The sequence below is a fragment of the Emydura macquarii genome, unplaced genomic scaffold, assembly GCF_026122565.2.
Source record: "Emydura macquarii macquarii isolate MOO-44397 ecotype Brisbane River unplaced genomic scaffold, CSIRO-AGI_Emac_v2 contig_1483, whole genome shotgun sequence".
NCBI lineage: Eukaryota > Metazoa > Chordata > Testudines > Chelidae > Emydura > Emydura macquarii.
In genome coordinates, this window is record NW_027131620.1 from 2,518,672 (window position 1) to 2,589,867 (window position 71,196).

General features: G+C 50.4%; 1 protein-coding gene across 1 annotated transcript; it reads right to left on the bottom strand.

Annotated features, from left to right (window-relative positions):
• Positions 1-795: 795 nt before the first annotated feature.
• On the bottom strand, positions 796-24,691 carry RSPO4 (R-spondin 4). Its single transcript, XM_067554586.1, has 5 exons — positions 24,602-24,691; positions 9,312-9,500; positions 8,672-8,815; positions 7,924-8,109; positions 796-875 (listed from the first exon to the last, which is right to left on the bottom strand). The coding sequence occupies exons 1-5, from the start codon at positions 24,678-24,680 to the stop codon at positions 796-798; spliced, it is 678 nt and encodes a 225-aa protein (XP_067410687.1). The 5' UTR covers positions 24,681-24,691.
• Positions 24,692-71,196: the final 46,505 nt, after the last annotated feature.

Below are 71,196 nucleotides of genomic sequence, written 5' to 3' on the forward strand. Positions count from 1 at the left end.
GTGGGAGTTGCAGGCCTGGCCAGCTAGAATGGAGCTCTCCAAGAGCGGCTGCTCCCCACCTCCCAGACGCAGGGCATGGTCCATCACAGCTATTCTGCGCTGGTTCCAGTGGGGGGGGTTGGGGAACCAGCCACATAAATCCAGTCTGAAGGTGAGGAAGGCGCCTGCCCAGGGAAAGGGGCACCTCCCACCAGCTAGCTGCAGAAGAGCCGGGCAATGTCCTGCTGGCCATTTCTGCAGCGCTGGGTGATGGCGACTTGCTCCTTTGAACTCAAGGCATTCCCCAGCTGTAAAGGGTCTTCCTGTGCCGCTCAGTGACGGCCTCAACGCGCCGCTTCCCCCCGGCGGTGCAGGCCCCGCTCGGCGCTGCTCCGGAACGCTGGTCGTTCTGCAGGTCACTGTGTCCTAGCGCACACCCACCACGCCGGCCCAGACGGCGGCGTTTTCTATCTCACCGTCCCCGTGCTCCCTAAGGCAGCCGGCTCCGGTTGCACCGGAGAAGGAGCCGAACTGTCAGGAGGCATCTGGGGCAGGGGAGAAAACGAAGCTTTGCTGGCGCCGTCGTGCTGCAAATCAGCTTTTCTGAAGAGGAAACGTTTACCGGGCTGTAAATGGTCTCTAAAGAAGTACTGGCAGGGGAGAGGGGGGAATTGTGCAATAATCTCTGCATGGAAAAGATGGAAAAACGAAAGCCAAGGCGGAAACGTCGCTGGGACCTCAGGGTGAAGACCTCCTTTGTGTCCGACAGCGCCCCCGTCGGGCCGACCCTCGTACTGCCTCCCGGAGTCCCACCTGCTAGGAGCCTCCCAGCGAGTTTGCCTTCTGCTTCTTTTGTTTCTTGTCCCTTTTCATTTTCTTGAGGGTCTTGGTCTTCTCTGAAACACAGAAGCAAGAGGTCATTTGCGTGGTGGCCAGGAAGGCCTTTGAAACGCGGTTTTACTTTGCGGAGCCCGGAAGTTAAAAGAGTTTGTTTGGAAAGACATGCTCGCTGTGCGTGGAGAGGAGCTAGTGGGTAGAACAAGAGAGGGGGAGCCCCACCCCCTCCACCTGGCCTGGCAGAACTCCTGGGTCTCTTCCCAAGTCCAACACTGATTTGCTTTGTGCCCTGGGGGAAGTTATTTAATCGCTCTGTTCAGACCTCAGTTTCTCCATCTGTGAAATGGGAATAATGATAAATGGGACTCATGACACCCATCAGGAGGCTTAGTTCATGAATGCTGGAGCAACTGGGGTCGGGAGTCTTGGAGGGCTGAAGGGCTGATGGTCACTTCCCCCAGTCCTGGCATGGCCCCCAGCGGGCGCCCCACGCTGTGACTGGAGCTGTCTGAACGCTCCCGCCTGAGCAGAAGGGACCGCTTCTTTCTGGGGCAAGAGGCGGAGCGAAGGCCACGTTCACTGTTGGTGTACTTCCAAGGGACGCCAGCGGAGTCCCACGCGGGGCCAGGCTGGCCCCGAGCCTCCATATTCATCCCGCCCTCCTCCTCCGCCAGCAGATCCCAGCCCCGAGTTCCCATTCAGTTCAATGGGGACAGGACGTGTCCCCTGGGCTGCCGTTCTAACGATGGGACGCGACCCTCCGCCCCCACCTCTACCCTCCCTCCCTTCTTTTATACCAGGGGATTCACCGGCCGTAGCTCCAAATTCAGACCAAACGAAAAGCAGCCGGGTCCGGCAGATTTTCTGGCAAATTTCCTACCCAGGCTCTTTGGGTCAAAAACCCCATGGACGTCAGAGGGCTCCCCACAGCGGAGCAGACTGGCCAGAAGGTAGAAAGGAGCTAAATGGGCCCCAGGCTGCCCAGCTCGCGCCAGTAGTGTCTCTGGGTATCTGGGGTAGGGGGAAGAAAAAGCAAAAGGAGAGCAGCCGATGCATAAAAGCAGAGATGGGCCCACCTCTGGGATTTGGGCACTGCCTCTGGGATTTGGGCACCCCAGCCTTCCTGCGTTGGGAATGGGGAGGGCTCAGTTCTGGCCTATCTCTGCCTTAGGGCGCAACATGAGTGCAGCACGTACAAGACTTCCCCTCCCCGGAGGCAGGGGAGGCAGGAGCAGATTTGGGGGCGTGATTTACAGAGATGAGAGGCCGCCTGACCCGACTGGAGATTCCCAGCCGCTCCGGTTGGCGTTGGCTCAGGGGCCAATGCTCCTCTCGGCTCTGCCCAGCGAGCCTCCAGGCCAACGGCTGTTCTCCCTGCTCCAGCCCCTGTCCCCAGACGCCGGGGGGCAGGGAGCAGCGAGAAGGGCTCCACCCTGAGGCTTCGACAGGACGGTGGTGTCCCTCTGGGGCAGCCTGCGGAGGAGGGTCTCTACCAAGACAGCCCCAGCAGAGTGGGGGAAATGGCCCTCTTTGCCCCAGCATCAAAGGGGGCCGCAGAGAGGAAGTGAAAGAACCGAACAGGAGCTCTGGGAAGCCGGAGGGAGGGCCATTAAAGAGGCGAGACATAAAAAGCCAGGCGGAGCCTGGCGCCCTGTCAGATTCCCCACATCCCTGGAACTTTCGCTGGCGGTGACAGCGTCTGACACCCCCGGGCGCGCCGTACTCTGGGCAATTGGGAACACATGCGAGTCGAGTTGGCGGGGCGGGCAGCTCTCAGCCCCTCCTCCTGGCTGTGGCCACTCCCGGCTTCCAGGAGCCCGGCTGCTGGGACTTCCTGTGCACCGGAAGATTCGTGCGGCGTTTGTCTTCTCGTTTGTGGTACAAGCCACAGAGCCAAGCCTCACACTCTTTGGCTCCTGGATTATCGGCCCCCGGCAGCCGCTCCTGCCTCTGCTGGCGTGTACCGGGACGGGGGCGTTCACACCACGGGAGGAGGAATTGTCCAAGCCCCCAAACAGCACAAGTGTCTACGCACACACAGACGCAGGCTCCCCCGGAACAATCCCCCGCGTTCCTGGCCACCAAGGATCCGAGCCAAAGAACAGGGCAGGCTCCTCTTGATCGCAATGGGCTTTGAGTCAAGCCCGTGTCTATAAATAGCTCCTTTCATTGTAAAACCTTTTCCAAACTCCGCCAGCCTCTATATAAAAGCTATACACGGGGGCCCGTTCGTTTATCATGCAGAAGCCGCCAACTCTGCCCGTTGAGAGAAATTTGGGGTCCCATTATGGTATGCTGGCTGGGGCCCCACCCCTCCCATTTCACCTCTGTTACCGATTGGGGGGAGAAGGGGGATGGTAGGATTATCCCCCCTTTCCTCCCCTCTCGTCAGCCCTGCCCCTCTGGGATTAAACAGCCATGCGGTGCAAGAGTTTAGGACAGGAAGTGAAGACTGCTGTATTCAGCTGCGCGCAGGGAGAAGGGGTTATGGAGGTGAAGCGGGAATGCCCCCCTGGAAATTTGGTCACTGTGATGGAGCCCCCAGGAACTGGCTTCTGGAACCCCTCGGGGCAAAGCCAGGCAGGGCTCCAGTGCTTGGAGTCTGCCCCCTCCCCCCCGGGTCTCCACACACGCGTGCAGCCGCCTCCTGAATCTGGCCTCGAAGGGTTCAGCCCCCACCTGCTTCGCCTGCGCTCCCCCCGTGAGTCCCCTTAGATGGGACTCTGGGGAGCTCCGACACGCCCCAAAGGGGCCATGCACCCGCCTTGCCGTCAGACGCGATTCCCAGCCGTCGTGGGAGTCAGAGGGTTTGTTAGCTCCCAGGATCACAGCGCAGAAAGACTTCGTTAGCAGATGAATTAGACAACTAGGAGCCTCAGAGCCCAGGATCAGGCCCCGCTCCCGAACCCCCTTATGGGGGGACTCCCCTTCCAGCCAGCCACCCCCCAGACCTGTCCCCTTGCCCCTCCCCAGTCCTTTGTCTCCTTCCCGGGGAAGGTCTCTACCCCCTCCTCGGCTCCGCCTGCCACAACCTGTTGCACCCTGCTGCAGCTGGTTGACCCAGGCCAGAGGGTCCTGGCCATTGTCCGCGTAGGTCTGGCTGGTGAAGGCCCATCATCCCCTCTCTAGTGGCTTCTGCAATGATCACACAGCCGGGTCCCATCACCAACATACAGGAGTAACATGTGGGGGAAACTGAGGCACACACACAGCACTCGGAGAAACCCTCCAGGATGTCTCCACTTCATCACAGTCACAACACCAGGGTTGACGCCTCTGATCTTGCAAAGGGGCCAGGGAATCGTTATGGGCACAAGTGGTCAGGACTCAGGCTTTAGGCTTCATTGAAAAGGCAGCTTCTCTAGCCACTGCACAGCATCCCCTAGCCACGCGGAGCTCCACCGATTCAGCGAGAGCCGCTCCACCTCTGGTAGGACGCCATCCTCGGTCACAGCGCTAGCTGCAAGCTCTGCTCGGCTTGCCCGGGTCAAGGAGGGGCAGCTCCCGCAGCACCTCAGCTGTGCTATCCAAGCCACACGCGGTTTGGGTAGGATCAAAAGCCACAGGCGTAGTGTACGTGGGGTCTCAGGGATGGCAGTAGAAGGCCCGGATGGAGATGCCCACACAAATCTCCAGGCTAGTCTCCAGACACATGCCTCACTTCCTCTGGCTGGCTGGCATACACCTCCGGGCAGACGGCTCGCGAGGGGCCTATGCACTGCTGAAATATCCACCAGAGCTGGAATTGGCTGGGCTGAAGGCCCGGGCCCCAGGTGAGTTCTTCCTCTGAGCCCTGGAGACTAGGTGCAGGCTTGTGCCTGCGTCTGGAGCTTTGACAAGATGGACCCGTTGCTTGGGCATGTTTCTGATCTAGGGACTGTGCAGGGCTGTCCCCAACTCTCTGCATTCCCTCTCCCTGCATCGGATTTCCTTGCTGGGTGTCTGCTTCCTTTTCCCCTTCTCCGTGTTCCCCCTGGCCGCGTTCGGGCAGCTTTGATCACAGCCCAGAGGGGAGGCTGGCGGGAGCTCTCTTCACCTTGTTTGCTGTCCGTTCCCAGCGGGGAATCAATCAAAGGATGTTACCCTGAGGTGCCAAGGCCCAGGCAGACAAGCTAACGCCTTTCCTCGCTTCCCCCAAACAGCATCCGTAAATCAGATTCACTGACGCCTTTGGGAAGACCCAGCAGCTGCCCCGCCGGGAGGCAGAATCTCCGTTCCAATTTCGCAGTTGGAAAGGAGTCGTCATGTTTAAAACACCCCCAGCTCTGCGCTGCTAGCTTCAAAGGCCTCCTCCCGCTCCAGGCGTTGCGATCCATGGGGGATGCACGGAGACATTAGAGGAGATTTTGGCTCGTCGGGAAGGCTGTTCTTCCCACGAAGTGGAGAGAAGTCATCCCAGCTATTTGATACCGCCCTGACGTCGCATTCCCTTGCCCCGGCGTCGGTGAGGGCCCTCATGATTCCATCCCCTTCTGGGTCCACGTTAACCCCTTAGCCCAGATGCCTTTCTACACTAGACACTGTGGGAGGCCCCGGGAATTAATTCCACCTGGTGACTCTGAAGCAACAGCTCTGTTAGTCCAGCAAGGATCCTTTTCAGCGTCAAAGCCCTCTGGATGCTGGGTGCCAAGAGCACAAGGACTGTAGCAAGGAGGCCCTTGGCTGAGTCACTATTGTTGACATGTGGGTTGTCCTGCCTGGGTCTGTTTTTCTGCACAGTAGGAGACGGAGGGTTCTGTTGTTGCGGAGGAGCACATAGTTTTGAAAGGTCAGTGACTAACACACACACAGTTGCACACGCAGCAGCGAGGAGCAGCCAAAGCAAGTCACACACGCATGCACACACCGGCCTGGCACAGGGACAGCCAGGTCCAGGAGCAGTGCTGACTCATCGCTCGGCTGAGGGGGAGGAAGAGGAGAAAGCAAAATTTCCCCTCAATTGATGCCACCTGGCTCCCATTAAGCTCCCCAATGCTTCGAGTTCCACGTAGCCACGAGCCAGCGGAAGATTGCTGCTCAGATGCAGCGTAATTAGGAAAAAAAAATGTTTGTGACTTATTTTATTTCTCAGACAAGCCGAAAGGGCCGAGGAGGAGGAGGAGGAAGAATTTCTCTATGCTCCATGTACTTCGGCCCCTCCACTCCCTCCTTTCCCCACTCGATGGTTCTTCCTTTTCCATTTCCTTATTTTCCCCGTTCTTTGCATTCTTTCCCTACTTCTTTACTATCTGATCTGTCTATCGATCGTTTGCTTCCCCCCCCCCGTTGCTTTTGTCCTTGGTACAATATACTCTTCACTCAGGGAGCCAGGGCTCAGAACTGTAAATCACTCAAACCCTGGGGCCAGTAACTCTGATCTTGCTCCAAGGGCTACAGACCAATACTTCTTGCAATCCCTCTTCTGCCAGTTAATAAGCAGATATTTATTAGGCCAAACACATCCAAGAATTACATCAGCTACCTTCTGGTTTCCATTGGGCCCAGAGATCCACATCAGGGATCCTAGGTTTGACTTCTAAGCAGAGAATCACCTGCCCTTGTCTGGGGAACTCGAAAGCAGCAATGGCTGGATACAGGGAGGTGATGCGGTCTATGTTTCAGGAACAGTCTATCCCTGAAGTTGGAGACGTCTCACTTCGGATAATGGAACTGGACAGGATAGGAATTAGGGTGGAGAATGGATTTCATGGTCTGTCAAGGGAACATTAGGACAGTAAAACCCGTTTATCCAAAAACTCACTGAGTCAAGTCTCCTGGCAGGGGACATTTTGCAAGCCACTGATCAGAGATCACGTTTATAAATACTCTATTCATTTTGCAAATATGTTTGTTGTATAAGACTTTGCAGCTCTATAGACTCTTTTACCCAAGGGCCTCAAAACACTTTGCTTACAAACGGTGATGTACGTCTCACTACACCTCTCTGAGCCAGGTATTTGGCAGATGGAGAAACTGAGGCAGACAGCGGTGTTATGATTTGCCCAAGGCCACATGAGGCAGTAGCGGAGTCTGGACTAGAATCCAGGGGTCAGTTGTCAAGCTGCACTCCCTTTCTTGTGCATGCACAATTTGGCCCGTGTGGATGAGTCCCTTAAACCACATGCTCACAAGTGAGTGAGTTGTCGCGCTCAGCACCTTGGAACTCCATTGTCTTTATTTTTATATAGCCCACAGATGGCTAAACGCAGCAAATGGCTGCTCCTGTCCTATGCTTTGGCATCCTCCCATATTTTGCTGCTTTGGGAAAGGAAAGCTAAGTGGCCAGGGCATGGGCCCGAGAATAAAGGGTCTGCCTACACAGCCAGTGACACCCGCACCACCACCAACCCTCCAAGCCCAGGTTGTGCTCGTGATGCTCACGCTATCGTGCCAAGAGTAGCTATTAAGTTGCGGCTTAACCTGGAGCTCAGATCTGAAAGCCACCCTCCACCCTAGATTTCAGAGCCCAAGTTCCAGCCCTACCTGCAGCGGTTACACGGTTGTTCTCAGCACAGCCAGCAACAGCGCGCAGCTGTCAGCCTGGGCTCGGCCGCCCGCTGTGCAGGCGTTCCCAAAGGGAGCTGGGTTCAATTCCCGGCTCAACCAGACTCCCCATGCGAAGGTTGATTTGTTATAGGCACTTCCCAGCTGTGCTGTTTCTACTTGCTCCGGTGGATTTTCAAGCCACAGCCCGGCGTTCATAGCACCCCTGCACATTTCCCCTTTGCAGATTGCACTGTGCCCCTCCTGTTTGTGTAGCTGTTGGTTACAGTGACAAAGCCCCCCGCCCCTCCCCAGGAAATGGGAGGGTGGAGTGTGGATTTCAGGGCCAGCTCGAGAACTGCTTCACACATGTGGATGACTGGGTGAGAACCATTTTCTTTGTAACCATGTGGATTATGGACATAGGCCTGGGCTGGTTTCAAAGATGTGATCCAGGCTCTTGGCACAGCAAGAGTGCTGTTCTGGGGAAACTGTATTAAGTCATCACCCTTCTCTTAGATTGTTTAGGAACATAAACAAGGTCTGAGCATGAATTTCCCCCAAATGGCTCTAAATACAAGGACTAAATCCAGTTTCCTTGGCCAACCTGCTGGGCAGCATCACATTCAATACCCCCTTCCTCACCTCCATGGCAATGCTTCCTCATCCTACACTTCCTCGATTCCAGCAGGGCCGGGCACACCACTGCCTCCAGCTTTGTGCTCCGGACGACGTCGCGAGTCCTGGTCTTCAGTCCCCACTTGCAGCCGCACGTTCTCCCCTCGTTGCTGCAGGGGCTCCATTCGCTCCAGGGTCCCGCCTCACACATCTCTGACAGGGGCAGGAAAGAGAGCCATGATGCAAGAAAGGCAGCAGGGCCCGAAAGCGACGTTGTCAGAAGCAGCCTTTTGCACCCTGCCTGAACACTTTGCACAGCCAAGTTTTCACACGCTCAGAATTTCAGCTTTATGTGCACAGCACCCAGTCAGCCAGACGCATGCAAACGCAGCTGCCAGACGGAGACGGGAGATGCCAGAGCTTGGATAAGAAATGCTGCGGACAGGCGCGTCGAGACTGAACTCTGAGGCTTTTGGAAAACATGTCCCTCCCCTTTAATCCTTGCGTGTCTTGGAGACGGATCCAAAGCTCATGAAGCCCCTGGGAGCCTCGCCTTTGCTTTCAGTGGGCTTTGCAATCATTCTCTGAGCATATGCAAGGCTGGCAAAAACGTTGCTCTGGACCGAAATCCTGTATCTGATGCTGGGAGTCCCAGGCCCGGCCCTGTGGGTGATCAGTTCAGGAAGCAGCACAGATGGGAAAGGGCAGAGGGAAGCAAGGGGGAGCCAGGAAAGGAGAATCCCAAGGGAGAAGGCAGAGATTACCTGAGACTTACCCTGGCATTCCCTGGCGCCGTGCTGGGCCGCGGTGTTCGGCGGGCATGTGCTGAAGCACTTCCCTTTGTGCAAATAAAACTTCTCTTTGCATTTCATGCAGAAATCTTTGCTGAAGCAGCTCTCGCAGCTCGGTGACCGGCACTCTGCCGGGAGGAAAGGGTTACCCGTCAGTGCAGCCGCCCCTTGGCTGGCAAGAGGAGCGGTAGGGCAACAGGGAGAACACAGCAGGGCACTTCTAGTCACCTGGGGAATCTCAGAGCCCATTGGCAACATTCATGGATCAATCCCACCCCCATTTTACTGCTGCAGAAAGGTGAGGTGGCTCACCCTGGTCCCTGAGCAGAGCAGTGGTGGAGCAAGGAACAGAACCCCGGAGTCCTAGCCCGCAGCCTGCTGCTCTAACCACTAGACAGCCCTGCTCCCCATGCAATGTAAGGCTGACTGGAGAGGCAGCGTTCTTAGGCAGGAAATGAAGAGGACAAATCTGGATTTTTCCCCTTTCTGAAAGGCCAGTGCATTGGTTTGTCATAAGGTGGGGCATGGCTGGGGAGGGCAAAGGCCTTGGGTGCAGCAAGCGGGAGCCGAGCGCCGCCCTCCGGATGGCCGCTGAGGGCCGCGGCTCCTTGGTGAGCTACGTACTTGTGCATCTGTTGACCTCTTGGCCTCGCACTCCAAAGTAGCCCGGCGGGCAGGCGTGGACACACGCCCCGTACTGGCGGATGCCATCCCTCCAGATCAGCAGGAAGAGACGCTGCTGGCAGGCAATGCACCCGTTCTCCTCCGAGCACATGACACAGCCCGTGCAGTTCTCAAACAAGACGGCGCCCGCTGCAAGAGAACACAGGCAGAGAAGAAAGGCGGTTGCCATCAGCTGGCGCTTTCGAGCGAGCCGGGGGCAGCGGGAGAGGCAATAGGAAGGAACAAACCGCACCCAGCTTTCTTCTCCGACGGAATCCCCGACTCCCGAGGCCGGGCTGAGCATCGCTCTAGCTAATGCTAGTTCGTTAGCGCGGGAATGGCTGATGTGCAACGTAGGCTGGAGAACGCTAGGGAGGGGCCAGGGCAGGAGGGAGGGGAGCTCGGTGTTGGGCTGGTGGCAGGCTGAAGAGGAGCTGGTTTCAGTGACGTGCCCAGGGTAACGCTGCAGACCGCTCACTCCCTTTAGCCAGAAGGCATCAAACTCAGCTTCCAGCCCCACCGCCCTCCTCAGCTGCAAACCGAGGGAGCTATCTTAGGGCTCTCCCGGGCCACCTCTCCCCATAGCATCTGATTGCTAGGTGTGGAATTAGGGGCCATGCCTTTAAGGGCTGAGCTTCCCAGACAGAGTTTGGGTGGGGTGCTGCGGAGCTCTGGGTGGGCTTGTTGTTGTAACTCATAGGCACAGCCAGTTGGAACTGGACACACCTTAGTACTGAGTGATCCCCGAGCGCCACGCTGCGGCTAGAGACTCCTGCCGTCAGCCAGGAGCCTGCTGTGTCGCTGGAAGAGTGGGAGGGTCCCACGTGACTGCTGCGGGCGGGAACGGAACCTCGGGAAGCTTCAAGGGATGGAGAGATGCCTCCTGCATGCCCCAAGCCTGAGAGGAGTCAGCACAGACAGTCCAGGGGTTCACAGGTGCCTGCATCTCAGGGCTTGCTAAGGCAGAACACCCGGCCCCCTGCCTGGGATCTTGCACCTACGTTTCTGCAGCACAGTCTGCCCACGGAAGGCTCCTATGGATGTTAGTGGGTGTTGGGTGGGAGCATAGAAATTGCCAGGCTGGGTCAGAGCAGAGGCCCAGCTAATGCAATCTCCTGTCACCAGCCATGGCCCGTGCCTACGTTTCTGCAGCGCTGTTTGGATTGGATCCAGGACCCAATGCAGCCAAGAAGCTCTGCAGGAGGCAGTGATGGGGTCAAACCTCTCCTCAGCCACTCCAAGTTGGCTAAACCCAGGCGGCAGCTTTCGGCTTTGCTTTGCCTCCCCAGTTACACATCTCCCCTCTCTTCCTCCCCGCCTGCTCTGTCCCTTTAAAATTCCCACCACTGTGCCCGGGCGATGGCGTATAATGTGCATGGCATGGCCACTCCGCCGGTGACCTGGAGACCTAACACTGTAAGCAGAACAACAGGAAAAGGCTGTTTCAGTCCCACAGCCTCCCTCCGTTCTACTCATCCAGCGGGCAGGCCCAGCACCAGCAGAGCCAGCTGCCCTGCCACTCCACCGCAGCCCTCAGCGAGAGGAACACTTCCCCAGCCAGAGAGGTGTCTCATCCTCCATCTCCAGTCCTAGGCCTCTGCTGAGGGCTCTGCCCAGGTGGCCGCTTGTCCTGATGGGTGGGCGGGGGGTCATTCGGACACCCCCTGGTTTGAGAAATGGATCATGACTTTTGGACACCACTGAGCTGTGTTTGAACAAGGGCCAGGAAGAGGCAGGCTCCGTGTCTCCTTAGCTTCTGGCATCTGTTTGCCTGTAATGATTTCGCCTGAATCACTCATGACTAATTTCTTTAACTGCACTCATTTCTAATGAATTTTTTTAAGATGCGGCTTGACAAAGTCCTGGCTGGGATGGTTTAGTTGGGGTCGGTCCTGCTTTGAGCAGATGGTTGGACTAGATACCTCCTGAGGTCCCTGCCAACTCTCATCTTCTATGATTCTCAATCTTTGCTTTGTCTTTCCAACATTCCCATTTGTTTCTCTCTGCCAGTATTGCAATAACATCTGCATTTCCATAAAATCATTCATCCTGGGATCTCAAAGCATTAACTAACCCACATGAGCCCCCTCTGGTACAAAAAGGGCTGCGCTAGAGATCTGTCTCATCCTTCGCTTACACACACACACAGGTGCTGAAGGGTCACACACAAAACACTGGCATCCCCGGCTGTCGTCAGAGCTCATTGTAACGGTGACTCTGTGTCACAAGCCACCAGCTGCTCTGTAAAAATCAAAGGCCTGAAACACACAAGTTAGGTACTTAACTATGAACTTTACTGATCACCTCTGCGCTACATGGGTACCTGTACCGCACGAGTAAAGCTCCATCAATTCTGGCCCAGCAAACTTACCCAGCAGGAATCTGAAGGGGATATTCCCAGGAGATTCCATGTAGAAAAGGGTGGTAAACACCAAATGAAATTTCCAGCCTGGGCCAGCCCTTGCATAGCCCGTAGGCAGGTCGAATTCCCACGGAGTTCAGTGAGCTCTGAGTTTGATACGAGTGCTCTTTACGTAGCGACTCAGGCCCCACTTCTGCAAAGCATTTGAGCACCTGCTTTTCTTTAAGACTTCCGAGGGACTTAAGCGCATGCTGAAATGCTTAGCTGAATCATGACTTCAGCAAGGATTGCTAGATGTGTCCCTCTGCGAACGAATAACCTCATCTGATTAGTGCCCATAATGCAGTACATGTGGGAGGCCCAGCTGCACTTATCCTAAAGCATGTTAAGTCAAGGATCAGTTGGTGGGTAAAAATATTCCTTGACCTGAAATAATTAGCCAATGCCTGGTAAATGTCAAAGGAATCAGAGAAATCTCAGGAAATGATACACCAGGGTAGAGACAGAGAATCAGTTTCATTGCTCAACACTCCAATAACATCTGCTTTTCCACAGCACCATCCGTCCGAGGATCTCACAGCACCTCACCGCTATTAACTGACCCCTCTGAGCCAGTTGGTATTGCATCCATTGTGCAATCTCACACCACAAAGCAGAACCAGGAAAGGAACCCAGGAGTCCTGACTCCTCTTCCTCTGCTCTAACTGTTGCATTGCATTCTCCCCTTGGGGCAGCAGCTGGGGTCAGAGCTTGTTAAAACCTTAGTGCCAAGGAAAGGGGATGGAAGGGGTGGGGCCTTAGAGTTACCGGCGCTGATGTTTGCTATCTCTGCTGAATCCATCACCCGAAAGAGGCTGAAGCTGGGATGAAGAGAAGAGCTGACCATTAAATATATCCATATCTATATCGTCAACCAAAAAGGGCCATGCCCTCCGCTGATGCGATTCACGGCAGCTCCATAGATGTCAAGTTTAAGCATCCATCACCTGCAGAGCTAGGCTGATTTGCCCCAGATGAGGAGCCGGACCCCAAAACTTTATTTCCTGCTCCGAGCAGAACGTTGACTCACACTCACCCCAGAATCAGCAGAACCCAAATGGCTTGCTTCTATTTTCACGTCCTGCCTTGGCCAGCTCTCAGACACTCAGTCCAACCTGCCTCAAATTTAATGGCCTCATCAGCAACTCAGGCTGGCCTGGAAGCTCTCTGACTTTGCCTCTGACTTTGCGGGTCCCATTTGGCTCATGCAACTGACTGGGACCTCAGAAGGGACCAGGCAACCATTTTCCCTGTGCAGATTCCCCCGCTTGCATGCACACATTGCTATCTGGCCACCCAGCTGCCTGAGTTACACGTGCAAAGTGGGGATGTGTCCAGATTTGCGGGTTTACTAAATGTAGCTACAAGTGGGTGTGAAAACATGCTGCCTGGCTAAAATCTGTGTGATCCTGAAGCACTGTAGGACACAAATGATCCCAAGGCCCCTGAGTATCTTCTGTAGGACTGAGACTGGGATGGGGATGAAACTGAGGTTATTCTACTCAAACTCCACCTTCAATCCCAGAGTCACTGGCTGTCTGTCTCTGCTGAAATGACCAGCAATGGAAGAGTTAAAAGGCAGCCCCCCCCCCCCCCGATTCAGGTACAAAAGGTATGCCTACTTTGTCGTCTAAAGTCACCACACATGCACACCCAAATGGCTAGCCAGGCCTCTGACTGCATCCAGTCACATTTAGGAGGCTGTTTTGGCGTTGGCTCATATGAAGGGCTAAGCATTTCATATTTTTAAATTAAATCTTATGTTCTGCAGTAACTGCACCAGAAGTGTTGGTATGCCTCCAGGCACTGACTCAATCTGATAATGCATCTTATTGCATTACGCTGGGTTTTCACATAACCAAAGCCTAACGAAGACTAAATGGACAAACTAAAATCCCAGGGGCTGTGAGAGTCTCTAGAGTAACACATCTGGGGCTCGAGCCAAAGCCCGTTGGGATTCTTCCCATAGCCTTCGAAGAGGTTTGGATCAGGCCCTGGATTCTCTGGACTTCGTTGCCTCTGACACTTAAAGCACGCTGCAGGTGCATGTGTTTGCAAACCGTAACGCCACATAAAGCTGCAACGGACTGTATGGCACGTGCATAGCGGGTTTTTTTAGTCTAAAGAAAATATCCATCAGCGACTTTAAAAATTGTATCAGTTCTTAAACAAAATGTCGTTTCCAGCTGTCCCTGTGTCCCAGGCCCCGATGTGTCCCCGCAAAATAGAGTCTGACGCCAATGACATAGATCGTGAAACTCGTACGAAGGGACCACTCCAGGAACCGGTGAAAAGGGGACTTTTATCCACGTGTCAGTGAATGTTATTTGACAAGCATCTCAGAGACGATTAAGCCACATTCGATATGAAAACTGACTGTTTCTTAACCCGTTAAAATACCAGGAGCCGGATTCTGATCTCCCTGTCCACTGGCGTGACTCCGCTCACTTCCAAGGCGCTACTCCTGATTTACCAGTGTTAGCAGAATCAGCCTCAGACCCTCAAACTCTTTTCTTTCCATAAAGTGTTTGAAAGGCGCACGTGCTGCAAACACAGATTGCTCATGTTGCCGAGACATCGATCTGCCTGCTAGCTTCCCCCGTCATAAGTGAGACCAAAATGTGACGCTCATCATATCTACATGCGGCCTGGGATTTCAGTAGCCAGCACTGTGCAATGGGCAGAGCATTGTGTCCAAACTGTGGGTGTGTCCTCTCTCCGCACAAAGGCGAGGGTCCAAAATGCCTCAGCAGGTCTCCTGGGAAGGGTGCGGCTCTGCTCTCCCAGTCTCTAGTTGTTTCCCGTTGTGGAGCAGCTGGGAAAGCTGTGAGCTGGTTGTTTAAGGCAGGGGCTGCGTCCCCCAAGGGTGGGGTCTTCGACACGGGTTTCCCAGCGGTCTGTAATGTTGGTTACAGCACGTCCCAGTTCAGGGAGAGAGGAAACCGAGCCATTTCTGGGGCAGGGAGGGGGAGTCGCACACTGGCAGTGGGGCTGGCAGCTTGAACCTATTCCCATTATTATCCATTCCACGAATTTCCATCACCGCTGACATCCTCAGTCAGGGTGCAGGCCCCCTGTGTCCGGGCACCAGAGGAAGATGCAGTGTGACCAGGTCACAGCCCCGAAGAGCTTACAGTTCAATAGCCGCAGACCTCCGGTGCTTCCATCTCCAGCCTCCCCACCCTGCCCATGTGCAACTGTCCTTTACAACATCCACCCGCCCCGCAGCCAGCTGGCATCCCAGAGCTGCTCCCCGTTCCCTGTGCGGTAGCAGGCTGAGAACAACATCACAGGCATCCATCGCGCAGCAGTGAGACTGCAGCCCATGTGCTCTCTGTCGTCAGTCCGTCTTCACACGGGGCTTCCTCCACTGAAGACTCCCACTGGCTTTGGATGAGGCCCTTAGTGCAGAATCCCTGCTAGGGGCATCCCTACGATTTTATCCAGAGGGGATACTGCAGGTTGGTTCTCCCACCACCTCCAGAATGGCATTAACCCGGTGGACAGTGCATCAGGACAGCAAAAGAAGAGGCCCCTGGGAGAGGTTATGGCCTTCATAAATCATGTTTATTGCAGCTGGCTGCTGTGCAACCTCAAGGGCGCACACAGCCCGTGCCCCAACGCGCTGACAGTCCAAACAGATGAGACAGGCTCTACGGCTGCCAGAAGTGCTGCTGCACATGGGCGCCTTCCTGAAAGAGGACCACCCCGAGGGAAGCCGCTCGGGTGCCCTCCTGCCCCTTCCGCCCCCAGCCTTTTCCGAGGAGACGCAGCCACTCTCAGCTGTGTGGCCAGTGGCCATGGCAGAGGAGCTTCTACAAGTGGCTCCTTTGGAAAGAAGCTAATTACACCCAGGCCGGGCGTGGGTGTGTGTGTGTGTGTGTGTGTGCAGCTGTTGCTGCGTGTTTGGGATAGTAAGGGTTCAAACTTTCGGCTGCTTTCCCTGAGGCAAACCCAAACGCCGACCCTCTGGTGGTTCAGCCATCGCTGCTGCAGAGGGACGCGCCCCATTCTCTCAGGGAGCAAACACTGAGCCCGAAAGGCCTCCCTCATCTGGTGGAGAAAGGCAGAACGAGACCCGGTGGCTGGAAGTGGAAGCCAGACTCACTCCAGTTAGAAACAAGGAACACACTGTTCACCGGGCGGGCGTTTGACCATTGGAACAAGCTCCCCAGGGAAGTGGTGGCTTCTCCATCTCTCGAAGTGTTCAGGTCAAGACTGGAGGCCTTTCTGGAAGGCGCTTTAGGCAAGAGCAAGTTATTGGGCTCAATCTGGAGCTAACGGGGTGAAATTCTCTGGCTTGTGGCATCCAGGAGGTCCCACTAGATGGTCATAGTGGTCCCTTCCGACCTCCCTGGCTATGGAGCTCTGCGAATGCTGTGCAGCCTTGCTCTGGAAAAGGACAATGGGCCAGAAATCACAGCCCGGGAGGTCCAGGTGGAGTTACACGGTGTGAGGAAAAGGTGATGCAATACAGACCTGCCGTGGCAAAATGATTGGCGGGCTCACAGCAGGAAGACCAAGGGGGGCATGTTACAAGTCAGGACTGAGACGCCCCGGCTAGGCGTGGGAGGCGGGATTAGAACCGAGGTGCGCCGGGGCACAGAAGCCATTTGTGCTAAAATCAAGGCAGACAGGGAGAGCTTTGGAGTGATCTCAGGGCTGGAGGAGCCGGAGGTGGGAGAAGCTCCTCTGGCTTCAGAAGAACACTTTGCAAGCCCAGAGCCGGCTCAGCAGAGGGAGAGTGCAGGTCAGGACCTGGACCGTAGGGCTGGAATGAGGGAGCAGCGGCAGGTCTCGGGACCGGGAGAGCAGTGGGTGGTAAGGCAGGCGAACATGGTGCGAGCTGGGCTGGGGATGCCACCTTCTGAATGGAAACCAACCAGTTCCTAACGTGCAGCTGGCATCTGTGCATGGTCAGAGGCGAGGAAAAGCAGAGAGAAAACGAGCCCCGTCTTACGGACCATGCCATCGACGCGCCAGTTACCTCTCAGAAGAGAACAAGGAGGGACCGGGCTTGGACCACATTCCATCCGCCTCCTGCTGGGGCCACGTCTTGCCTTTCCTGGGAGTGGACTGGTAATTTCCAAATCAAAGGGCCAGTGCTGTCTGGGGATGTAATCTGACCAGGGTTTGGTTCCCGTTTCCTTTTGTCTTGGTTTCCCTTCGTGCCACCACCAGCCCCGCTGCCGTCACCGAGGGGAACGCTGTACGCGCGAAGGGCGACCGCTGCTGCCAGCTGTCCTCTGGCCGGAGCAGCTTACGGGAAGAGGGACCCCAGGGGGCTGCGGCGTCTTTCCTTAATCAGAGGCCGTCTCGCTCCCGGCCATGTCAGCAGTGGTGGATGCAGAGGCAGAGCCAGGTGCGGCTCCTTTAACATTGAGACCTGCCTTGCCCACGCAGCTTGGACAAGTGAGGTACAACCTGGGATCTCACTGCTGGGCTAAAGGGGGTGGGATTGGCCATGGTGGGAGAAGGGGTCCGTGGCTCCGAGCCTGCAAGATCCCACTGACATCAGCCCCGTGACACACCTGGAGCGTCAGCGATCAGGGTTGCTGGCCCCCAACCCCCCATGCTCAGCTCACTAGGCAACACTGCCTCCCACCCCTCAGGCCAGGGCCACCAACCGCTGCTTCCTGGCTGCTTCAGCCTGGACATCTGCTGGAGGCACAATGAGGAAAGGAGCCCGCAGACTAGTCCTCAGCCCTCGCACTTTGATTCTCCTTTCCCTCACACCAGTGCAACTCTGTGAACTGAAGTGGAGTGACTCCTGATTTACCCCCAGTGAAACTGGGATTGGAACCAGTGGGTCTGATTGCTTTTGGAGGGAGTGGGGGTCTGGGAGAAGCTGCCGAAGACAGTCGAGACCCCCCGGCACAGATAACGTTCGCAATTCCAGTTGCTCAGCAGGAGGAGGGGAAGATAAGCTCACATGCCGGAGAAGAAACCTCTGCAGCTGCCTTCAGCACAAACACCTCCATGCTCTGCCTGCCAGGGGAGAACCCAATTTCCTGGGGGGCAAGAGCCCCGGGGCCAGGGGCCAGCTGACTGCCCCGAAACAGCATCTGCCCCGTCTCCTGTGCTCGGTTCTTTTTCATGGATGGAGGCATTCGCCAAGGCTGCCCCGTTTTCAGATCACAGGGACGCAAACTGGCACCACACTGCTAGAAGGAGGCTCATTTGTGGCCACAAGGATTCGCTATGGCTTGGCTTTCCCCTCCAGTGAACAATGCACCTTGGACCCATTAAGTTGTTATGGTCGACATGACATATTTGCTAAATGCCTGCAACGTCTGGGTTCCTGGCTGCAGCTGGAGAGACTTCACTGAAATGCCGAAGGATTTACGAGTGTCTCTCGAGCTCTGAGCTCTTTTATAATATTTTTCATTCTCTTTGGTCAATTTATCTGGAAGACAGGAGCAGAGCAGCTGAAAGACGTTTGGCGTCCCCGGCCTGGCGTGGGATGGCACCGGCTGAAACAGTCTGCGTCCACACTGCCAGCTGGCGGAGGGTGGCAGAGTGCTGAGACCCAGAAGCACTGGTTGCTGTAAATCCAGTTAGTTCCCCCAGACAGGGCCTGATTTGGGGGCGGGAGGGGGAGAGGAGGAATGGCTAATAACTAGATCAGCCTGAGCAGGGGGGAGCTAAGGAGATAAATTAGTCGTTAACTGCAAGAATGGAAAAGGAGCACGGGAGGGACATGCAAGGAGAGAAAAGCCGAGCCAGGCCAGGGTGCAGGGAGATCTCTCCTATGAGTGTATAAGACTGGAGAATTGCTGCCCAGGGGTGTACCCAGCGGTGTTACAGACTGGAAGTGTCAAAGCCATTCACAAGAGCAGACAGGCGCGGAGGACCATGCCCGGTCCTGGAGGGTGATTCCCTGCCCGTGTACACACGCTCGCACAAGCACAGGTATAAATAGCATGATGGTAGCAGCAGCAGCACAAGTCGTGGAGCAGGGGCAGGGCTCAGCTGGGCCGCGTACAAACTGGCCTGAAACCAGTGGGTGCGTGCGTGGCCCAGCTCAATTGTGCCTCCGCCGGCGCTGCCTAGGCTCTCACGGCTACACAGATACTTACACGCGCGCTAGCTCGCTGAGAGATACCCGAGGGGGGAATCACACCCCAGCTGGTAGCGGAGACCTAGCCAGAGAGAATGTAGCGGCGTCTTCGGTGAAAGCAACTTCACAAACCAACCCGTTTCCTTTCCTGAGTTCTGGCCGTGCTCAAAGTGTACGGAAAAGGGTCTGGAAAAACGTCCCCCGAGGTCTCCGCTCACACGCAGTCTGTTTGCCAGCCCTCTGCCCATCACAAGTCACATGAAGGGCAAGAAAATGTTAGTGGTGGTGCTGACCCTGGGCTCATTTACACCAGTGTAACTCTGCTGACTTCAATGGAGTTACTCCCGATTTACCCCGGAGAGCCGATTCAGGTCTGCCAACTCCAAACCAGTGAGAATTCTGCAGAGGTGGGGACAGCGTTGGATCATGCGGGCCTTGCTCAGAGACTGCCGTGGGAGCTGAGCCGGGACGGCAGGGTCGGGCCCATTCCTTGGTTCGCAGACGAAGCCGCGTTTTGATTTTGCGATCCCCATCGGTAATGTGTGGGTTTCACACAGTCGTACCTTGAACCCAGGGTGGTTCAGATTCAGGGTGGTTCAGATTTCATCCAAACCTCCGGAGGGGAGGGGAGGGGAGGGGAGTTGGAATGTAAATTTTGGGGAGAAGGAAGAGAATGGAGCAGCAAACTCAAGAACCAGACTAGTAACTTCCAGGGAGATGCAGTGGTTAGAACTGTCCCTTCCCAGGGTGGGTGGGAGATGTACGCTCCAGCCCTGATAACATGCATCGGAATCATGCACACAAAGATGAGAGGACGCCTTAGAGCCAGGCATGAGAACATGCAAAACAGGATTCATTCTGCGGAAGGGGGGAGCGTGGGAGCACGGGCAGCAAGCAAATACTTGAAGCCAAAAGGAGCAAATGTGATTTGAAACTTTGTTTTAAACACCGATGTTGTTGCACACCTCTCACTTGCCTTGCGTGCGTGTGCGGCATGGGTGTGGGCGGGCGGGCGTGCAGCCACTTAGAACAAAAGCATTATGGTTTTTATCAGGTAAGATCCCAATCCAAAGCCCGCAGACACATGCCTGAGCTGTGGGTGAGTTTACAAGTCCCGTCGTGACAGCCCCAGGCCCCAAATCCCTCAGACTCTGGGGCGTGTGAAGTCTGGGGTCCGATCCACACTTTGCAGAGGGGGAGGGGCTCTATTACTGACGCTGCTTGTGGGGGGAGAAGGGAGGCGAGAATCCCAAGGTAGCCCTTGGTTCTGCGTGTGAGGTCGCTGGGCTGATTGGCTAGGAGATTGCGAGTGCTGGGGGGATTCTGGCCCTGATCCAACGCAGCACTTCGGCGCATGCGTCAGTGAGACTACTCGCGTGTTTAACGTGAAGCAGGAGCGTGAGTGCTTTGCTGGAGCCGGGCCCCGGGCTCTGGCTGAGAGCGCAAAGAGAGGTTTCTGCGTGGGTAAAGCTCCGATACATGCAAGCCTAAAAGTCTTTCTTTGCTGGTCTCTCTCGCTCAGGGCTCAGTCAGATCCCGTGCGCGGGGCTGGCCGATTCCCACACTCGGTATCAACACGCAGCAGCCATGCTCCTGCAGCTACACCTCTCCTGCTCTGCGCCACTGTCCAGCAAAAGAGCCCCCGAGGAAGAAGAGCAGGAAGGATCTCAGTGAGCACCGTCAAGCGGAGGGAGCCAATGACACAACTGAGCAAAAGCAACACCCCCGCTGATTACTCGCTTTCCTGCGTGTAAAGATCGCAGACCACGGAGACAGGGATGGAAAGGAAACGTGGCCCATCGATCGTCAGAGGCGCGAAGCTCTGGAACAGCCTTCTGAGGGGAGCAGTGGGGGCAAAAAACCTAGCTGGCTTCAAGACTGAGCTTGGAAAATGTATGGAGGGGCTGGCACGAGGAGAATGCCTGCAATGGCACGTAGCCGATCTGCGACGGCTAGCAGCAGATATCTGGGACGCTAGCTGGGGACGGCGCTGAGTTACTACAGAGAATTCTTTCCCAGGGGTCTGGCTGGTGGGGCTTGCTAGCCAGGGTCTAGCTGTTCACCAGATTTGGGGTCAGGAAGGAATTTTCCCCCAGGGCAGATTAGCAGAGACCGGGGGGTTGTTGGTTTGGGGTTTTTTTTGCCTTCCTCTGCAGCGTGGGGCACGGGTCGCTTGCAGGTTTCAACCGGTGTAGATGGTGGGTTCTCTGTCACGGGAAGTCTTTAAACCATGATTTGAGGCCTTCAGTGACTCGGCCAAAGGTTAGGGGTGGGTGGGCGTGGGAGGTTCTGTGGCCTGCACTGTGCAGCAGGTCAGACCGGATAGATCACGATGCTTCCTTCTGGCCTGAACGTCTACGAGACACAAAACGAGGTATGTGGGCAAAGCCTGAACCAAAGCCAGCGAAGGTCACTGGGAGTCTTCGCATTGACCACAAAAGGCTTTGGACCTTCGTGCCTGAGACCGAGAGTTGTGGCCTCGGGCCAGGAGAAGGGGGTGCAAACCTCACCTATGCTCCTCTGCCAATGAACTTCAGTCCTGACCTTCCATAACCCTGCTGCTCCGCTCCTGGGCATCTGTTCCTCAGAACCTGTTTATGGCTCAGTTTATGCCATAACCCACCGCTGCGAAGCATCCTGTGATGTCCTAGACCCTGAACGTGGAAAACGTCAGAGACGTGGGGCTGCTACGAATAGCAACGGGCCTTCAAAGGAGGAATTGGGCATCCTGGGCATAGAACGCCCCTTGTCCCATGGGACATTTCCTTTCGCTGCGTGCCCCTCATGCCCTTGGCTTGACCACTGTACAGCTACTGGCTGGACCGGTCATTCTTTGATGGATCTGTGAAGATTTAAATCTACAGCATGGACAATAACTGAGAACTGTTTGCAGGTCATATCCCTGAGACCACAGGAGGATCCTTGGCCCAGGAGTAATCTACCACTGCCTGATGTTTCACTGTATCAGTTCTTGCTATTTCTAAGTTAGCTGGATGCAAGGCGCTTGTGTTTCCTAAGGCACGGTTCTGATCTCCCTTACACAGGCATAGCACTGCCGTAACTCCATTCACAACCAGAGTGTAATTCCTGATTTACACCCATGTCAATGAAATCTGAATCAGGCTTAAAGAGGGGAAATGACTTGCCTACAGTCGGACAGATAGTCAGTGGCAGAGTCAGGAACAGAACCCAGGAGTCCGGACTCCTTCCAGCATTACAAAAAACACCCCTCCCACAATCGCAGACCATGAGCCAGATGCTAACCTCACTTATGCTGGTCTAAATTCGAAGTTTCTCCGCAGAATTTAAAGGGCTTACCCAATATTTACATTAGTGTAACTGAGGTCAAACTCGGGCCCCATATTTTGCCCCTCTTGATTAAAGCAGATTCTCTTTACGGGTTGGCTTTTCACAAGCCCCTGTAACAGACTTCATGCCGCGTCCCAGCGCCGTGCCTGTCTGCCTCACTGCTGCTCTCAGAGGAGAAGTTTGGCATCTGGTTAGTCTCAGCAGCCAGAAACCGTCCCAAAGGTGCCATCTGGCTCTCGGAACGCACTTCAAGCAACACCAGATAAAAGATGGGGAAAAAATGGCAATCGGGGCAGCTACAGGATCCATGTGCGGTGAACTCGGTGCTTGACTATGCAGCCTGGGGGCCATTTGTCTTAGAAACGTTGCTGCGTTTGTCAGTTGTGCAATATTTTAAATCTGAGATGAACTGATCCTGTTTGTTTACCTGTCCCGCGGAGTCAGTGGGCAGATCCTCAGCTGATAGAAATCAGCATAAGCCCATTGACTTCCACGGAACCCTGCAGCTTTCCCCAAGCGGAGGTATTGGTTCTGCAGACCATCTAGAACATTGGCACATGCCTCGGGCACGGTTGGCACACGTGCAATGCCAGGGCGTTCCAGCGGATATCTCTTGCACAGTGCATGATAAACACCTGCCTGTCAACTCAACACATCTTCCAAAAACAAACAACAGAAACGGAGAATATCAATGCGACTCCCATCTCAGACAGCTGAGTGGCCCTTTTCCCATTAACATTGGTCACTTGTCCAGCAGATTCTGATTACGAGAGTGAGTTGCTCAGCTCACAGGGCAGGGTATAAAAACAGGGGCAGCCCTGACATCTGCAGAATTCAGACTGATCTCTCCCAATGATGTTCCATGTTTGCTACATGGGTGCAGGTGAGAGGCACTGCCTGTCCTGCTGTCAGCCAGATGCAATATGATCTTCACTTGGTGCTGGGTATTGGCTCTGACCATACGTAAGAGCAAGACATCACTGATGTACAGTGGAGGCAGAAAGGAGATGCCAAAGGACAGCTGGTGCACAGAGGTCTGTGGCAGGAATGGTCTTTCTGAGCAAGTCTGATCTTTGATGGGGGAATCTATCCACAACAACGGCTGGAAAGAGCCAAGCCGGAGTCTGCAGACAGCAGCCTGCTCGCAGTCCCCAAAGCCGGGCTGAAAACATCTGTTTTGCCCAATGAATCCCAGCAAATTGAACTGACTAGAGAAGTTCACCGAAGGAGAACTTAATTCAAAGAGCCAATGGTGTCATTGCAGGTGACTCAGATTACACCAGGGATGAATTTGGACCAAAATGTTTTAATCTGTTTAGTTAGGAGCCCAGGCCCTGACCTCCCCACCCAAGCAGACGTATAGACACGGTAAAACCCGTGTAGCCAATATTCTGTACGCAGGGTTTCGGTGCTCTGCTATGGCACAGCCACTCACCTGTGCACCCTACATGGCAGGTATTACTTCCATACCCTTGATCTGAGGTATGGCACAAAGCTTTGAATAACCATGAAAACTGGCCAGTTCTGTAATATCTCAAACCCATTGCTTTGCTCTCTTACGTCTTGCACAAGGTTTCAGGTGACAGTCAGCTAGATCAGTGGTTCTCAAACAGGGGTGCATGTACCTCTGGGGTTATGCCGAGGTCTTCCAGGGGGTCCCTCAACTCATCTAGATATTGGCCTAGTTTTACAACAGGCTGCATAAAAAGCATAGCGAAGTCAGTATAAACTAAAATTTCGTACGGACAGTGACTTGTTTATACAATTGTATATACTATGCACTGAAATGTAAGTACAATATTTATATTCCAATTGATTTATTTTATATGATATGGTAAAAATGAGAAAGTCAGCAATTTCCCAGTACTAGTGAGCTGGGACACTTTTTTGTATTTTTATGTCTGATTTTGTAAGCAAGTAGTTTTTAAGTGAGGTGAAACTTGGGGGTACACAAGACAAATCAGCCTCCTGAAAGGGGTACCATAGTCTGAAAAGGTTGAGAGCCACTGAGTTAAATTATCCACCCCCCTTTCCCCAAATGATCCTGTCGATAATATAATGTAATAAGATGCAGAACACTCACACTGTGCTTTGCCTCGTCTGTGCACCTTTACAAACACCAACTGAGTTAGCCCCCCAGCAGCGCCGGGCAGAAGGCAAGTATTTGCCCCACTGTGCAGACAAGACCAAGCTAAAGATGAGGGGGACACCAGTGGGAGGGATCAAATGGCAAAGTTTGTGTCTGCTGTCGTGAATTAGCCCCTGGCCTCTCATTCTGCATTGATCAGTTTCCAATCCCCCTTACCATCTGGCTGAGCTCCAGGTACAACTAAAATAAAGTTGCCGGCCGCTTATTGCTTTGCCCCTCCTGCCAATTCGTCATGTTGCTCAGACTCTCTCCGGACCCCCGCTGCCCTCCCAAGAGCGTAGCATTGCCTGTTGCTACCTAGCTAGAAAGGCAAACGGCAGCGTGTACTGTACCTTGTTTCTTCCTTCTGTTCTGTGTGAGCATTTCCATGGAGTTGATGAATAACAGCAGCATGAGAAGTATCCACTGCATCTGGGCAGGAGTAATTTAGGGCAGGAAAGGAATAAGCTCATCCAAGCGGCTGGTGTGCCTCCTGCCAGATACAGACTGAGAGAGGCGGTGGAGGGGGAGAAAGTGGCTCTTGCAAAAACAGCGCTCAAAGCATCCCACGAGTGGCTCAGGCAATCATGCAGCAAAGCTTTAAGGTGGCAGGAATGAAGCATCGGAGACCCGGGCAGCGCTCAGTCCATGGCTGGGATCATGGTGCCACAGAAGTGATGGCTGGTCCAAGGAGCTCTTCCTTTATATGCAGAGCCCAACCCCCCCCCACCCTCACACCCCTCCAAAAAAAATCCCACAACAACAACAAATTAACGCGCAAACAAATGGGCTGGAGTTTACCACTCAGAACTCCCCAGGCTCCACCTCCGCTGGGAACCGACCCGCTCTGCCTTCGCACTCCACTTGTACCTCTGCCAGGCCTGAGAATTCAGGTTCAACGCAGAGTCCACCGCTCCCAAATGCTGGGCGGAGTCAAGGACATTAACCCTGGCTGTGCCAGCAAGCTTTTTGTCCCGCTGCCCCCCATGGGAGTTACTCAGACGTAGCATTGGTTTCTCCAGCCTTTATTCTAGGAAGGGGAAAAATTAATCACTTTAATTTACTAAACCACACTCCAGATGGGCAATCTGCTGTGTCTTGTGGGGAAAGGCAAACAGGTAGGCTATCTGAGGGCCATCTCCGGGGCTGGTCTAAACCTCTGGCACTCCATTGACTGCAACGGAGCCAGGCCAATTTACACCCCCTGAGGATCTGCCCCCAAATCTCTGTAGGGCTGTTGCAGGGCCTCATTTTCCAAGCTGCTAATGAATGTTTCTCTGATAGCTATGGGACCTGGGACTTGTCTTTTCAAACCTTGCCTCTGAACTGGAGCTTTCCAGCATGTAACCCTTTCGCAGCCAGTCACTCAGTGCTTTCCACGCTGTCTAGCTGTGTTACTTAGATAGCAACGGCTGTTTAAATGCTGTCAGCTGGATTGTTGGGACAGCTATGAGCTAACAACTAGTACTGATGTCTCGATTGCTTTACCTATGGCTTTGCTGTATTGGGGACAACTGTATTGGGTGCTGTTAACAGGCTCAGATTGGTCTCTATAGAAGTCAGGACCCTGGTCACTTAGAACATAGTTTCTCAACCTGGGGGTATGCGAGACACAGGCAAGGGGGGGTACCTGGAGAAAAACAGAGTGAAGGGGAGGTGGGTGGCCATCCTCGGCTTCTGGGGAAGGCAGGCAGCAGCCTCCCACTTCCCGCCCAGTCACAGCTTCCTGCTGGGAGGTGGGCGGCAGCCGCCGGCTTTTGGGGAAGGTGCGTGGCAACCGCCCGCTTCCTGCCTAGTCCCAGCTCCCAGGTGGGAGCCCGGTGGCAGCCTCCTGCATCTCACCAGCTGGGCTCGCAGCTGGGTGGCAGCCACCCATGTGCCGGCTCCGAGCCAAGGGACAGCCTCCAACGCCCTGGCTTGAAGACAGGCAGCAGCCATCTGCCCACATCCCTGGGTCCCAGTTGGCGTGGAAGCCTCCTGTGCCCCAGCTCGGATTGGGTGGCAGCCCCCATCCCTGGCTCAAAGCCCAGAAAATTTGTCAATTTCACTGCGCCAGCTGAGCCGTGATATTGACAACTATGACACCCCAGATTTCACCAGTTACCCTCTTTTCCTGTCTTCTCTCTCTCACCCTCCTTCCCTGTTTCTCTCTCACCCCTTCCTCCTCTCAAATCTATGGCATAAAATTTGGCGCGGCGCTTTATATTCCCCAGCATTGGCATAATGCTCAAAGCCTCCTAGCTTTGGCCAGCATCACCTCTAGCCCAGGTACATACTTGAGTTGCGCACCCCTGGCGTAAAGGTGGTAACCCTACCTGCACTAGGTCTGACATCTGTCCTATCACGGCCTGGTACACTCAGCCCTTCTTCCAACACATGGCTCACATTAGTCTGTAAATATAAAATCCCGCGGAAAATTGAGGGTTGGGTACATATTAAACTGTTCAGAAGTGAGGGGCACTTGCTACTTGAGAAACACTGACTGAGAACAGGGTGTTAACAAGATAATTAGTCACCAGCTGGAGAACCCAGGAAGGGAAGCAGGCAGTGCAAAAGGCTAATTCAGGCAGCGGGAAGGGGCTTCTCAGAACTGCTGCTATTGGGCTGTATGGTAGCTGGAGCTTAAGGAGACAAACAATAAGCACACATGGTGAAGTTACCTCGGTGGACCTGTGTGCTGCTTAATTCACCAACAAGGCTTCCAAGCCAGGGTTTTCCTGGAGAGGAAGTGGGAGCCCGTTCACAAGTGGGGGCTTGTCTGGGAACCACTTATTAGCCAGAACCAGAAAGGCTTGAGAGGTGGTGTGTGAGAAAGGCCAGGTTGAAAGATGGAGGAGCGGATGCGGGGGCTGGTAGAGCAGCAGGAGGAGATGCAGAGGACACTGCAGGCATTCCAGCGAACCCAGCGGGCAGCACGACGAGCTCTGCTGGGATGGCAGGCGGAGCAACAGCCCGTGTGTCAGGAGTTTGTGAAGGATCAGCAGTAAATGTGACAAGCCCTGCCAGGGGGAATGGAAGTCAGGAGGGCTGGGACTCTGTAAAATGGGCCCGGGGGGTTGGTCCCAACTCATTCCTACTGACTTCTGAGAGAATTGCTGCTAGTGTGGGCCAGGACAAAGGACGCGGAGTAGCCCCTTATCTGCTGGGAGAAGCACAAGCCGCTTACATTGAGTGAAGAGCAGACCGTGAATTATGAGGTGTTAAAAGCTGCTATCAAGTAGACTTGTCAGCTGAGAGGTACAGACAGAAATTGAGGGCAGCCGTGTACACTTAGGGGGTCAGGCCCAAAGCATTTGTGTAGAAATTGAAGGATTGGGCCAACCGATGGCCGAGGCCAAGATGTGGAAGAGATCATGGATGCCGTGATATTAGGACAATTTATGCAGATCCTCCTGGACACTTCTAATGTCTGGGCGAGGAGACATCAACCAGCGACAATGGAGGCAGTGTTGAGGAGCGTGTTGGAAGCAGATTTTCCCAGGAAAGCAGCTTGTCCCACACAAGGGAGGCAGAGGGGAAAAAAGATGAGATCCTTCAAGCAGGAAGCCCTGGGAGGAGACAAGATGAAAAATAGGCCACTTCGACCAGCCGGGATATTACCTGCTACCAGGGCGGGAGGAAAGGTGACAATGAGCAGGACTTCCCATATGCAGACTGCAGACTGGGAGAACATTGCAGCTGGACTCTGTAGGACAGGTGTGAAAACAATCCCTGCAAGGATGGGAGCTAGGCCAGAGATGGGGGTTATTGACTGGGCAGCAGTTGTTCGCTCTTGTGGAGCAGGTTGGTAAAACTGCAGTGGGTTCAGGAGGGGGAAACCCTGTGTGTGGAGTGTGTACGGGAGAAAAAAAAACTATCCAGTGACAATAGTCCCGTGGGAGGGTCCAACGTGAAAGGGCCAGGGTAGTGGAAACCTTGCCCCATTCTGTGGTCTTGGGGACGGATTGGAATCCATTCCCTTTAAGGAGAAGAAGGGAGGCCTGGGAGAAGGAACCCCAATGGGGAGTGAGAAAAAGAGAGGCTGGGGAGAAGCACGGGGCCCAGAGCCCATGAGGGTAGACATGAGAAAACCCTAAACAGAAAACAACAAGCCAAGAAAGCAGGGCCCAGGTGGAGAATACTGGGGCAGAAGAGAAACTAGAAAAGGGGTTGAAGGAGCAGGGGTCACCCGCACAAGGACAACCCAAAGGAAAGGAGGGAGAGGAATCCACCAGACCCCAGTTGGGGGTCTGGAGGAGGGAGCGACCCCTAAAGGCCTAATGTCTGAAAGGGCTGTGAGACCCTCGGCGTGTGAGGGGTGGGTTGGGGAAGGCACCTAGTGGGCTCTGCCAGGGATGGGGTAGATCCTGTTCACTTACAGCACCCCGGGCAGCGGGTGTGGTGAAAGGAGGAAGGGCATGTAACAGCGTGGCTGGAGGGCCAGCGGGGCTAGTGGCTGGGGTGCCTGACCCTTGTTTGCCTGGCCTCAGTCTTTCAGGCAGAGGGGATGGGGGACCCGGGCTGTCCCACTCCCTAGGTCCCAGCCCAGGCCCCGGTGTGAGTTGACCCTTGAACCGGAGGCACTCCGAGCAGGGAGTCCAAAGCCACTGTCCTGGGCGACGTCGAACCAGAGTCCCTTCAAATTGGGGCGTGGCACGGATAGTCCAATTCGCTGGGGGGCTTCTCGTGGTGCCCTCATGTGGATCGTGGGCAGCACCCAGCCCCCTCCCAGGCTCCTTCGGGCAGGGCAGCTGGGAGCTTGGGCCAGCTGAACCCCACAACCCCTTTGGGCTGCACTCACCAGTGGCGTACCTAGGGGAGGCCATGCCCCTAGGCGCCAGCCTTGGGGGGGAACGTCGGCCAGGCCATCCTTTCCTCAGAGAAGCTGCGCCAACCCGGCCCCTCTGTTGGGCGCAAGGAGGGAGCCGCAGGGATCCCAGCCATGCAGGGTCCAGGCATCCAAAGACAGAGCTCCGGGGCAGAGCCTGTCATGGCCTCCCACTGCTGGGTGGCCCCCTCAAACTTACATTAGTGGCCCCGTCAGTGACAGGGAAGGGGGGAGGTTTGGGGGCCTTTTTCTGCTCTCCCCCACTCCTGCTCCCCACTGCACCCACCACCCCCGCAGCAGGGGGGAAGTGGGGAGAGCAGGAAATGGGCCCACAGACACCCCCCATGGGGTGTTGCCATTGCTGCCGCTGATGGGTTGGGGGACACAAACATAAATATTGGCCTGTGGGCACCAGCGAGCCACGATATGCCACTGGCAGTCACCCAGTGACCAGAGGCTCCTAGGTCTCCTCCACAGTCTCTCTTGGCTGGGAGCGAGAACGTACTCCCTGACGGCCGCCTTGGCTGGCAGGCTAATGACCCTTCCTTTCAGCTCCTGCCTCTTTGCCAGGCAGCCCAGAACTGGGCCCCATTCTCTCCTTTTCTACCCCCTCCAGGCCTGCCATTGGCTGTCGGTATAAAGGGGCAGGGCTAGCTGGGCCCAAAGGCTCTCCTTAACCCCTGCCATGCTGGCGAGCAGTTTCTCCATTTCATCCCGGGGCACTTACACCTGCTGGCTGCCCGGTGAGTTAACGAGGTAACTAGCACATGTCCATTGCACCTAGTACAGACACGTTTCTTCCTTTCTTTTTTTCTTTTTCTCTTAAATTAAACGTTTGTGGGATTTTCCTCTAGAAGAGAATGCATCCATTCATGCTTTGCAAACCAAGGCAATACAAGGGAGCTAGCCGTTAATAATCTCTACAAGAAACCAATCATTGCCTGATCTGCACATACGCCGTGACCGTGCAAAACTGGGATCCGGATCTGGATTCTGGGCCCCACACATTTCTTGGGTGTCTAGCTCCAGTGCTTTTTGCCATCTGCAGACCAAGGGGTGAACGTGTATGGCATGTTGGAGAATATTTTGCACTCCTCTAGCAGCCTGTACAAAGCTGCAAAACACTCCCATGAGATCAGTAAGGAGTGTTTTACCCATTTCAAAGCTAGGGCAAACTGAGGCACAAAGTGGCACCGTCTCTCTCAGACATCGACGAGAGAGAAGACATTTTAAAACACACACGAGAGCGACTAGTGAGGAAGATATTAGCCAAACCTCTTGGAAATTCAGTTGCAACAGACTCTTGTCATAACATTCTTTAGCTTGGCATTTCGGGCCTGAGCTTGTAATTCTTGCTCATGTGAGTCACCCTCCCTATCCATTCAGTGACCTCAATGGAACTAGTTAATCATGTAGGAATAGGTGAAAAGTTGCTGGATCCATCCTGGAAAGCTTCCCCAGAATAATGAAATCTCTACTTCGTATGCAACATAAAGTTCTTTCCTGTGGTTGCCATTAATGTGATATTTGTTGGGCCCTCCCAGATGTTCAAGCCTGCACGTCCCTCCATAGGAATTCATGACTACCAAGGCTTTCGTAAGGATAGCCACGTGACTTCCCAGGGACAGATACCCTTGGCCAAGCTATCATCACAGAAACCAAGCCAAGGATAATGGCTGGTGCTTCATGTTCTGCCCCATTCTCTGTTCCTCAGGTGACCCAAAGAAGTCTGGGTCTTGAAAATGTCTGGCATTTTCAGGTCGGTCTTCAAAGGGACTCAGGAAAGGGTAATTCTGTGTGTACAAAGGCAGGGAGTTGCAGCCAGCCTGAAACTGGAGCCAGGATGTTTAATAACAGCAGTCCCCATGTCTCTTGGGAAAGAGACAGTGGAAATACAGTAAACTCAACCGCAGCCATTTAAAAATGAAATGCAACAAATAGGAAAACGCCTCTCTTCATTGAATAAGTCAATCCCATCCAGCGCGGTATGTGAGTCAAGAGACTTTCTGAACTAACCGAGTTTGCCACCCACTTTCTAATTCCTTACCGTGAAGGGTTCACATTTCGAGAAGCGCTAAGCTTCCTTTGGCCCAGTTCTGAACAAGGCTGTGAGAGCTGTAAAACCAGAAGCATGGAAAATTCAGAACAGATAGAAAAGGACCAAGAATCCACATATTCTGTCCCCTGTCGCGGGGGGAAATGCAACCATTTTCCAAAAGGGATAAGCTGTCATAATGTCAGTCCTTAAATACGTTCCCATTCTGCGTTCACGTTCATGTAGGTTTTCAGTGCCGGTGACACTTTAAAGTAGATTGACCCATATGCTAATAATCCTCTGATACTTCCTGAATGAACCGAGATAAACAGATGCTTTCCCTTATGGCCGGTGGAGAGTCTACAGTTAGGTCGCCTTATGCTGTTATCCTGTTAGTTCTTTTGAACTAAGCAGGTGTGGGCTTGACTAATACGCTGAGGAATATCTACCATGTGTGCTTTAGGAAGTGGTACTGGTGATTCAACTGGAACCAGTCTTTATGCCAGAACCAGTGCTCTCATGTATTGTTAGCAGTGCTTTAGGGCTAAAGATGCCTCTTTTGCAGGAGCTGTACCCTTGTGAGGAGTAAAAAGCCCATGGTACTCTACAGAAGTGTAAGCGTGCTAACCTCAGGTCCTGATAAAATTCCAGCCTGAGCAGCAGTGTTCTGCATCCCCAGAGTCTACCTGGAATTTGGCCGGTTTAGGTCACGTGCTCTCTAATGTGCTCACTGACCAAGCTCCTGATCTCAAATCCCACCCCAGGTGGCCCCCCGATACACAAAGAGCAAAGCATATCCTCCAGTCTGACTTCTTTTTGTGTAAGATTAAGGGAAAACCATGAAACAAGAAAGAACAATAGCAGAGTCTCAGTAGGCGAGAGTACAGTGTATGCAACTCCTCTGCAATAGGCTGCAGCAATTCGCAGAAGAAAATGGCTGCCACATCCCACACAGGCAGAGTTATCCGAAACGTAAAGATGCAGTACACAAAAAAACAAAGACGTCCCTGTTTCATAGCCCCATGTGCCGCAGCCCATGCTGCGGAAGGTCTGCTGAGTGTGACCAGCATGGACCCTGGGGAAACTTCTCCACCTCGTTTCCCTCATCTACATATGCAGAACTAGCCACCTGAATTTGGGCTCTGGCTGTGGTCGGGTGGGAGAACTCGAGAAGCAAAGTGGGTTGGGTGTTACACAGCTCATTGGCACGTCAGTACAGCCAGCCTTCTCTGACCGCTGTTTCCAGAGCCGTGCTGACGTCAGAATTCTAGGAACAGAGCTCGTGGGCCGACGTCTCTATACAGACTGGCGTCCTTTGCTACGCATCTTTTTTTCTGTCTTTGCTTTCCAGGGATGTCAGTAGCTATGTCCTTTCCAGCTACTGCTCAGCAGGAGATGGTTGGCTTAGAACCTAGATATAGGCACATATTTTATAATGGCTTCAAGTCAATCGAAGGAGACATTGGCCTTGTAGACCCTGTCACTGGATATTATGATTTGAATGGCAGTTACTCATATTCTGAAAGGGAAGCATAGGGCATCTGGAGTGGGTTAATTCTTCATTGGAACAGACAAGAATGGACACAGTCCACAGGGAAGAATAGTCTGAGTCTGTTTTATGCACGAGCATTTACTCTGAATCTGGGATTAAGCTGGCAACGCTTCCCACTTGCAAGAGTTGGAGCTCTCCCGTGTGCACCGCTCCAAGTTCAAATCCCCCAAGCAAGCCTTCCCCGCAGCTCGCCCCTGCAGCCCCTGCGCACGCTCAAGTAAGCGGGGTGGGATTCTGCGGTGAGAGGAGATTGCCCCTACCCCTGCCCCAGGAAAGCCCTTGTGTGTGTGGCCTGTCACTCAGGAGGTATGCGTTGTGTGAAACGCAGGGGGTCAGGCAAAATCCATGTCCATCCAGAGCTGCCTCACCTCAGACTGGGAGCAACTGGGAACAGGCCCGCCTCGCCCTTCTATGGGAGTGTTGCTACTACCACTCTGGGCCCCATTGTCATGTGGGACCGCTCTGTGCTGCCACGATACAAATATAAATGCTAATCTGGGGTCTCTGTGATGTGTAATATGTAAAATGGAAGATATAGATCTACCTGAGGTATCTGTATTTCAAATTGTGCTGCCTGGGCCACACCCCAGCCAGGATGGCTGTATGACAATAGCCTGCTCAATGGCCCATTGAGACATCCCCAGGTGTAAGGAGCCCAGGGGGAGAAGCCGGAGATATGCCTGATGAGGCACCGGGACTGTCCCATGTGACTCTGAACTACTTGCCCATGTGACTCTGGACTCCATTTTAGTTGTTGTCACATTTCACAAGAGCGCAGGGCCCGGGACAGAGGGTATATAAAACCAAACCACAGAAACCATTTTGCCTTCTATCCTGAGCTTCAGCCACCTGCCTACCTGTGGATCAAGTCACCTGCAACTGAAGCTGTGTAAGAAAGGACTGAGGCCCATCCAGGTACTGGATGTATACCGGAGGAAACGGTACAAGCCTGCAACTCCACAATTCTTCTAGAAACCTGATGTAGATGGACTTTGAATCAATTGTATGTATCTGATTTGCTTTAATCCTTTAACTTTTCTCTTATGGTTTCTTTCTTTCTTTTTGCAATAAACCTTTAGTTTTAGTTACTAAAGGATCGGCCGGCAGCATGGTATTTTGGGTAAGATCCAAACTTATATTGATCTGGTGCTGTGGCTGACCCAGTGGGGTCAGAGGGAACCATTTTAGTAATGAGCATAGAGTTTAAATAACTGGTCTCTTTACTGGACCCAGTGGCTAATTGGGAGCCAGAAGCTGAAATGCAGTAAAGGGGGCTGTGTGTATTTGCATACTGGCTTCTGTGGGGATTCAGAAGCGCAGTTTGTGGCTGGTTTGGAAGTCTGGTTTCAGTGCCACCCACCAGTGCTGGGAGAATCTGCTCTCCGTTTGCAGCCTGCCCGGACCTTGGCATTTTCAGGTGGCTGCCCTGGGCATGGACGGGTCACAGCGAGAATGAGGACAGCTGGAAACAGAACTGAGTCCATGCCGGCCCCCCGCTGCAGGCACAGCAGGGATCGCTTCCGTGGTGCAGGGAGCTGCTAGGCGCTTAGCAATGACTCTGGGCATCCAGGGGTAGGTCTGCACTGCCTCTGGGAGCGAGTCTCCCCACCTGGCTCCACGGGTTCGTGTTAATGGGGCTTGTGCTAGGGCGCTAAAAATAGCTGAGAAGCCAGTGCTTTGACACTGCGGCTCAGGCTGTGGTAGGGTGACCAGATAGCAAGTGTGAAAACTCAGGACAGGGGGTGGGGGATAATTGGCATCTGTATAAGACAAAGCCCTGACTATCGGGACAGTTCCTATAAAATCAGGACATCTGGTCACCCTAGGTTGGAGATTGGGCTCTGAACACTGGGGTGAGGGATGGGCTATGGAGCCCAGCCCCACGTCTGCCCGGCTATCGTGAATGCGCTAGCGTGAGCCCTACTGGCACCAAAGTTAACCTGTAACCCTAGGTAAGCTCCGCTTAGCCAGCGAGTTTGGAGAGCTCTTTCCTCTCAGGCCGGGCAGGGGTTTTCAGCGGGTCAATGGACTCACTGCTCTAAGGAATCTGATTTAAAGGGAACCCCAGAATAGCAGGGGTTTTGAATACAGCTGAGATGTTTGTCCACGTCACTTCCTTTCTTTCTTCCCGTCTTTTCCACTGTCTCTGGCAAAATTTCAGTCTCAGGATACATGCAGTCAGCTGCCAGTGAAATCAACGGGATGTGTGTGAGGGCAGGATCTCTCTCCTGTCTTCATTCCTTCTCTTGGATTTCTCTCCTGCTCCCCCCTTTCTGCCAGCGCCCTCCTCTTACAGTCATTCCCTTTGCCCCATCCGCACCTCTCTCATTAGACACAACGAAATCCTTTCCCAAAGAGTTAAAGAGTCAGACAACAAAGAAACGGTTTAAGAACCTTCGGCCCTCGCCCTCGGAAAGCAAAAGTCATAATGGCTGGGATTTCTGGTTTGTTTGTTTTAATCCCAGTGTGAAATAAATTGAAAAATTACCCATAAAATGCAGGTTTTCAGCATCTGGCTCAGCATTTGTTCCATAAACAAACAAGTTGAAAGTCATGCCTTAAAGTGTTTCAATTCCCCCGCTCGAATGTGTGTGTGTGTGTTGGGGGAGAGAGGGCTCAGCATGTGAGCACGGACCCGTGTGTATGGATAGGGGGAGGAGGACAACTTTCCATCAGTGTGTCAAATTCTCTGTGTGTGTAACTGTGTGTGGGAGGGGGATTCCAGAGAGGCCATTCCGTGTGTGAGTGTGTGACAATGTGTGCCTTCATTTACAAGAAGGGGCTGTGTGATCAGGGACATCTGTGGCCATATACGTCGGTGGGTGTTTGTGCACCAATACACGCACGCTTCTGGAAATTTAAGTCTGCTGATGTTGCTATTGTTACGCTGCAGAAAATCCTTTCCAGACATGTGGCAAACCCCTCCCACAGATTTCTAGATTTGGCAATCTCCAGATTTATCACAACATCATAACACCAAGACAAAGGGACCGTAAGGGCCAATTATTCAGCCCGTTTAATTGCACCTTTCTAAGCTCATCTAACTTATATGCACACAACACACAAAAGCCAATGGGTACTCAGGGGTGCAGATCCCGGTTTTGCATGCGTGACTGCAGGCTGTGTGCATGTGAACTGGATATGCTCGTGCAAATTCATGGATGCAGTTATGAAGGCCAGCTGAATATCTAGTCCTAAATAGGCAAAAGAAGAGCTCTCTGACCTGCATTTGCTCTCCAGGTTAAGCATGAAGGACGGCAGGTCAGACAGCTGGTTAGTGTTACTGAGAGAGGCTACTATGTGGTAGTAAAAATGATAACGCAGATCCTGGCAGATCAAAAAAACACTTGCTCTGCTTGTTAAGAACAAGTACTTTGTAGATGGTCCCCAGCATAACTGTCCCTTTGCCTTCTCTGTAGGACCCAGGGACCAGTGTAATACTGCAGCGTAATGGGAGGAGCTGCTAGAGCTGGTCTCTGAAACATGGAAAACATGCTGGAGGTGACATCCGCTGTCACCATGGCAACTTCCCAGTATGCATCCTCTTAATTTGGAGATGGAGGGGGTCTAGGATGGAGAATGTTTAAATAGCGAGTTGAGGATGAGCTTGGTACAAAGTGGGTCCATGTCTCTGCAGCTGCTCAGAACATGCTCAAAGGAGCAGGGATGAAGACTAGGCGATCCTGCGCTTCCCAAGGGGCCCTCTGCAGTAGCTCACTTTTGAAGGGTCTATTGGCTCTGCTAGAGTTACTGAGCACATTAGTTAGAGAAAAGCTTTACTCCTTTGAGTACTCAGGGGTGCAGCTTTGGGATCACGTACATTTGTTATTGGGGTTTTTGAAGATTTGCTTGTCTGATGTTGCCATGTCTGTGCCCCTGTCTGTGCTTGTGGAACACTGGAACGAATAAATCTTCCTTTCCTGTGTCATTCAGAGAGAGCCTCACTCAAGAGGGAAAGGCTGAGAATGAGCAACCTAGCTTATTTGGATCCATCCGTGGGTCATGCTTCAGTGTAGGATGGCTATCGGGAGGGAATCCGCGCGATGCACTTTTGGCCAGATTTCCTTGCTGTTTAGTTGTGCAGCTGCATGCACAAAATGCACCTGCAGGTTTGTGCATAAAATGCATGCAAAACTGCATGCCTACCTGGCGCACAGTGGTCCAGTGGCATGACGGCACTTGCATACATCAGGCAATTCCATTGTGCAAGGAGTGACCCACGTGGCGTGAGCACTCCTGGTAGGTGGGACACACAAATGGTGCATGCAGTTTGCGCACACAACTGCAGGCCTAACTCTTTTGAAAATCTGACCCTCTGTCTGCAGGAACTGATAAAAGCTCGCGGTAGGGGGCAACAGAAATCTGAATATCTTCAGAGAGCTGAGCCAGGCCTTGTGTGTGATGTCTGACGCATCTGTCACTGATGTAAACCCGTTAAAGTCAGTAGAGTAATTCTAGCATAATTGTTTCATTTTAGTACTGCCCGGCAGATGCTCACATGATCTCATAGTGTCAGGTCTCTGAAGCACCAGCTTCTGATGAGCCGATTCTCATATTAATATCTGTTTCATTTCCTCAGCTCCTAATGGAAAAAGTCACCTTTGGGTAAATGGAAATCTAATGTGCTGTCCTGGGACTGGCCATAAAATGACATGAAAGAGGCATAGAGATGCTCCATCCCTGGATCCCATGATCCCACTTTGGCACAAGTGAATTAAATCTCAGGCAAGCTGCTTCTCTCTTATTAAAACTTCCTTGGGTGCCCGGATAATACTGAGATGAAGCCCCGCTTGTGAACCAAACCATTTGTGAGCAGGGTTTCTCTGAAGGGCCAGTGCATAACATACATCTGACATACGTAAGCTTGGAAAAATCCTCCTCCAGAAAACCAGCCTTTATCTTCCACTTTTTCCCAGATCTATGTCTTCTGTATCTTTAATTGAAACTGACAACAAATTCCTGAACAACCAAAATGTCAGACCTATTAAAAGGGTGAGATGAAATGTCATGTCTCCGAGTTGGGTTTGGTTTTTTTCCAGTTACCAGCCCTGTGCTGTTTTCTAAGATGAGTGGAAGCAGAATCTAGAATCGCTGAGCAGAATCTATGTCCTGTCACACCGTTTCTTGACAAGATTTCCTTATATTATAAGGAACACAACCTGCAGGATGCATGCCAGCAACTTTTATTATCTTCCCTCTGATGGCTAGCTGGCTGCTTCTCACACAGACACATTTTGGGTGTTGTGGAAGAAGAGTAAATTCTTCAGCGGTGAACCTGAGCTACGTTGTTGTTTGAGATCAGGGCCCTCTTGTGCTAGGTGCAGTACAAACACATTGTCTCTGCCCCAAAGTTTACAATCGAAATAAACAAAACAAAGGCAGTATTATTGTCATCTGGAGATTAAGTAACTGGCCCAAAGCTCCACAGGAAATCTATGGCAGAGCAAGGAGTGGAACCAGAACTCCAGTCACGTACCTTAACCACAAGACCATCTTCCTCATATTCTTACTGTAGCCCCCTGTCGCTCATCAATCATTTCCACTTACTCACAGAAGATGGTCCTCTTCAGAAAAGCCCCCGATCAGCTGGGTTTCATTAGCATTCTGTCCTCAGGTAATAATGCTCAGCAAGTCGTTCATCTCATCACTCGAGCTGGTCAAATAGTACAAGGAGAGCTTTGCAGATAAAAGCTGTGAGTTACATTTGCGGCAATGGGTGATGTACAGTACTTGTTGATAGTGAGTATTCAGGTGGGTTCTGAATACTTGTGGAAATGTTGATGAAGCCTGACATTTTCACAAATGCTAGTGTGTGTGATAGCTCCTCGAGAAATGTGGACTGGGAGTGAAAAATTTGTTATTTGCTATTTAAGTGGTCACTCAGCATTGGTTCTTCGGTCTAAAAAGTTTTAGATATCCCTTCAGAGAATATAAATGATACATACCAGTCACACACCTCCTATACCAAGTGGTCCTTTCATGAATAATCCCTAGGCTGAAATTTGTTTGCATAAACCATCCGGGAAATGGGTGTGAATAAGGAATGCACTGAAGAAGTTCAGGAATGACTTGCAAACAGATCAAAGAGCTAAACATACGTGGGTATTATTCACAGTGAATCATTCCACCAACTCGCCTCATCACACCAGCTCAGAAGGGAATGGAACACTCCTCCATTTGTTTTTCACTTTAATTTTTGGAAGAGATCTGTGGCCCGCCAAAATAATTAATGGTCAAAGACGCCTGAGCAGCAGCCCTGTCTATTATATGTCTCTGTAGGATCACAAATAAACGTGTGCTGGATGAAGGTGGGACGGTTTGATATTATTATGGAATAATTCAGTGCCAAACTTGGTACAGAAAACAGAGAAGAAATGCATGCAATGGGGTAGTTGGCTTAGAACAGTGCAATGAAATGAGAGAAAGATTTTTGGAGCCTGTTGAAAACAGAGGATGAAGGTAATGGTGGAAGAAAAGACGGGGGAGAAATTCTGATGGTTCTGCCAAGAATGAATTGGGCATTTTCACCCTAGCTACGCTCGACATTTTTATGGACATATCTGTGTTGGAGTAAACATTGGAAGAGAGATTTCCAAAAGGGGAAACTCAAGTGCATCCAAAACGATGAATATGGGTTTGATCAGTGAAGGATTTGAATTGATGGCTGTGGATAAGGATGAAAAATAGTCGGCATTCTTCTTCCCTCATAACAACCCCAGATGCTTGGATGGTAGTAACCTGTTCTTGACACGAATGGAAATTCACAGCAGCTCCCATGCCAGCTTTTCAGAAACACTTTCTCCAGGAAGTGAGTGTGTGTGGATACACCACATTTCGAAAGGAAATACTGGCCTGCTCTCGCTCCACTTCTCAGCCCTCCGGCTGAAATAGCGACTCGCACAGCAACTTCTGCTTCTTCAAAGAGCGCCGCCTTTGTGGCGTTGGGAGAAGCTGTGTGTCGTTACAGCTTATTGGAGTATAGTGTGAGCCACTTTGTCCTGCATCCTCCAGACCGCTGGGGAGCTGGGCCGGGCCAATGAATTCCACCGGTGTAAGGCAGAGAAGAATCAAGTGCTTGGCCTGGTTAAGTTAACCCCATCTACTGCTGGTCACAGTTGCTGAGGTAACTGCCCCTCTCGCCCTCTGTGACTCCCTGTGAGCTCCCCACTCAGGTCTCAGACCCCTAGCTGTCCGCTTTCTCTGGGAGGAGACCCACGATTCTCTCCCTCCACGGACTGTCGGCTGCCAGCTTCAGCCGTTGCAAACTCCTGCAGTTCGCTGTGATGATCTCAGCAGGTCTGACTTGGATTCAGCACCTGCAACGCTGTTCTCCCGGGGACAATGACAGGGCGCACCAGCGACAGGCCAGCCCTCATGCAGCAAGGCACTATGTATTCCAGTCAAAAGCATCGTGGAGAAAACATCATGAAAACAACAAACAGCTAATCTGCAGGTCTGGTTTCCCAGGCTCCTCCCCTCCTTCCACCTGGAGCCCTGATTGGACTAAACCATTTCAGCCTTTTCACGCGGTCACGGTTTCACATCAGTTCCTGGAGCGAGTGATAGAGCCTCTTCTCCCAGATCAGGGCTGTCTCTTTATACAGTGCTTTGTTCTTTGTCTTCTAGGCCTCTTGAACCAGGTCAAACCAATCTCTGCTATTCCCCAAGGGCTGTAATTTGCCCAGACTTGTTACCTGCTGCAGGGATTTGCATTAATTACCCTCCCCTTGTGACTCTACTTCCTGCAGAAGCAGGGTTTAGCTTCCCCACTGAGCCAGGAACACAACCACTAGCCAGCCCCTAAGGATGCACGCACCATTTCTGCAGTAGATACCATAGCTTCTGAATATTCTTTTCCACCTGTCCCTGGCATCTGTCCCATCTCAATATAATAGTCTCTGATTATTCCATGCTTCCAAAGCATTGTGTTTGTCCTTCGCCACCAATTCATAGCTTCACAGATTTTAAGGCTTGAAGGGACCATTACAATCATCTAGTCTGACCTCCTCTGTAACACGGGCCAACCAATTTCATCCAGTTACTCCTGAATTGAGCCCAGTAACTTGTTCAATAACAGTTCAATAGGCAGCGTCTATAAGCTTCCTTGACACACTTTAAACAGGGCAGAGAGAAAGGAACAAGAACCCACTGGGAGGCTAGGATCTTCCCCCCACCAGCCCTGGACTGAACATCCCGTTCAGAAAATGCTGTGCTCCCAGGAAGAGGAACTCCCTCCCACCCCACCCCCCATTCTCTGGTCTGGACAGGCCTGGAATAAAGCAGCATTTGCCATGAACTGCTCCCGGGAGGCACTGGGCTACCCAGGCCAAGAGTGGGGGATGGAGACAGTGCTGGGACAGTCGGGCTTCTGCTGAAACAGAGCAGCCCCGAGGAAAAGTCCAGTCCTGGCTGGTGCGTCACGTCTGACCCACCCATGCTCACTCGGCCCAAACCTGACCCCCAGCACTGCTGCCCGTGCGTTTGATTTGCATAATATTACCCAGAATACTTTGCACCAGGGCACTGAAATTTCACTCTCCATCCTAGCATTTTTGCTGTTTTTAATCTGGCTCGAACTGTGGGCCAGTGTCTAATGGGGCACACGGGCCCTTTACCACCGAGGAGGGAGGTCTCCAGGGTCATGCTACCCCATGGCAGGCGTTTCTTGGCGGAGACCCCGGGCACAAAGAAGGCAGCAGCTGAGAGAGAGGAAGGGGTCCCAGTGGCAGAAGTTAAACCCAGGCTGCTAACCCTATCCCGGCCGCGGGACTGGAGCTTTGGAATTTGAGTGGGGCCAGGTTCTCCTCTGGCTCAGCCACCCAGAGGGAACCCTGGGAAGTGCAGTCCCAGGGTGGCTGGGATTTGTGAGCCTTCCCAGTGGGGCATATTGGGAGCGGGGTCAGGATATAAACAGCCTCCTTCCCTGGTAGCTGGGGTGACTCTGGATGGAGCTTGTCTCTACCTCTCCCGAGATGGGGAGAGCTTTGCTTGGGCTTAACGACTCGATCTCCAGTGAGGGTGTGGAACCCCAGAGACGAGCCGAAGAGGAAGAAGCCCCAGGAAAGGGCCGTACTGTTGAAGTAACTCCGGGGGCGTGGCCTGCGCACATCGTGCCGTAAATCTGAGCAAACCCCGACCTCCTCTCCTCAAGCAAGAGCAGCCCCAGTCGTCTGCCATTGACATGAGCCACTTCAAAGACATTGATCCAGCCCCACGGAATTCAATGGTAATCAGAAGCAGACCCTATCGCTGCCACACCTGGGCTCCCTGCACTGGAACAGACGGAGTTCTTCCTTTGCAGTGGATTCTTTCGACCAGAAGGGATGCTCGCCCTGCCCGACCTCACGTGATGTTGCAAAACAAGCTGCAACAGCAGCCAGGCAGCTTTTCTGTATCTGGATATTGACACCCTCCCAGGCCAGAAAGGATGTGGTGAAACTGACTGACTGGTTCTATCATTCCATCTCCCAGCCAAACAGACTGGTGCTGCTACTTTGCTTCCAGGAGCCCAGCTCTGGCTTCCTTTCTTCGCCTCGGAGATGAGGCTAGGCACAGAGCTTAAATGGGAGCTTTCAGGAGGGACTTGCCTCTGCATTACTCTGTGAGCCATCCCTGGGAGCTGTGCAAATGAATCAGATGTAGACTCCTCATTTTATTGTATAAGTGTGATAAAAGTAGAGAGAGGTTTTTCCTTTAGTGTTATGAAAATGGTATAGTGATGTTTAGGGTGGCATAAGTGAGCTCCATCTTGTTAGTTCTTGAAGCAAACTCTTTCCTGAAACTTGTACTACTGAACCTAAAAATATCTTGATGAATTCTCTGTGTGTGTGAGTGAGGAATGTATGTGCAGGGCATAAAAAGACTCCAACCTAAACCACTCTGACAACAGGAAGGGGAGTAAAGAGGCAGACTGCCATCCTGCCCCTGAAGGCTGAAGAATGCATATATCAATGACCCTAAAGTGCAAATAAAGGACCCTAAAGTACAGAAGGATCCACCCTGGGAACAGACTAAATACAGAAATAAAAGAACAGTCATGCTTGCAATTAGCTGGTGATTAACAACCGTAGTGAACCGGGAGGCAGCTCGGCACAGCAAGACGCATAGACTGACATGAGAGCCAGTAACTATAAAAGACTGGGTAAGAACATGGAAACTTTGGGTCTCGTTCTGCAATCATCATCTTGGAGCATCGGATTCACGCCCGGCTCCCTCCTCCTGTCCAGCCTAGATGGCCACCAGGCTGGCTCGAGCAACGCATAAAAGGACTGGTGGTAATTACATAACACTAGCTTGCAGAACTTCTTGGGTATGAATGTGTGTGTGAATGTGACGGCTTTTTTATATTCTTACATGTACAATAAACCCGGCGTATTGCCTTGTCCCCCTGAATGAGATCCTGCTAGTCTTTGCTTTTATAACAACTTCCTACGAAGAAGGCAAAGCCAAATTTCTGGTGCTTGTGGGACCCCACTCCCTGGGTGAGCCCCAAAGATGCGTATTGAGCCTGGACAGAAACTGAAAGTCTTCTGAAAATAAAATCCTGCAGCACCAAGAGATCCGTTGGCATTTTCATTCTCCCTCACCAGAGCGCTGGCTATATCCAGCCCGCCTGTCAACATCCTGTATGATCACACAGGAATTCTGGTGCCAGAACAGAAGCAAATACGAAAACTGGAATGTGTATTGAGTGGTGATGGAGGAAGGGAGGTAGGAAGAGGAGAAGAGAAACAGATGGGGAGAAGAGAGGGAACAGGAAAGAGGGAGATGGGAAGGAAGGTTTGGTGTTGAAACGGCATTCCTCCTTCCGGCAAGCCGAGCAGATTTCCACTGGTTATTTTATCTCTTTACTGTCGTTCCTGTGGGGTAGAATATATTAAATAGCTTGACTCTGTACAGTGGAAATAATTGAAACAATACTTTTATTTTACAGCCGCTCCTTGGCCTGACTGCAGCCAGCCAGCAATGGCCTGATTCCTATAGATGGCCAGGACAGAAATCGCCCTCAGCACTAGTTCACTGGTTATTGTTGACACATGTACTCAGCATCTTCCAATTTTCTTACAGCTGTCACAATAGAACACAGGGCAGCGGCTCCCGGAGGCCAGGACTCCACATCTGGGTGGCACTGGATCACGTTCAATCTGCTTGGCACACAACGCCGCGCATGCAAAGCTGTGTGCTGGCAGAGAGACCACAGTGTCACTGCCGTTGAGGGACATCAGGGGCTGGAGCCAGGGGCTGATTTCCAGGGTCAGGATGCTCTCCAGAGAGAGCAGACCGGGGAGGAAGGATGGCCCAGTGGTTGGGAGGCCTTGGGAGACCTGAGTTCAATTCCCTCCTCTGCTACAGATTTCCTGCGTGACCTGGGCACATCACGTAGTCTCTCTGGGCCTCAGTTCCCATCTGGCAAATGGAGACAACTGCCCTGCCCTGCTGCATGAAGGTGTTGGAAAATCAGTTTGATGCTCGTGAGGCTCTCAGATGTGATGGGGGGGTCAGTTAAATACCTTCGCCAGGCAGACAGAATCTCAGCAATGTACATGGGACCGACTGCCGGCGGGCATGTCAGGCCATATCCAGTGCCAGGCGAAGGCAGACTAAGCCTAGACTGCCAGCTCCTGACGTCCCACGCTGAGATCAGAAGCTCACCTTTCATTTAAAACAAGACCAAGTTACCAGCCCTTATGGAGGCCAAGAAAAGCTTGGAACTGCGACCCTAGAGGAACTGGTGTCTGCCTGAGTCTGCAGCCAGCCTGAAAGAATCGCTCCCGGGGGCGTCACCTGCCCTGTTCACCTGAACTCCAAAACCTGGGCCGGGAGCGCCAGACAGGGCGCACTTACGGCCCGTGTTAATCCGGTCCACGCCATCGCCTGTTCCTAGCGTGTGCAATCCCACCCCGTGCCCCCTCCCACGGCACTGCAGGAGGCCAGATACAGGCTGGGGGCCTCAGGCTCTGGCCAGGGCGTCATCTGCGTGCCACAAAAGCTGCCCTCCCATTAGCAGAGCTTCCATTTTTACCTCGGCCAGACGAGATCAATTCCCCCCTTTGCTCACTCCTCAGAGGCCTGGCGCTGGGGAGACAGGAGAAGGGCTGTGCCTGTCAGCACAGTGGCAGAACGAGATGGGGGGTGGGTTCCGGGCGACTCCCGTTGGCTCCCATGAGTGGCTCCTAGCGTGAGCCAGAGAAAAGGAGGCTGGGAGGAGACGAAGGAAAGCCGAGTGAGAGACAGCGGAGTCCTCTCTGCAATGTACTTGTCTGCAGCCCTCCGTGAGAGTTTCAGAGCCGAGATGCCAGTGGGATTAGGTGATAGAGAGAGAGCTCTGAATAAAGCCTCTGAGAGATGAGGAATCTCAACCCCCCTTCTTGGTATCTAGCCTTTGTGCCTGGAAATCATGAGAGGGACCACACCTCCGCCCTCCTAATCAGAACCAGCAGAACTTCATCCCCTGGCCAGTGCCGGCAGCTCCCAAGGGGCGGGGGGGGGGGAGTGAGGTCAAAGGTTATCTCTTCCTATTGACGGGAAGTCTGGCCGAGGGGAGATTGATGTCCCTAGCACGGCTGACTCAAGGCATGGCCATGCACCCGAATGGAAAGGAAAGTATGCTTTTATCTTCCCTTATCTCCCCACTACCAAAAATATAAATACATTTTAAAAAAACCACCTTCAGGCAGTTGCTCCGATCTCCTGGCAGTCATCGGCCCCCGGGTCAGGTGAGCTGCTGCCATGTCGAGGAGTTTTCTGTGCCTGTTTCATATTATTTAGGCTTTTTAAAATTCATTCCAAAGTTTACAGGTGCACGGCCCATGCAGGCCCTGACTCTGCAGATGCTTCCCTACGTGCTGGCCTTTAAGCAGATGAGTCGTCCCATTGACTTTGGTGGGATACGTGCTTCAGCACATGTGGAAGGGTTTGCAGGATAAGGGTCTTACGGTCAAGGAGCACATTGTTTTACCTGGATTGCCGGCTCCATTTCTGTTTGCTTTTCACTGTGTATTTGATTTTATTTGCGTTCCTCCAGACAATGAAAAAACATCCCTTTCGCCCCATGCTTACAGCCAGTTTCACTGTCTGGGTCAGGGCGGTGATGTGTTTGGGTTCCCAGCTCATGGCTAATCTGCTTCAAAACAACAATTTCCATTAGAAATTTTAAGGAAAAATCGGCAGAAATATTTCAGTTGGCCTTTCGGGCTTGGAAATAAATTGATTTTACAAAATCTACATTTTGGGGTCAGAAATGATGTGATGGTTGATTGTCATAGTTCATGGGCAGCCCGGGGAGAAGGGAAGCCAAGCTGAATGAACTTTGCATCCTCCTGATTGTGGGCTGAAGAGGTTCCTGGAATACCTTAGAGAGCCCTAGGGAGTTACAGCAGACTCCGTGGGCTGTAGAACTGACTGGAATCTCTGCAGCGCTGTGTGCTTTGGCCCCACAGCCAACACGCCCCACCATCCCAGGCTATGGGCACTGGGCAGCTGGGGGAACAAGCTGGCCCAAGAGTCTGGAAGCCCTTGGGCAGTCCACAGGGCAGGGCTATCCCAGCACTGCGTCCCCTGGAAGCCCTGGCAAACTTGCTTTTGAAACGCTGCCTGTGTTTCAAATTTCCAAGCAGCTCTATTGCACTTCGCTGGAAAGATGACAGTCATCCCTGGTGCTTCTTCCTCGAAAATTAGAAAAGGCACAGCCAAACAAACATTCTTCCAAGAACAAATAAACTGCTGTATTTCCTCCCTCTTGGAAATTCTCAGAAATGTGGAACTTTTCCAAACCCTGACAAACTCCTCTGAGCAGACTAGTGCTCCCAGAGCACCCAGAGGTTCAGAAATGAAGCCAACAGATTGACAAAGATGCTAAGCTTTAAACTTCGTTGCCATGGGACGCAGTACGCGTGCTGGAACTCGAGCGGACTCTGCGCGGAGAGAAGGCAGATTTGGAAGCCCTGGCAAGAGCTAAGCATGCTGGGTAAAAGGATGTGCCAGGCGGCTTGGAAGCACTATGGCTCTGAAAGGCCCATTTTCTGGGTTCTGGGACATAGCTCGTGTTCTTCTTTCCCAGAGGGTATTTTTGTAGCTGTAATTCCCTTCGTCTCTTTCGAATCAGGTATGCCCAGAATCACCATATCACGCTGAGTGTGTTATTTTCACTAGTGAAAGAACCTGTTTGGAAGCACGGATGGGAGCATCAACTGACCAATCCAGCCCAGCATCTGATCCTGGTTCCACATGAATCCGCAGAGCCGGGAGGTTTATTCCTTTTTAGATAGCTTAACGTGAGACGGGAGAGGATTGTTTTGTGCCTAACCACATGCAAGTCCATTACCAGCCAACACCCAACTCTTACCACCAGCGATGGTCACAGAGTGGCTTTTTGCACCCATCAGGATTAGATTTGGACTGTTTCATGGATTCATTTCCAAAGTCCTCTTCAGGGTCATGTATGTAAAAAACCAACAACGCAATAACGACCAGACTGCAGAGTAAGGCCCCAACCAAAAACTACTGTCAGAAAGGTAATGTTTCATTCTGCAGCCAGCACTTTCCGAACCACAGAGGAGGTTTACTGCCTTGTACGCATTCCCCTACCATAGAGTTATATCTTAAACCAGACGGTCGAATGGCTGGATTAACAGTAGACACATTACATTACAGCTCCTGCTGTAAATATGGTATTATCCAGTCTGCACAACTAGCCAGGGGTGCTTTGTAGCCTCCTTTCTATCTGAACTCCCTTACCAGGAGCTAAACAGATTACCCAGGTTTTGTACAGCAAGTCATAAGGAAAAACAATGTATACTTATGGGCCATCTATGTGTAAGATCTTTGTTCAAATGTGTTTCATGAACACGAAGGTGTGAAACATATGTTACAACACCTAGGGTTTACCGGAAAGCCTTACAATATCGTTAGCCAGTTTTTAATATAGTGAATACACATGGTATTATCTGATGTATCTTAACGATCGTGAAACCTGTCAGCTTTTCTACTATTCTAAACCTCAGCCTGATTGTTACGCGTGTTGGCTGAAGAAATGGCTGTGATCCTGGGATGGCTCTCTCAGTTTGTTTCAAAGAAGGTTTGGCAGAATTCTATTTGTATGTTTTATCATTTCAGTGGATAATACCAGTGTTTACAGGTAAGCGTTCTATTTTGGTTGATTTACATTTTCAGTTGTGGGAAATTATTGAGGCAGGTCAGACAAAAGGGGAGGTCAGAAAATAATTATTTATTGCCCGTAGACATCGATATTCAAAACGTTAGCGCTTTGTAAGCATTAAAATACAAATTGTCAACATGACATCAACATATGCAAAGTAAATAGCCTTATAATTTCTCAAGCAGCCTTTTCCTTGCGCTGGCTATCTGTAGAGTTCTAGTACTATTGCCTGTAATATTTCCCCCTGGGTTGGTGTGTACGATGACATCAACATTTCCTGATACAAATATCATCCTTCCAAGCCTATTTCAAAGTTAGCCCCAAATGCCGTGCTCCCGGTCATGCCCCTTTCCAGCAAAGCGCGTCAGCCTGGTCAGAGCTCCCCTGATGCCCGTGCTTAAACGTAGGCACGTGCTGAAGTGCTTTGCAGAGCTGGGGGCTCAGGCCAATGTCTAGGGCTGGCGTAGTGAACGTAAAAGCCTGAGGCCCCAGTTCTGCAATGTGACCCACCAGTGAAGCCTTCTCTGTACTGGCAATGCCTCCCAACTTGGTGTCATCCGCAAACTTTATTAGCACACTCCCACTTTGTGCCACGATCAGTAATAAAAAGGTTAAATAAGATTGGTCCCAAGACCGATCCTTGAGGAACTCCACTAGTAACCTGCCTCCAGCCTGCCAGGTCACCTTTCGGTATGACCTGTTGTAGTCTCCTCTTTAACCAGTTCCGTATCCACCTTCCAATTTTCATATTAATCCTCATCTTTTCCAATTTAACTAATAATTCCCCATGTGGAACCATATCAAATGCCTGACTGAAATCTAGGTAAATTAGATCCACTGCATTCCCTTTGTCTGAAAAATCTGTTATCTTCTCAAAAAAGGAGATCAGATTGGTCTGGCACGAGCTACCTTTTGTAAAGCCATGTTGTATTTTATCCCAATTACCATTAACCTCAAGGTCCTTAACTATTTTCTCTTTCAGAATTTTTTCCAAGCCCTTGCATGCTACTGAGGTCAAACTAACAGGCCTGTAATTACCTGCATCACCTTTTTTCCCCTTCTTAAAAATAGGAGCTATGTTAGCAATTCTCCAGTCATACGGTGCAGCCCCTGAGTTTACAGATTCATTAAAAATCCTTGCTAATGGTCTTGCAATTTCACGTGCCAGTTCCTTTAATATTCTTGGATGGAGATTATCCGGCTCCCCCAGTTTAGTCCCATTAAACTGTTTGAGTTTGGCTTCTACCTCGGATGTGGTAATTTCTACCTCCATATCCTCATACTTTGCATTAAACGGTACCCAATTACACTATAGGAGAGACCATGGGGGTGCAGGGTGTCACACCCCTTAATAGTTTTACATCTATTTTACCTCTTTACAGACCCTTATTTTTGGTACCAAGCACTTTTTGTGCAAGGATCTCAAAGCCCCTGACTTCCTTTGGGGCTATAATGCAGCGTCTATGTGTGCAATTTGCACACATTTCATTGCACTAATGCCTGCACATGCACTTAGAGGACTCTAACACCATATGCACAAGGGATGGACTTCTCCCCCACAAAACACCTGTCTCCAGGGTAGCAGAACCTAGCCCCTGCATGCATTAGTATTTGTCCCTTCTAGAACATGCACAAGTACAGGCCAAAAGGCAAAAACCAGGCCCTTGTCAATGCGAGTCACAGCATCTGCTGGGCCATTCTCTGCCCTGATGCATTTTATGAAGCATAAAGCCAATGGCTGGACCATACTGTGTGAGATGCAAACAGACTGCAGACATATAGGCCTATATTTTCAACTGAGATGTGGCCCATCAAGCGATGTCTGCCTGATTTGTGTCCACAGACGGGTAGTTATGTGCACACGCGGTTCAAACACTGGCGAAGACTCACAGGCACAGACCATACCCGCTTCAGAAAATGTGTCCCAGGAGCCATAAACCATCTCGACATCCCAAAGCAATGAGCCATTGCTGCACGGAGTGAAGACGCCAGCTCAGCCTTCTAAACCAGGGGGACTCTGCGGGAGCTGCAACTGACAAAAGGGTTTTCTTACTGCTCGACTTTTAATTTGACACGTATCCCTTCGCGACGGGGCTAAGCCGGTGCTCGCAACATGGGCTTTGATTTAATGCCTTAATAACGTGAAAACACATTGTTCTTTTCTAACTCAACAAGGGCCCTGTCATGCCAAAGCCTTTCCAGTTAGCTCCAGCGGACGGGGTCTTTTTTCATTCATTGGATTTTATTATTAATTAAAAGTTCATGTTGCCACATCTGGATCCTCTGCAGTGTGCTGCCCATTTCTCTCCTGCATATGTGGCTTTTATTGGGACCCTCCAATTCTATTCAGAAAAGGCTGAGTACTATAATGCTGTGTTCCTGTTTCCAGACGCGCAGCAGTGACTCAGTTGCACTGATAAAACAGAAGGACAGATTGACAATAAAATCCACCCTTCTCATATCTCTCCCCTCCCTCTCCCCACTGCTGCCTTTGGGTTTGTTTTTTTCCCGCCCCCATTTATTGTTTTTCAGTTCCAATTTTTATGGAAGTCAGAAAACAATTTAACCCTGAGGCCATCCAACAGCGGCTGCGCTGTGCGGTACTCAACTGCAACTGCCAGGTGCTGGGAACCACGCCTGCGGCACCTCATAAATTCTGGATTTGGGGGAAATGGCAGCATATCCCCATGGACACGTCCCCTGTGGAACAGGCCTTTGAGGATCATCCTCCTCTGTCCTCTTGCCTTTGGCAAATCAGTTTCCACTCTCCATCTAGGACCCTGTTTACCTTGGAGGACTCCTGCCTATCTGCCAACTGTAGTCTGTGAGTGCTGACCAGATCATAGCCTGGGGAACAGATCTTCACCAGACAAGTGTCTGAGTAAGATTCTTGGTCAAGCAGAGTGTGTGCGTGTATGTGCTAAGGTGCCCTACGAATGCTGTTCTCAGAATTAATAAAACCAGGGGGGAAAGAAAGCTTCAATATTTCTGGAGGGGAAATAGAGCTGTAATTATATTTTGGGTCGAAATTTGAGAAAATAATTAGCGCCTGACAAGCTGCAGCTGGTCCTGTTCTCATCCCTGAGGCCAGAAAGCACCACAAAACCTAGGGGAATTTTGGAAAATCTGGCGGAAAAATAAAAAAGCGGAAATTGTAATGGGAAGATGTTTGTTTTAATAAAAACGTAACTGGTAAGAATCCTAATGGAGGCAACTGGAAGGAGCAAGTTCCAAAAACCTGCCAGATCACAGGACCTTAGTTTATTTGACTGAAAAATTTCCATTTGAAAGGACAGGAAGGACTGGGACTGCAGGGCTCAATAGACCTGTCCTGCGGGTGTGAGCAGCTTCTGAATACTCCTCTCCGGCTTCTTGGGGCTCAGCTCACATGTTTTAACAATTGCAAACCTAATGAGAAAACTTTCCCAGGAAATCTTCCTGGGCAGAGCACACAGCGCTGTCAAAAGCCACGACCATCTGGTCGCTTTGGTAGCAGCGTGGTGGAGGACCAGAGAGGTGAGGTGCACTAGAGTAGCATTAGCGTCTCTTTGGAGAGACAACGGGGATCCAGAGAGCAAGGGACTGAGAGAAAGGACTCCTGGGTATTATCCTCAGCAGAGATGGGCCAGGGCCACAAAGGTTGGATCTCAGCCTGAACTTCCTTATAACTCAGGGTTGTTCCAATGTGGGGTTTTAAGAATAGAGGATTGGTAGGGACCTTGTGGGTCATCGAATCCAACCCCTGCTATCAAAGGCCCTTTATATAGTTAGGGACCAACCAGAGAGTTCAATTCTAGATTCACACCCAGGAAGAGATGAGACTCTTGGGGTGGGCTCATCTCCAAGCCCCAGCTCTGCCACTGATTCTTGGTGTGGCCTCAGGCATGTCACTTCGCCGCTCTTCATCTCATTTTCCCTATCTTTAAAATGGCCATATTAAACCTCACCAGCTGTAGGCCTGCTTCCGTCGAGTTGTCAATGCTACATTTGCTGGGGCAGCCTTACTGCGCTGCACGTGTAGATTTCAATCTTCTCTGCTGCAACCAAGGCAGCAGCACCGCTCACATAAATTCAGCCTCAAAGAGAGTCTGCGAGGGCAACTACAGTGAAAAGTTTGGCCCAGACTCAGCCTCAATCTCAGCTCTGCCTCCTCCTGCACTACCTCCCCTCGGTCCCCAACAATTAGCATCCCTCATCAGAACTTGGTGTTTTTATTAGTAAATGTTAGAAATCACCAAGCAGGTTGTCCTGGGGGCGGATTGGGGAGACGGAACCCTTTATTGCCTGCTTGTTCCACCTCGACGCCGAGAGTGAGCAACGAGGGGGTTACTTTACAGTTCTTTTATCCATAACAGTATGTAAATGTATACATTTCCACCAACTCCCCATAGATCCTTATTTGGTTACATTGACACCTATAAAATGAATATTAGCAACTACATAATGAATATAATTATACCCACCCCTCTTTGTTGTTTACAGGATTACCATGCAGAGGGCAGGCACATCACCGTAAAACCTATCCAGTTTACACTAACATTCTTTGCAGTAAAGGCATGCCAGGGGGGAAGGAAGATAATGCTTTCTTCCCACCAAAAGGCTTTGCACAGGCATGGCGATAGACTCGTCCCCTGCGCAGATGACCAGGAAGGGAGGAGAAGAAGAGAGATAACAGACTCTAACTAAAATTCACACCAATTAACAGAAACAAGGTTTGCCCTTGCCTTGACTCCGTTCCCTGTAATTTAGGCCTGACCACTGGTCCGGCTTTTAACTCTTTACTCTCCTACAGTAAATTAGCATTGGGCAGCTGCAGAATCATTGAATGTTTCACTCTAACAGCAAATTCCTCAGAGGAACACTATACATAATTGTTCCTCTGAGGAATTTGCTGTTAACAGAGTGAAATATTCAATGATTCAGCAGCTGCACGATTCTTACTTACTAATATATGTAAAAAGACCCTGGATTGTAATAAACACCGACCATGCTATCATGGATAGCATGGATTAGTCTTATACCAGGCAAGGCCCCAGTTGTGCAAACTAAGATTCACACACGCATAACTCTGCTTATGTGAGTAGTCCTGGCTGACTTTAACATGAATAAAGTTAAGCACATGTGTAAGTCTTTGTGGGATCGTGGTTTAAACGAGTGTCAGACCCTGGGGCTCATCTACAAACCAGCCAGAACTGAGCCTGTGAGAGTTTATAACAGAATCTCCTGGTTGTAAACTTACAGGGCCTGATTCTCATTTGCATTCATGACTGTTTCACATCTCTCTGGCAGAGGGCTAAAACGGCCATAGTGCAAATGAGAATCACACCTGTAGGCCCCCTTTTCACTGCGTAGTGAAGCTAAGCAGCTGTTTCCACCCTTACCATCTAGTCCCTTTGGAGAAAGGTGGCTGATTGCATTCCTGTCCCAGGATTATTGGTTCAAACCTTTAATTATCTCATTGACCCCCATAGGTATTAGGGGCTCTCAAGTCAGGTTTGAACCAATTCATCGTGTGCTGGAGGTGCCATAAATCTGAGACATAAAACTGAAGCCCTAACAAAACCAGGCTTAGGCTGATGGTCCAGAAATCAGGCGATTTTAGGCAAAGGCTGCCGTGACGCAGACTGAATATTTGATGAATGTGCATTGCTTTGTTTGCGTATATGTTTTTATTTGTAATGAAAGGTTTTCATTTTCGTCTCCTGATCCCTCACCACGGCATCCGTTGCTCTGCTACGGCGACAGGCGAGCTGTAAACGCCACTCAGATGAGAGGTGGTTGAAAAATGGAAATGTTGGATGGGAAAGAATTTGCCCGTTTTCATCAAAAAACATTTCTAAATTCAAGAATGTTCCATCAGCTCTAATGAAAAGAACTAGTTGTACTAGACATCGAGCTGCCTTTTAAGTCCTACTGAAACGATGCATAAATAGAAGCTGAAGTTGACTACTTGGGTTTATGATTCAAACTAACAACCTGGTGAGGACTCTCAGACCAGAAGCTCCCACTGCCGCTAAAGAAGTAGGGGTGCTGAGCCCAGACACAGAGGTGAGGGAGATGGGAGCTAGGAGCTTAGACATGGTGATGATGCAAGAGGGTCTGTGCCCACCACAATGAGGCCCCTGATCTCGATTAGGTCTGTGCAGTGCTTTACATAATTAGGTTCTGATCTAGGAGCTGCGGTCTCTAGATTCAACTGTAATATAAATCACAAATATTAATTCATTATGGTTATTGCAAAACTCATTTATATTAGAGGCATGGTGCTCACCCATGCGGTTTTGCCAAATGCTGGGTTAATTCATGGCTTTCTGCCTAGCTAAAGTTTCTCTCCTGGCTGGATGTGATACTCCTCTTCGCTTCCTACCTTCCATTGTCTGGCGGGTGTTAAAAAGCAGCTGCATGCCACACTCGAGGTGTCATTCATGTCTTTGGACTACCTTGCAGGACAGCCTGTCAGGTGTAATTGCTGAATGTTTGTGAATGTGCTTTGAGATCCTCTGACGAAAGGTGCTATTGGAAATGTAAATAATAGTAGCTAATACATTATATCTCCACCGTAGTTTCTGCTCTGTTAGCTGTATTTCCCAGGCTAGGGTTAGGGAAGTTGTTCTCTCAGGCAAAGATAACAAAGAACTCTCTAGTTCAGCTCAGACTCTGTACGTAATTAAAGGAGCAGACAATCTTCTCAGAGTATGTTTCATAAACAGACTCATCATTCTGTTTTTCCGCGCTCTATTTTATTTTATTTTATTTTGTCCCCATTTATTTTGGGGCCTCAAAACGATTTTTTTTCTAATTAAGGAAATACTTAAAATTAAGAAATGAAACCCTCAGACAATAAAGGTTTCATGAAAAAGCAATAAGACAGGGGGAGTTTTTTTTTTAAATAAACCTTTGCAAGACTCCTTTAATGGAAGCAGTTGGCTACGGCCACTGAATGGTACTGCTGAATCAGTCAGCTAAAGCATGTGTCCCCTTTTAGAATAGCAGACTTCAGTCCCCATCAGAGCTGTGCCGGCTGGCATGTTTTCAGAGATTTCATTTCAGCATCCTATCTCTTTGCCAACCCACATTCTGTTTCCTGTTTTCAAGTGATGACCCCCTCCCCTCCAACGTCTCCCCCCATTTTTATCCTTCCATGTGAAAATTAAACAAAACCTCTGATCCTGCAGAAATTTCTCATTGGGCTGTTATTCACCCACAACGCAGAGTGAAATGAAACTGAACTGATGTCAATCTTCTCATACAATATTTTTTTAAAAATGGAGCAAAGGGAAGCAGATCTGTTTGTGATTAGCTGTTGGGTTTTTAATATTGTATAGGAATGTCATGTGACGCGATCCCCACAGGTTGCTTCCTCTCTTTCAGGGAGAGCAAGGGAGAAAAATATCCCTCTCTGAGTCCTTTTTTTTTTTTTTTTTCAGCACTTTATATCCTGTTTATACCACCAACAAATTTAATTTTCAGGAGTTGGAATAAAAACAAAGTTAGCTTTAATATGTTTGAGTTGTTTAAAATGTTATTTCTTTGTGGGAAATGCATCTCTCCGAGTGCACAGATGAAGTTCAGTTTACGATCATTTCAAAAAATGCCGAACCGCAAACTTGAGAGGAAAAGGGAACAGACTCAGAGAGAGAAAGACAAAGCAAGAGCATTTGGCGAAAGGCCTTGGCAAGTCAGTGGGGTGGGGACTGGTAATCATATGAAAATAGCCCAGTATTAAAGGCAAGAATAGAGTAGAAAGGTCAAATTATCTCTGTAGGCCTGATGGGCAACCGCATGAAAAATCTTCTTGCACGTCAAGGATAAATTTCCAAGAGACACAGTGCATCTCTTTAACCACTGGACAATCCTTCTTCTCTTCCTAGATGATCCTGTGTTGGCTCACACAGCTTTCCTTTGCCAGTACAGCTCTAATTCTGTTTACTGATCAAACTAAGAAGGATGGTACAGAGTCCCTATCTACCTCCCTTCTCATTCCCTTCCACTCCAGGAGAGCTTCTCCCAGCTGTTCATGCACATGCATAGCTCAGGGTGAGGAAATCTGAAACGAAGAGAATGAATTCTTTCCCAGCATCAGTCGGTCCCTCCAACTCCATCAGTGAAACGTGAATAAATGCAAATTTCCCTCACCATCAAAAGGAGAATACTTCCTCCAGGATGGAGCTGAGGCCCCATTTCATTGTGGGAAACGCCGGCTTGTAATAACCACTTTTCCTCCTCTTTGCAGAAGAAAGCAGAGGGGTTGCTGCAGGAGAAGAATCCGTGGCTTCAATTTTTGGGGGCCCCACTTGAGACATCTCAAAGGGCCTGGATTTTAGGGATCAGGTGCCCTGAAAATGTGGCCCCTTTCAGGCGTCTTGTCTTGGCCTCCCCCAGAACTGAGGCACCTGAAATCACTAGTGAGTTTGGAAAATGTTGGCCTAGGTTCTTTACTCATTGAAGAGCTACTGACTGCAAAGATGAAGGCAGCACCATGGCAATGTGCAATCTCTCTCTTTCCAATTGCTGGTCTTTGGAGGAAACTATCTAAAATTGTAATGGAAGAGTGGAGAGTGGCACAACCTCCCCCCAATGCAGAATGTCTCCTCTAATGGGAAAGGGGGATAAGTAAAGGCTACTGGTGAGCTTTGCTTTTGAATAATGTTGTTTGCTATTTTGCGGCTCTCTCTCTCTCTGAAGACCACACAACAAACGGTCACTTTCTTGGCTGGAAACCTCCCCAGGTACTTTTTCCACACACAAAGCTCTCTCTGATGCTTACTGAGGAGTAATGATAATCCTTTGTTTCCCTCAGTTACTTCCCTTGGGTCCAAAATGATCCGCCTAAAAACAATATCGCCGTAGAGATGGTCATTCATGTGAGCAGAAGACCTCAAGGAAAAAGAGAGAGAGAGAGAGAGAGAGAGAGAGATGTGAACCCAGTTATTCTAATCGCTATTAACTCAATCTGAATTTTGAATTTGCCTTTTCTTGACGTTTTTCATTTTGGCAACCACAAAATAACAGAATAAATGAAAATGGCTTTTGCTCATCTCCTGTCTTTCCCTGAGAGGCTGCTCTTCCTTCTTTCCTCCAGACTCCATTCTTTTTAAACTCATGAATTCCCTCTTCTCTGCTTAGGAGATGTGCCCCTTAGGTTAATGATCTGGCTTTCTGGATCCTGCAAACTCATAATTAAGGGAAAGCAATCACTTGATGATACAGGAGTTGTCCCATTGCCTTCAAACTCAATGGGGCAAATTCTGCTCTCAGATAATTTGGAGCAACTCCATTGAAGAGCAAGGGGTTGTACTTGTAAAACAGAGCAGAATTTGGTCTTGAAGCATTGCATAGTTGGATGCATTCAGGTTTACACACCAGTGCTGGTGGTTTCGGGGTATGTGTGGACTGTAGACATCCAAACAGCAACTCATTTAACTCCAGACTAAAACAAACACAACTGGAGACCACTGAGACCACAAACAAATAAATATCTTTTTTTTTTTACCAAAAAAAGAACTTGCATTTCTCATTCAGGCGAAAGGAATTTGCCAGTTGCCTGGCTAGAAGAATAATACTTGGTAGCTCCCCGATTCCTGATTAACAGAAGCCAGTGGAGGCCCATTGTGGGGACCACGTGTTGTGACTTAGAAACCGCCACAGACTAAAACTCAGAAGTAACAAAGTTGCCTTGAGAACAATTGCTGCTGTCTGCCTGCTCCCAGACCAGAAGACATTGCAACTTGAACCCCAACCCCAGACCTCCTTCCCTTGTCTTGGGGTGTCTTCAAAACAGAAGGAAGGTTTCATTGTCTTAGCACACCCGGGGAGTGGAAAAGACCGAGGAAGGGGATTGAATGGAGGATTCTCAATCGGGCCAGGAGGTGGACTTGCCCTGTGGGCACATGGGCAATAGCAAAAAAGGGACGTACAAGAAAGGAGCCCCCTGCTAGCCCACTGCTCCCATAGCATGCAGCACATCCCGCTAGCCTGCATGCGGCATGTCTCTCTCTAGACCACGGAGGTTCTCAAACTGGGGGTTGGGACCGCTCAGGGGGTCGCGAGGTTATTTTGGGGAGGGGGGTCGTGAGCTGTCAGTCCCTGCACATGCCGTGGCTGTGACGGTCAGCCCCATGCATGGCTGACAGTCAAAGCCCTTCAGAGCTGGCTGGCCGGAGAGCAGCAGCTGCTGGCCGGGTGCTCTGATGGCAGTGTTACCCCCAGCAGCAGCACAGAAGTAAGGGTGGCATGGCCTGGGGGTGGGGTCATCACAGCCTAAAATATTTGCAATAGGGGTCCCGGAAAAAATGTTTGCGAACCCCTGCGAGCTCAGGCAATGCATCCCTTCACAGCGCACGCAGCACAGCCCTTCAGAGCACATGCAGCACGGCCCGGTAGAAGGACGTGGCTTTGCTCTGCATTGGTTTTGTTTTTACTCTTTCACCTTTCACGAGTCTCTAAAAATAGCCCGAAGAACATCCCCAGAAGAAAACGTTATATAGATTTTGTTCAGAGGGGGTAAGGCAATAAATGCACATCAGTGACTTTAAAGGAAACCGCACCTAGGCAGAGCATGGTGCTTCCCCAAAGACCACGGAGGCCAAGATTTTACAAAATGAGCGCCCCAGGTTTGTTGCTGGACTCTGTATTTAGGCTCCTAGATCAACGGCCTGATTATCAAACATGCTGAGCCCCCAGCAGCCCACATTAAAGCCAATGGGATCACTCGCATGCTAACAGATAACCGTGCCCTCAAGTGCTTCGCTGCGTCAAGCTGCAGCTCTTTGCAGGATCAAGCCGGGTGTGAATGGCACCTATTCTGTAGAGAATCTAGGTGTGCAATGCAGATGAGGCAAAACATTTGGTATGGGGTGAGGCTGCAGGTAGCACACACATAAGCACTATGAATGTGTTTATTTACCATAGGCTATACGTTAGCAGAATGGCATTAAACACAATACAACAAAAAACCTCAGTGGTGGGGGGCTTGTGAACCTGGTGTCTAAAAGGCACTGTCCCTCAGTTACGCTTTGGATCGCCTTTGTATTCTGGGTGCTTTTCTCACGTGTATGCAGGCAGCTTGGCCCATGCCTCTTCATAGCCGTAATCTATCCCAGATGAACATGGCTGGACTTCCGAACAATCGCCCCTCTGTATTACCTCATGCAGAACGGTTCTTGTAACAGAGCTGACTTTCCCTCAACTTACTGAACATACACACGCTGTGCAGCGACGGCTAGGTGTTGTGCTGCTGGTGCTTTGAGTGAAAACATTTTACAGTGAGGGGGAAAAAGGGATCATTGGTGGAAATACAAGGAGCAAATCAATATTTGGCAAATAGCAAGAGACGAATCTGGCAGGCAAAGACATTTAATTGCAAGCCTCTGCGGAGGTTTTATAAAGGGAGTGAAAAGGTATTTTCAAATTCTAGGGGTCTCGCTTTCCCTAGAAATAATTTATTTTGAGTGAAATTATATAAAAGCCCTTTTTTACCATGTCCCACCTGTAAACATAGAATTGCAGGTCTTCAGTTCCTGCAGGTGACTTTAATTTGACAACCGATGAAATAATTCTGCATCGCTTTGTGATCTGAAGCGAGATCCAGCTGCCTGGCATCTTTTAAAGCATTCAGAGCTTCCTGCCGCCAGGCTGAGCCATGAGAACAGAGCAGCCTGCATCAGTAGCAGTGTTGAGTCATGCAGAGCAGCTGTTGGCAAAGAGGTGCAATGTCGCCCATAAAGCTTTGTGGGCGTATTGACGAGTGAGACAGACAGACAGACATTATAAAACATTTATGGAGCAACAAAAAGTGTCAAGAAATGCACTTGAAAACCCTGCAACGTCGATATCATGAGAGATTTCCAGTTAGCAGCTGGTTTGTGCACATTTTCTTTTCCCTGATCACACTCTACTGTGGGAGCTGAGGGCTTCGGTGGGTCGTTCTGTACTTTTAATCTTAGACTGGTGGAGCTGCAGGAAAAGTATCCTAAGTCATGTAATGGGTGCTAGGTTTTGCCTCCAATGTTCTGGTCCGAAGAGTAGCCCTCTGCGAGGGTGTCCTATGTTCAGACTGATGCAACTCCACCCGTCGTTCGAGTGGACTGTGGTCAAAACTCGGGGCTCAGCACAATCGCACGTGACGCATATAACTGCAACCTTCAAAGAGAACAAAAAAATCACAGCAAATGAAAGAAGGAAACTCTGAGCCAAACGTGAAAGCCATTGGCCTTGGCTGCAGACAACCAGGAGCAGTGAGTATCTTTCCTCAGCTATGTTCTTGGGACCCTTCAGCCCAGGGTCAATTCCTTCTGATTCTTGCTGTGTTGTAATCCTAGGAGCTCAGACACCTTCCAGCTAGAAAGAACTAAAATGTGATGAGTCCCAAGAGCAGAGACTGTCTGTTATTCTGCTTCAGGGCTCAAATTTCTGCCAACCCCTTGCTAGGGAGACGGTCAGCCTCATCTTATCCTCATCTTCACGACAAAGATGAACTGAACGGAGCATGAAGGGGAATGGTGAGATAAAGATATAAGGTCAAACAGATGCCACAGTGGAGCAGGGACAGAACCTGCAATGGCAAAGAGAGCAGAGACATGTGAAAGATGGAGGCTGCTGTGGGTGCTGGAGCGACAGAGAGCGTGGTGGATAGTGAAATGGCAGAGGCATAGCAGACGGGGATATGGCAGCACAGATGCAGAGACGGCTGAAGTAGGATTGATGAAGACATGCAGGGGCAGAGCCGTCGGTACCAGAGGCCTGTCATGGTGAGATCCCTAAGGGGTTTGACCAACAGAAGGAGACTGAGTATTTGTGTTCTCTGATTGTCACCGTTCTGCCCTGCATGGGGCACAGAGCACACCGAGCTCCTAGCCTGTTGTTTGTTTCTGCTTGGTTCATTTCTGTGGTTCACTTCCCTTGTCTTCACGCACAAGTGTGATGTTGCCTTGATTCCTGCTCCTGCCTATGGTGCAGACTGCAAATGCACTCAGTTACTGTGGATTTGGTTCCACATTGGGTGGGAATGGGGTACCCTGCCTTTTATAGTGCTTCCCTAGCAGTAACTGGCATGGAATGAAGTGGCAGGGCCAGACTATATGGCGGTTACATTCCTATTAGGAGCTGGTTTCCTCTTTCTCCCGACGGGAGGTTGTCCAAGAGGGCTGTTATGTTCCCAGGTCATTTTAAAACCCTCAAGCATTTTCCTGGTTGGGTCACGTCTCTGGGACTACAATTGCATCCTACACATCTAAACAACCTGGCATATTTTCATCCTACTTTCACAGCTGGCCTCTCTCTAAATTCGTCCCGTTCCTTCTTATTAATAGAAAAAATCCAGTCATTTAATTATTTTCCATATTAGCCATCGGTCCATGCCCATATGGTTGAGATTGTCATGAATGCCTCTCTGCTTTACCACCAGGAAAAAAATAGAAACCAGCAAACACTCCCAGTTGTTGGGAAATCCGAACCTGCTGTCAAGAACTAGAGTAACGCCTTTTTCATCTGAGGCCTTTATTCAGAGTCTTAGGTGAGACAGCTATCTCCTGGCAGGGCAAGCAGGATAGTTGTCATCGCCTGGGAATGAATGAAGATGAAGATCCCTTCTCACTCAGGATAAAGTGGTTTTTGCAGGCCAGTGTGATGGTCCCATAGTGAGCAGGGACCCTACCTCCTACACTGCTAGAGAGAGAGGACATGGAGCTAAACTTTCCTCCCACCCCGGAGATAATACATCTCTTATGTTGAATGCTTTCACGGCTGGACCAAGTCATCTGCTCCGTTTGTGTAACCTACTCAGAGATCTGTTTTCTCAGAGCATATCAGAATGTATCTTCAGTCTGGATACCACATGGTGGGGGCCTTCAAAATTGGATAGATGGCTGGATGGAAAGATCAGATGAAGATAAAGGTACATTTCACAACGCAAGTGTCTCCAGGAATCGATTGTGCCTCCTTTACCACTCCTCTTACTGAAATCTTCTATCGTGTTTTGCTGCTGTAAGGTGACTTCCAAGGATGTTTTGTTCCCATTGACCACTAGCCACAATAGAGCAGCCGTCCTTGGCTGACTGATTCCAGCTCCTCCACATTCCTTGTCTCTTTCCACCTCCTGCAGCGCTTTCATTTCTTTATTAATGGCACTAGAGTGCAGTATGTCACAGCTGCCTTGTTCACACAAAGGAACCCATTAATCCTCTTGGCCAATTTTGCATTTTGTTCCCTTGTTCCACTCCATTGAAATGACACTATGTCTCATGAAAAGGATGCTGGTCATTTTCATCTCTGTGAGCATCACATTCCACCACCCGCTAATAGATTCCAGTAGGAAAACCATGTCCAGAGTTAAACTGCAATGTAGAAGACGACATCTGAAGGGATGGAGCCTGGGGTTTGCCTCTCTCAAGGTGACTGTGATATTTTTACAACCTTTTGTCAGAGTCCTGCTACCAGATGTCAGCCAGCTTCCCCCAGCTGTCATCTCCTCTTGCATGTTCATTTGTGAGGGGGGAGGCTGGGGAGCAGGGTGTAGATGGGAGTTCAGGAAACCTATAACACAAGTGCGGAGATAACAGGAAACATGGTGACTTTGGACCTTTTACAGTGATTGAGGACTGCAGTTTTATCCCTGGACCAAAGGATTCAAAGTCGACTTGAGTTCAGCACACTCTTTAAATACTAAAGCTGCCCCATTCCCACACACCCAAATTCCACAGGCGGTTTGGATAGGGTTGATTTTTATTGACCCGGATGCCCATAGACAGGCATGTAGGTCAATGATGCTCAGACCTCAGTGGTCCAGGAGCCAAATTAGCCGTCAACATTACCCAAAACAGCCACAAGAGAGTGAATTCATTGGTTCATTTCCTATATCTATATATAACTCTCACAGCAAAATGACTGACCAGTCATTATTATTTTATCAGCTACAATTGGTTTATAACATAGTAAAAGCATCCTGACTGGTTAATGATGAAATCACACGGTGTTTTAATACCATGTGCTGCAAAAAGCCTCAGGAGACACATTAATGAGCCCCTTGTGGCTCCTGAGCCTCAGTCTAAGTATCGCTGCTTTAGATAAATGCAGTCCTGGGAATCGCGTATCTGTGGATGTGCCAGGCTCTGCATGGAGGGTACTCACAGGCTGGGGGGGAACTTACAGTAGTCAGTAACCTTTTGGGCCTGATGCTTAGTCACAAAAGCCCAACTATCTCCTGCTCCATACTCCCTCCCTTCCGCCCCGTATCCCACTGCTGATTTTGTCCAGTCAGAAATTTTCCACCGTAAGAGATAAAGGCACTCACCAAGTTCCCTGCCTAGACCCACTGGCCAGCAAATCCCAGACTTTCCGGAGAGGAAAGGGCAGTTGGACCATAATCCTGGAGCATGATGTGTCAGGAGCTCAGGGTTTATGCCCAGGGGGTTTTCCTATAATTAAAAAAGAAACCTCAATTACTAGAGCACGAATGTCCCTGCACGTGTTTGTTTAATGAGAGTCAGATTCACAAGGTGTTAACAGCTCTGGAATCTATTGCGGCTGGGACAGAACTCCCCAGGTGTTGCGAATCACCCAAACTGGAACCAAATGGGACCGTAGCACAAGTAGGTTGAGTTTCTTGAAGGCGAGATGGGGCGTTGGAGGGGAGCTAGGGCTTCCCTCATCCTAGGGGGCTGCTGGGTGGGACAGAGGTGGGAAATTCGAGGGCCAGATCATCTTGCTTTGTTCCAAGGTTCAGGAAAAGGCAATGGGACCGATGGAAGTTGCCAACAGGGCTCAGAGAGAGAAGAAAATGTCGGCGCATCAAAAAAATTTTAAATAGTTGGTGTGGTGCATCCTTGTATGTTGTGATGGAAGGAGAACGCAGGCGGAACCTGTGCCATATCCAAACCCCAAAGTCCTTTAATCACCCTTTACCTGAATCTAAATTGCACCACAAACAGGGTGGGTTTCCTAAGGAACTTCTTCACAGCCACAAAGATTTGGTCCACGCTGGAGCCATGGCTGGGTCTAGGCTGCCCTTTTGTCCTCAGACTGTCCCACTCTCCCAAGTTCAGGTTCAGCAGTGGAGTGCTGGGGAGACGAGACTGCCTTGGCTGCCACCATTTTCACCCCGCTGCTGTCAACCCCATGCTCAGAACAGGTGGAAACAACACTGTGATGAAAACACTAGCAGCCGCAGGTGTCTCTTCTACACCACGGCTCCCTGCCCTGGCATTGCTGGAGCCACGCTGGGGGTAGCAACACCGGGAGTAGATGTCCACAAGACCTGAAGGTCTGGTTCTTCTCTCAGCTACGGGCATGTGAATCAGGAGTCCCATGACTGAGTCATTGGGGTTACACTGGTGTGAAGCTGGGGTGGGAGAAAAGGGAGTGAGAAGGATCACCAGGCCCTCCCCTCAATCACTTTCAGTAACAGTTGTCCAAGAGGTTGGCATGTGGCAGTGGTATGTGTTCACGAGAGCAGAGGCTGCTAGTCCCGGCCAGAATCATCATGCCCAGGAACAGAAAGAAAACGAAGTGTCAAACTCTACGTTGTAGCGGAGCGGCTCCCATACCAGTGCCGCAAGGGCTATGCAGCGTAAAGCAAATCAGACCCAGAGCTGTAGAACAGCTGAAAGTCACAGACCAAGTTCCTTGTGCAGAAGCACCAGCACTGGTGAAGCTCCATTGACCAAACCAAGGGGAATAGTTTACGGGTCAGAGGAATAGTCGTCCTGCTTTCACTGATTGAAGCTCCCTTCATCTTTGCATTTGACCTCTGCCAGATCTCACGCCAGTCCAGTTTCTTAGGCCCAGTGATTAAAGCAGACATTGATTTATTTTTTCCCTACGTGAAATAGCCAGACAAAAGGAGACAAACTTGAGGACAGCAGGAAAATTGCTGAGAGGCCCCTTGGAATTGAAATTTGAACTGGAGACGCTATGTACAGTGGTGTGTGCATGTGGAAATGATCCCACGCTAGTGTGAGGTCTGTTTTGTAGATTTCATAGATCTGGCTCTTGACGCGTCCCTTTGACAGGCTTTGTTACATGCCCTGTTTCAGATGGTGAAAAAGAAATCTCAACACACTGAAATTGAGTTTGGGGGTTTTTTGCGCCTATTATTTGAATGTGCAAAAATTGCCTGTTTGCAATAAATGAGGCAAAGTTTCACAGACATTCATGCTCAGGTTGGAGTGGAAAATGGGTCCATTTCATTCCAGCTGTTTCCTATTTTTTGAATCAAGAATCACTTCATAGTTTAAATACAAAATTTCAAGATAAGGCAAAAATCTACTTGCTTAGAAAACATACGAAATTTCAAATTGTCCTGTTGTGGATGTGAAAAGGGCCAGTTCGCAGAACCATCATGGAAAACAACAAATGCTGAGCCACAAAAGAGCCCTGAACAACAACAGCCAAAAATTGTTACGTGCAATTTCCAAGGAAAAAATCTCTTCCCTGTCACTTGTCTCTCCCATGTTGCACTCAGTTGAGGGCCTGGTGAACGCACAGAGTTCGGCATGGCTGGAGATAATTTAGGGGGAAATTTTCCAGGGCACAAAAGGGAGCGAAGCCCCGAGTTGCCCTTTGTGCCTTAGAAAATTCCCCCTGCGGTTTAGTTTCCAGATCTCCTGGCTCCACTGAGCCAATGGGAATTGTGCCATTGACATCTGAGTGGCCGGTAGTTCACTCCTTGAGTCTATACATTTTTCAATAGAGTGAATTTAGCTTCTAGGATCAGGGGAATGCGTTTTACACATCCAACTACCCTTCAAAGGAAGCCGAAGGTTCTGCATATATACCAGTCCTCGACACCCTTACAATGAATGATACTATATGGCGCCATCTCTTTATATAGAAATCCTTTCAGTGGAGCAGCAGCAGTACCTACTGATCGGGTTGCCTAATACTTTCCATTATAATTCTCTGTTTTCAGATGCGTATAATTTGGACAGACTTTAACCTTTCGTGCTGAAATTTTCCATGCCTGGTGTGTGTCTCAGCTTGACACGTGTGTGTGTGTGTGAAAGTTTAAGCAAAAATGGTTCAGCCACTTCTGAGATGGAGGTTAATGGAAAATACGTAACTATTGCTCATTTAAAACATAGCTGTAATGTCTCTACTGTTTGTTCTAGGAACCTGATAGAGACAGATAATATCAGCAAAGACGGGGCTCTGGGCAGGTGTGGGAAAGGCTGGAAGATGTTCAGGACTGCAAGAATTTGGTTTAATGTTGTTGCGAGGGGAAGAATGGGATGAGAGCTCTCCCTCATTCACACTCTTTACAGGGCCGGGTACGGCCACCCTTGCTTACATCGAGTAACTCCACAAATAGTCACATCAAAATCAGTGGGACTGACCAAACAGGGCCAGACTGTGATCCCCTCTGATTGATACTGGTGAGCAGTTACTCACAGGAGTAATCACGTTGAATGTAGTGTGATTACTCCTGTGAGTAACTGCTCAGCAGTGTAAGGGGTTTATAGTCTAGGCCCCAGTGCAGTATTTCTCAGAGATAAGGAGGCAGACTCAAGCCATATGTGCAAGGAATGATGGGGCAGTTCTGGGCAAGCTTTTGATGAGTTTAAACAGAGTGTTAGCCTCCAGCGACTGAATGACCTGCCCTGTCATGTGGAGAATGTAGTAGTTGTAACTCCTTAACCTGAGTAGGGGATGAAATTCAGGGGGACAACAAAATAATGGGCTGCGGATTAGATAGGATTCGGACACCTGGCTTTGAGTCCCTGCTCCACCACAGATTTTCTGTATGACCTTTGGGCAGGTCATTTAGCCTTTCTGTGCCTCAATTCACAATCTGTAAACTGGGGATAATAGCAGCCCTTTGAGATCAATACCGCTATATAACAGATGGGGAAAGTGACTCAGACTTATCAAAGATGCCACAGGGAGCCTGGCTCAGGATTTAGGTTTTTCTCTTTTCCAATCTCCATTATTCACCTCTTTTCCCCTTCATTCCTTCTTTGTACTTTGTGTCCCCCGCCTGTTCCCCCCTTTTTTTTTTTTTTTTTTTTTTTTTTTTTGGTCATCTTTTATTTTAAAAATTGTAAATATTTACAAGAAAGGAAATTAAAAAACCCAAAGGAACTATTTAAAAAATAATTTCACAATCAAAACCTCTCCCTCTGTACATTTAATCTGTAGGAAATAAAGAACAAAGTATTGCAATAAAGGGCTTCTAAACAAACCCTAATGCCTTACATGTGTAAATGCCTCCGCTACATTTAAGCACCACATTTAGCTTGCTAACTGTTTGAAGAGGCGCTTGCACATTTAAATCGCATGCCCCCGCTCTGCCCACTTATTTGCATGCTCTTGGTTAGGCACTCTGCTTTATTTAGCCTTTCCTTTTAGCTGCTCAGGGGATTTGTATCCTCCTAAATTTTGTATCCTATCCAGTAGACTTGCCTGTGGGAAATGTCAAATAAGGTGCAAATGCAACTGTTTTTAGGCTTGTGGGAGCTGCGCAGATCAGGCACATCTCTGGGGAAACGTAGCCCCAAGGGCCAAATCCTGTTTCAGTGCCGCATGTGTAAATCCAGGGCAACTCCCCTCTTGTCAGAGGGATCCCTACGAATTTACACCAGTGCGAAGGAGAGCAGTATGGAACCCCTGTGTCTCCCCAAATCAGGACTGATGTACAGCACTGTCTGTCCCTAGTGAATACACCTGGGCTTCATGCACCTTAGTGAAGACGTAGGGCCAACTCGAGGGAATAGCCAAGAAGAGAATTATGCTCAATTCAGGTGAGACCAGCCACTGCTTTGGGACCTCAGAGGCACCCACGCCCAACCGGGAAACGTAGGGAGTGAGTTTCAGCCTTCGCTTAGAATTCTTTACTCCGAACAGTCTGATCTGCCTCTCTATATATCCACCCTTATATTTCCAAAGCAACAGGAACTGCCACCCCAGATCCCTCCCGGGGCCTCTCTAAGTCCAGCATCCTAGCCGGGCAGCAGGCAAGTCACAGCTCCTAGGCCTGGATGTTCTGTGGCCAGGCCCCTCCGGCTTGCTTAGGTTTTGGTGGAGAGTGGCTGACACCTGCTTCCCTCCCGCTGCAGGCCTTCGAACAATCCATTCAGGTCACGCCGCTGTATTCCCGGGGATCTAATGTCTTTGTCTACGGCAGCACCCTACCTTTGGACTGGCAAAAAGCTCAAATTGGGCTGTTGCCATTCCTGGATCACAGCCTTTCTGGAGTCAATATCAGCCCACCTTGCCCATTCAAAGGCAGGTCGAGTTCCAGCGTGACTGGGAGCACGTTCCCCAGACTTTGCCTGGGACAGATCCATTATATTAAATACCAGATCAAACCGTTTTTGGAAGGTAAGGCCCATGCGCAAGCAATGTACGCTTTGTGCCTGCAGTTCAGTATCTCAGCTGTTGGGAACACTCTGCTCCTGAGGCCTATATAGAGATATATAAACTTCCCAACTATTTATTTTTCCATACGTTCTTTTTCCATCTTGTGGCTGTACCTCTCCCTTGCTCATTCTCCTGCTCCCTCGCTTAATAATACCTGGCACCCACGGGAGAATTTTCCCTTTAAATATCCAGCACCACTTTTTTATGACTTTTATTCTGTGTCTTAATTAGTGAACTGGAAAAAATGTCGATTGTTACATACCATATGTGAGTCTATACTTCAAATTGCAATGGGAGGAGGCTTATTCCTATTTTATTTCAAATACCCATTATTTCACTACTAGGCACAGACAAATATCCTGTGGCATGGACTGGTAATATCACCCTGCAGTCACAGCAACTGGTCCTGTTTTAAATTAAATGATGAAGCCCGCCCCAATGATGTGATTTCAGCTACTCAGTGTCTCCCATGTAAAGAGATCTGGCTAGATGGTACACATCTAAGGGCAATGGCTGTGCATGCATCCAAACAGACTGTTTTTCCAATACAAACATGGGTGCAGTGTTTACCCCACACATGAGGTTTCCTGTTTTAGAAGGCATGCAGTTAGTTAGCAATCTGCTGATTGCTCTGAGTGCAAAGTTTTGCCAAGGTTAAATAAAACAATATTCCCCACCCAGCTTGCATTAGGGATGACTCTGATGGATAGGGTTCAGTCCTGTGTATTCCTTTCTGTCCAGTTCTCAAGATGCTAACACATGTTATGGGAGTCACCGGGGAAGCCTCTGTGCTTATATTTTATATCTGTTTTCTTCCCAAGTAGCTAACGCAAGAAATATCTCTTTAGCCCACCTCATTTCCCTCTTTTAAATCCCTCCTTAAAACTCTGCCTTGCTGTGATGCTGACAAAACACTCGGCAACGATTAGAGTGCTAGTGTGCAGAGACCACTGCCTGTCATCCTAGCCAGCACTGTCTCATTGTTTCCTTATGCTCCCCCATTTGTCTGTATCCATCTGTTTTCTCATGTCTTATGCTCAGATTGTTAGCTCCCTGGGGGCAGGGACTGCCTTTTTGTTCTGCGTTTGTACTGTACCTAGCACAGGGGAGTCCTGGTCCATAACTGAGGCTCCTAGGTGCTATGGTAATAAAAATAAAAATAACCTGCTCTCCAGTGGGTCGCAGCCCCACAAAGCTGCAGTGAGCTGAATTATGATTCTGGCACTTTTCATGTGAAGGTCTCAGTGGGCTTAAAGGGACATTCGTTAATGTCACCTCACAACCCCCCTGTGAGAGAGCCAACTTTTATCCCTATTTCATAGATGGAGAAACTTAGGCACAGAGTGATTGAAGTGATCTGCCCCAGGTCACACGGCAGAGTCAGTGGCAGAGCAGGGAATAAAGCTCAAGAAACCTGGCTTCGAGTCCCAGCTCACACTGCCTAGGTGACGCTGTGTTTCCTGCCAGAATTGTCCTCCCACCACTGTATTGCAAACAGCCCATTTCCTAGCAACCTGATCAATAAAGGAAAGAAAAAGAAACCCCTCAGTGCAAAACTAAATGGAACAATTTTTGCCTAAATGACACAGAAGCCAATGGGGCAGTGTACGATGTAATTCAGAGGAGAATCTGGAACAAGTACCTGGTCTATATTTTAAAGGATAGTGCCCAATATTCTATTATCTTTATCCAATATGGAGCGCCTGAGAAGCATTTGATGCAAGTAAAAAGGTTTCCAAGTAAATTATCTTGCAAAGGATCATATGCTGCGATACAAATGTGTGATCTTCTATGGTGACTCTAAACATTGCGGGGGTCACATCTCTTAAAAATAAGCTTCGCCCCATACTTTTAAAGGGTTCCTCTTTATTTCCCTTGAACGGTAGATGGTAACTCCTGCAAACTTTTTGCCTCATTTGTTAATTTCTCCCACTTGGATTCCCTGGAAAGATGATACCACAACACACATGGTGAGAAAGAAAGGGGATTTTTCTGTGGGGAAGAGATTCAAACCACATGCTGGGAGAGGTAGCGGTAGTAAAAGGCTGTGAAAGAACATTAGATGAAGCAATATATCTATCAACAGTGGTGTTAAACGTAAAGTAAATTAGTTTAGCTTTTAAAACAGACACAATTAGGTCTAATTTATGCTGCCAACAGGCTTTAAAAACAATTAGAAAAATCCTGATCTTCTGTGTTCTCAGAACAGCCTGTGATGAAAGCTCTGCTTGCAGTGGTGCATCACACACACAGCTGCCTGACTCATCAGCTGGACACATTTGACAATGCTTTGGTTTTTAAAGAGTATTGTTTGAGTCATAATTAGCCTTTCCCGCGATGTGTACTTAACTTCTGTCCCATATTCCATCTGAGGTCTGTAATCCAGAGAACGAACAGCACTGCCTGTATTAAAAACGGGACTGCTTGGAGGGTGCTTTTCATCCAAGGAGCTCAAAGCACTTTACAAAGGTGGAGCAGTATCATTAGCAATATTTTTACCCGATGGGCACATGGAGGCACGGGGCAGTCATGTCAGTTCACCCAAGATCACAGAGTGAATTGGCCTGGGAGCGCAGCCATGCTGTGTCATATGCAGCAGACCATGCTGCAGCGGCCCCCATCCAAAGTTATTCTAAGGCTACAGGCAGAAAGGGAAAAGTGCTTATCGCCTCTGTCTCCACCTCCCTTTGCTCTATCAGTACAAGAAGCTGTAAGGGCGAGGATAGTGCAGGTCAGTACAGGAAGAAAGACAATGGGAAAGCCATCTCTATTTCCTGGTCGACAGGAGGGCAGCTACCGGGCAGTCCACTGCACCCTCGTGGTCAGTGTAGGATGGGCGGGATCGGAAATGTTCCAGCCATGCCCCGCACTGCTCGTGTCCTTCTGTGGAGTCTGGTCCCTGCTTTCTCGCAGTGCAAGTCTGTGTCGCTGCCCCAGGCCAAAGTCTTTTGCACGAGGATGTGACCTGGACTTGGACAAAACGCTGCATCTTTTAAAGCGGCTCTACCCTCAGTCCCAGCACTGGGCTTCCACTTCCAGTCTCAG

Coding starts and splice junctions, on each gene's coding strand:
- RSPO4 (XM_067554586.1), bottom strand. CDS start 24,680: ATGCAGTGGATACTTCTCATGCTGCTGTTATTCATCAACTCCATGGAA. Junction 9,501..24,601: donor GAACAGAAGGAAGAAACAAG/GTACAGTACACG, acceptor GTTCTCTTGCAG/CGGGCGCCGTCTTGTTTGAG. Junction 876..7,923: donor GAGGAAGCATTGCCATGGAG/GTGAGGAAGGGG, acceptor TCTGTGTTTCAG/AGAAGACCAAGACCCTCAAG.